Source organism: Rhipicephalus sanguineus, chromosome 5 (assembly GCF_013339695.2).
Source record: "Rhipicephalus sanguineus isolate Rsan-2018 chromosome 5, BIME_Rsan_1.4, whole genome shotgun sequence".
Lineage (NCBI taxonomy): Eukaryota > Metazoa > Arthropoda > Arachnida > Ixodida > Ixodidae > Rhipicephalus > Rhipicephalus sanguineus.
Window position 1 is genome coordinate 106217414 of NC_051180.1, and position 71741 is coordinate 106289154.

At 45.2% G+C, this 71741-nt stretch overlaps 3 protein-coding genes across 4 annotated transcripts in view; 2 read left to right on the forward strand and 1 right to left on the reverse strand.

Moving 5' to 3' along the window:
• Positions 1-8916: 8916 nt before the first annotated feature.
• Positions 8917-53239, forward strand: LOC119394089 (uncharacterized). Of its 2 annotated transcripts, none has more exons than XM_037661320.2 (14): positions 8917-9001; positions 10540-10842; positions 13421-13590; positions 15634-15780; positions 21274-21411; positions 24509-24628; positions 27551-27631; positions 34680-34733; positions 35667-35831; positions 36850-36889; positions 39358-39443; positions 41333-41870; positions 45125-45215; positions 48878-53239. In XM_037661320.2, the coding sequence occupies exons 2-14, from the start codon at positions 10554-10556 to the stop codon at positions 49059-49061; spliced, it is 2103 nt and encodes a 700-aa protein (XP_037517248.1). In that variant the 5' UTR covers positions 8917-9001; positions 10540-10553; the 3' UTR covers positions 49062-53239. The 2 variants fall into 2 exon arrangements, with proteins under 2 accessions (XP_037517248.1, XP_037517249.1); XM_037661321.2 differs by lacking the exon at positions 8917-9001 and adding an exon at positions 9279-9526.
• Positions 53240-56016: 2777 nt separating this feature from the next.
• On the reverse strand, positions 56017-59935 carry LOC119394091 (coatomer subunit zeta-1). Its single transcript, XM_037661324.2, has 7 exons — positions 59849-59935; positions 59524-59592; positions 59334-59415; positions 59145-59236; positions 58862-58995; positions 57791-57881; positions 56017-56130 (listed from the first exon to the last, which is right to left on the reverse strand). The coding sequence occupies exons 1-7, from the start codon at positions 59864-59866 to the stop codon at positions 56083-56085; spliced, it is 534 nt and encodes a 177-aa protein (XP_037517252.1). The 5' UTR covers positions 59867-59935; the 3' UTR covers positions 56017-56082.
• A 177-nt stretch (positions 59936-60112) lies between these two features.
• Positions 60113-71741, forward strand: part of LOC119394090 (SWI/SNF complex subunit SMARCC2) — a gene marked incomplete at its 3' end in the record, with an annotated part of 43299 nt that continues 31670 nt past the window's right edge. Inside the window, 6 exon segments of the mRNA XM_037661322.1 lie at positions 60113-60282; positions 61011-61130; positions 63562-63647; positions 64218-64341; positions 64748-64871; positions 65897-65966. Of these exon segments, the coding sequence (XP_037517250.1) occupies positions 60166-60282; positions 61011-61130; positions 63562-63647; positions 64218-64341; positions 64748-64871; positions 65897-65966 (641 nt within the window).

A 71741-nucleotide genomic window follows, 5' to 3' on the forward strand; every position in this document is an offset into this window, starting at 1 on the left:
GAAGGTTCGTTGCGAGTAACGCCTGTCCTGTGCATATGTGTTTCTGCTTTGTGCTGTTCGGATTCGCGCTATCCGGTATTGAAGAATATAAGCACTACATAGCAGCTTACCGAGTCCGGTGTTGGTAACACCCATGCTGCTGTTGGCATCGTTTCGCAACTGTAAACAACTGGTTATATAATTCATATGCCACTCTTCAACGTATGAGTGTGTGTATACCACTTCCATATTTCTCTAGCGTCATTCCGTAACGTTTCCTTCAATGTGAAAAACTACGCCACGGTCACCATTCCGCACATGCTTCGCATAACACCGATTCCCACGGTACGTAGGATCTGCCGAATTTTTTTCATTTTGGCATGTGTAGATATACAAGCACACATACAAACGCGCGCAAGAACATGCATAAAGTATATATATGGTGGAGCCCCCCCCCCCCCCCCGAACAAAAAAAAAAAAAAAAAAACATTCGGCTACGCTACACGTGAAAAGCTTCTGAAATCAAGTGAGTGTACGCTCACACTTGGACACACACTTGTTCAACAGTGACTGCCAACCGCAATCAAAGCGCTGTTGCGTGTCCCCTCTTCTCGCGTCCTGTTTGCGTTGTTTTCCATGCACGTTTCGCCTCCTCTCTGCACGCCCATTTCGAAACGTCGATTTGTGTAACTTGTATCCTACGTGGAAAGATACGGGGGGCGTAAGTCTTCGCTCGTCAAAGCTCTCTTGTGGCAGGCGCGAGCCGCCGAGACGATAAAACTCTCCTATAGTAGATACATCATCGAAGGTATAAGCTAGATGAATTGGACCCTCGATATATCTACTCACGGAGCGGAGACGCGCGATGGCGCACTCGATGCCACGCACACGCGGATGATAAACACGACACTATACAAGGCGCGGTGCCCTGAATCCCAATGGCGATAACGGCTCGCGTATACGTGTGATGCCGAGCACGTTTCCAGGACACTGTATACCGTCCCTGTCGAATCCGAGTATCGTGCGCGCAGGTCTGTGTACATACATTGCGGATGCCCTGCATGTGCGAGCTTGTGCTTAGCGATCGAACACGCGTTGTACACTGCCTGTGTCTTTCGGCACAGCCGGAACGGCTAACTACGCGAACGAGAAACAAAGAGACGCGAAGGTTTCGCCATTTCACCGCGAAGTACATAGGCGCCGAGATCGTATGCATAATTAACAGTCGCGGCACGTTTTTGAACTGTGCAGCGTACGCACGATGGCTGGCGTGCACGCTTGCGCGTTTGTTTAAGTTTATTCGTCGCGTGTACCACGTCACGTTTGTCTTACTCAGTTTCAACGTGATTATCGCCGTATAGTGTAACACAACATGCACAACCAACTAGCCCAATTTCTAACTTTGCTGATGAAGATGATTGACTGCTCCGTAAATGGTTAATCTCCATGTTCGCGCCGTTTTTCACCCCCTCGAGGTGATACACCAAGCACGCGCATGCACTGCATGCGCTCTCACGTATGAACACGCGTCTCATTTATATGCGGAGTGAGTAACGGTTTCTACCACGCGAGGAGCTGCGGTAACACGTCAATTATACGAAGTCGAGTCAGACGAAGCGAAACCGTGCGAGTGGCGAAGCTTGGCAGGTTCATATAGCATTCATGGCTTCACTGAATCGCTGTGATGGCGTGAAAATACACCGTTCATAAGCCCATGCGAGTGAATTCAAGACGTCGTTTCACGTAACACGTGGCCAGCATGATACTAGACGCGTCGGCTTGTTATAGATATTTGCTCGTTTGTTGCCACTCCTTGGCATCTGGGACACTAACGCAGAAGCAACAGGTCAATTTACTTGGCTGACTTTATTTTTCTAATGAACCATTTTCGCAATGTTTTCATTCACTGAATACATTACGGTATATGACTGGCTACTACTTTACTTACTATCCATTTCTCTCCAGAATCTATTCCCTCTCTCTCTCTCGCTCTCTCTCCCCAGAATCGTTGGGACAGGCGTGTCACATGTCGCGTCAGAACCTAAGGTGCTGGTACGGTGGTACCTACGTCATTTCGACGTAACGGATTTGAAAGTGTTTACTTCGTATTACGGCCCTTGTGCCTCAGTAAAGTTCTTGAACCGCTGTAATTTCTCCTGGTCTTGAGAGTTTACGCCGTCTCACTCTCTCGGTAAGTTCAGCCCTTCGGCTTTTTCACAAAACGAAGTTGTCCATCGGTACCGATAATTAGTAAACTACAAACTTAAACGTCGCGGCGAGCCGTGTGTGCAGACCTCATGGTCGGCGTCGCCACTCGTCTTTTCTTTTGTTGCAACATTTGTACATTATCACGCTTTCTTTCGTTTCATTATTCTTTTTTTATGGTATTGCAGAAAGAGTAATTTACTACTACGGTTCAATTCATAGGTGTCGCACGGGGGGGGGGGGGGGGGGGGCTCAAGTCATCTAAAAGGAGGTACATTCTGCCCCATACCGTCACTCAGTCGGATCTTTCACGTCATTTTTCAATGCGTAGGGTTATGGCTATGTTCACTTATCTGTTCAGTTCCCATCTTTACCCCGGAAAGCCGCGGAGCCTAATGGCAGGCCTTTTGGAGAAGCACGTCATCGCTTAATTTTAATCTTTGCACCTATTGCGGAGCTCGTTTTCTTTTGGACTCAACCGACCCCCCCCCCCCCCCAAAAAAAAAAAAAAAAAGAAGAAAAGAAAAGAACAACCCTGCGCACGCTTATGGTTCAATTCCATATTCTCTTTAGTATGCCCTTATAACAACTTTCTATATCTGTCTCCATTTAGACCATTCATACATGGCCAGACGTATATGGTGCCCCAGTTAGCTGACGCTACAGGTATAGTACTCTTGTTCCTGAAACCTTGTGTTCCTTTTTCATTTCTTATTTTCCAATAAATTAGCCCACAAAAGTCATGGTGAAGGAAAACAACAGATGAGTGCTCATGAGCGTCAAAGCCGAATTCTGTAGTAGTTTTTCTTTATGTAATTCTTTATCTCTCTTTCTTTTTTAAATTCTTCGCTAAAGCTAGGTGCAGCACTACGTATATAGGGGGAACATTAGGTTGCGTTACCTTCGTTGCCTGCACAGAAGCCTTCGCATATTGCCCGGATACATCGTTCCACCATGAGAGGTTCTTCACCCGCTGGCCCTGTTCCATCGGCGGATCCTTGCTCGGACGCTTACGTCACGCGTCTCCTGCACAGCGGAACCACGCTTCGACGTGCCTGCCTTCCTGTTTCCACGCCCCGCACGCCCTGCTTGTTTGCTTTTTCCATTTCAGACGCATTCTATTTCTCACTGTTCTGCTGTCGTGTTTGTACGCGGTAATGTATGTATGTATGTATGTATGTATGTATGTATGTATGTATGTATGTATGTATGTATGTATGTATGTATGTATGTATGTATGTATGTATGTATGTATGTATGTATGTATGTATGTATGTATGTATGTGCGTGACGTGTATGAGCGACCGTAAGTCCCCCGGTGAATTACACCGTAAACGACGTCAGGGGCGTATACAGAATTTCTTTTTCCGGGAAAATGGAAGGGGGGGGGGGTTGAACCACCCATTGTGTATGTTCCTGTGTGCGCTTGTATATCCCTTTCCAATACAGCGACCAGGGTATTGCACATAACAAAAAAAAAAGCGGTGTAGAAAACCAAGCATAGCCAGAATCGGAGCCGATACCACTTTAGCAGCTTCTCTAAGAGGCGAGCAATATGGTTTTGAATGTAGCTCCTCCCTCAGCCGCATTCTTTTATGGGTCCACCTCAGAGTGATGGCGCGGTCAACGAGGAGAGTCACGTGTACGGTGTGCTCAAGTATACCAAATTATTTGAGGAGCTATCTTCGCGCAATTCAAATATTTTAAATCGTGCGAGTTAACTTATGTCCCCTTGAAACAATATTGCGAAAAGGTAGCCTTTTTGTAATCAGAAGTTTGCTCGCATTTGCAAGAATGTATTTACGTCCAGTACACTGGACACCAGGAGGATGCAATTGGCGCGCATCGTGCTAAACAAGGAGGAAGAAGAAGAAAATTAAGAGGGAGCATCACGTGACAATCTTAAGGCACAACCAGAAAAAAAAAATGAAACAGGAGCATGCTGGGAATTGCACAAAGAGCATGGAGCACGAGGAGGGAGAGGCGCCGGAGGAGGTTGGCTCGTGGACGCCAGGCGCGCTCCTTCCCAAGTTTTTTTTTTTGTTTTGCTTTTGTTTTGTTTTTTTTCTCTCTCTCTCTTCACGGTGCTGAACGCCATGTGCGGCAGTTAACCACGCGAAACTTTTTCCGCTTTTCTCGGGTCAAAACAAACCGTTGTTGTGTTTTCCAAGACAATTATCCGTCTGACAGGAACGAAAGCAACATTCTTTCAAGGAAGAAAACAGAATGTGTGTACCCATAAGTGCAACAAATGAATCCCAGCGTCCCGTATACTGGATGTGGTTCTACCATGAAAACCACTGCACTTACATTCTCCTTTATTTTTTTTTTTGCGTACTTTTCAATAGCCTCTTAGCTAGAAAAGAGCATTAAATTTGTTTTTTCTACTCTACAAAAAACTCCGGACTGAAAGGGATATATGTACGAGTATACACACATGCATAGGTGAAAATTTTCGGGAAAATATTCAAGCTCCCTCTCTCTCCCATCCTCCCAGGGTACGCCAGTGAATTCAGGTGTGACTAAGAAATCGAATTACTCGCGACGATTTTATTTTGCGTTGCCTGATTTGTTATTTATTTCAGCTTCTACACGTATTGTTTGCTTTTATTTTAATAAGAACTGTGTAGACGTACACCTGTTTCGGATCGAATCCCGTTCGCGGCGACCGCATTTCGATGGAGGCGAAATGCTAGAGGCCCCTGTGCTTAGATTTAGGTGCACGTTAAAGAACACCAGATGGCCAAAATTTCCGGAGCCCTCCACTACGGCTTCGTACAATCATATCGTGGTTTTGGGACGTAAAACCCCAACAATAATATATTTTATATACCTGTTCGCTATTATTTTTGTCTAAATATCGTTTCCTTTAGTTTCATGAGTGTGAGCAGTATGCGAGACAACAGCGCACAATTAAGATGAAAGACTTTTCTTTTTGCGCAACTTCTTAGTAGGGCACATACGTCCACACATAAACATACAAAATAAAAAAAAATATCTCGCGTGGGTCACTTGTTTCATAAAAATATTTGCAATGGCTTAGATCGGCTATGCCAGGATAGCAAAGGTTTAGCTGATTGTTCTTAGCTTTCAAGATTGTCTAGGATTATTAGCCTTCTTGTGTTCATTCTTGGTACGCTGAACCGCTAATTGTCAGGCAACTACTTCGGGATCCGATGAAATAAGCTTCTCGGCTCTTCTGCGCCGTCGAGCAGCATTTGCGCTCTCCTCCTCCATGGCGTTACCCACCTGCAAACGCCAGTCAGAGGCGCTGTCTAGCGGCTCCGGCGCAGTGTCAGACGGCGACTGCACAGCGAAGGCGAATAGCTGCGCGCGCGCCGGTGCCAATGTGTCTGCCATGGCTACGACGTCACTCCTCTCGAATGCGCAGACCAGCAGCAGCGAGTCGCGCGCGGCGGTGGCAGAGAGCGCGTGAGATGCCGGCTCCGGTCTCCGGTGAGCCAGCTGTGTGACATCACTGACCCTCGCCCATGCGCAGCACGGCTCATGAGGATCCACGCGAAATCGGCTCCGGCTAGGCATGTGTAGCTAACGCTACAAAAGAGTGTACAATATTCTAGCTGTCGAACAATATGGCGTCCTGGGCAGACGGGGATACCGAGCACTACCAAGGAAATATAAAATAGATATCTGACATCTGTTGCATTCAGCGACTACGCTGCCGGAGTGATTATAAAGAGCAAACGAGCAGCGCAATAGGGGTGGTTAAGAGTGACAGCTGAGGACGCTTCAATTATTCGAAATGATAATATAGGTCATTTACCGGAACAGTGCGGGCTGGCAGGAACACTAAGGATTGTCACAATGTCTATATAATTAACTTCAGTGCCTGTGCTGTGGACCGGTAGAATTGAGCAAGGCCTGTTTTCAATGTTGGCTCATTGTATATTGCTTCATGTATACATCAGTGGTTGGAGAGCTGCCTGCGGCCGGTCGGTTAACCATATAGTATTGCAGAAACAACCACAATGCCGTAGCTTAATGGCCAATGGCGTGCGTAGGGTTCTTCATTAGGGAGGCCCAAGTTTCAGCGCAGCGCTCGCCCGCTCCCCCCCTCCTCCCCCAAGCAAACAGATTTCGCAATTTACGCAAAAATGTAAATTAAGCGAAATGGCTTTGGACGTCGGCAGAGGGGTAGGGGACTTGGCTTCTTTCCCCCTAGTCACCTAAGAGGGAAGAGGGGGGGGGGGGCAAAGTCTGCCCCATACATTCACTTAATAGGGAGGGAGGCGGGCGCTGCGGTGACTGCGGTAACATCACGGTGAGAGCCTGAAGTCAGGTCATGTAGAACAGCTTGTGTTCCTGCATGACAATTCGTCTTTCGGTCGCAGTCACGCACCGTGTTATATGTTCGAGGACATGAGCAGGTGTCATTTATTTGTTGTTTCAATTTTCAATAACATCTTTTGTATTCGATATTCGATATTTTCGGCCACCATTCGGCACTATTCGATTCGAATTCGATTCGAGATGAAATTTCACTATTCGCACATCCCTGTTTGCATATCTCATATATTGGAAGTTACGCTTTGTAATTGCAAAGCAATAACTCCACATGTTCGCGCATCATGTGGCAGAACGTTTACGGAATCGCACGAATTCCATTAAAAAAAAAAGCCTCATAGTAATGTAGAAACACATGGAAGATTTGAATTGTTTGTGCAAAAATTTCAGTATAACACACAAGTCTTGAAATATAGTAAGTGCAATGGAATGGCGCGCATTGCGTGCATGTCGACCCGACAGTCATTCTCTCGTTTTCAATGCTTCATATTTCAGTTTGACTGTTTAAAAGCGGCGCTGCAACGCAACGTGTGTATTCCCATGTGCACTTTGAAAGCACACCAGGGCTACTTAGAAAACCTATCCGGTGAGGAGTGGCATGGCTGGAGGCATGACGCCTCCAAGCCGACCTCGCCTCGTTTATCTTCATTAAATATTATCTTCTTGTTTTATCAGGACATGGTATGTTCATCGGCTTCCAGCAAAATATACCCGAATAATTAAGTCCTGATATATCTCACGAAAAGCAAGCAAACTGTAATAATATAATTATTACATAGGCGTGCGCAGGGTTCCCAATCAGGGGGGGGGGCAAAGGTTCATCGCAGCGCCCCCCCCCCCCCACCCTACTAAGTCAATGTATGGGGCAGATTTTGCGACCTCCCCCCTCTTAGGTGACTAGAAGGGTCAATGTACGGGACAGATTTTGCGCCCCCCCTCTTAGTTGATTAGGGGGGGCGGCCGCCCCCCCCCCCTGCCCCCCCCCCTCCTGCGCGCACGCCTATGATTATATAGTTGAGGTTTTACGTCCCAAAACCACGATATGATTATTAGGGACACCGTAGTGGAGGGCGCCGGAAATTTCGACCACCTGGGGTTTTTTAACGTGCTCTTAAATCTAAGTGCACGGGCATTTCGCGTCCATAGAAATGCATGCGGCCGCCGCGGCCGGCATTCGATCCCGCGACCTATTATAAGCAAGCAAACATTATCGATAAGCTTTTGCCGCGTATGGATAAGCACATGTTGACACCTATTGATCATGCTAGACTACAGTAATACTTTATTTAAAAGCCTGCAGTGAAGCCCTACTGCAGTTGTCTATAAAGAGTCGCTAGTAGACCACCTTGCGACGCTAACGTCAACTAGAGCACACGGAATCGCACCCTTTTAACGAAACACCCTTTCCTTGTTTTCCTTTTTTCTTGTAATACTGATGAAGCCAACAAGCGAGAGCTCGTCGTTTACAGTCAAATAAAGTTTTATTCATTCATTCCCACACAGCAACAGTGTTAAATCTTGGGTCTCCCGCCGCAATGTCGTCGGAAGCAATATGTATTATTTATTTTTTCTCCTTCTGTAAGTACTATGACGCAACGCAGTAACGTTCACAAAGCGTTTTGGTTGACCTCGTGGTTGAAGAACCAGCGCTACTGCCGCCGTCGATCGACGCCGTCTACAGTGACTAAAAAAGAGGAAAGAAAGGAAAATCCGGCAAACCTAACCGCCACAGCTGCACGGTACAGATATTTATTGTCCAAAAAGCGTTGTTTTGGTCTCCTCTTTTATTTTACAATATGATGGTTCAATAGAAGCAACTTGCCAATATAAAAGCGATGACAACACATCGCAATCTTTAAACAAGAGTATTCAACTCACCGCCGCTCAAAACAGAAAGGGCGAACGAAGGATTATGACCCTGACTAATATTTCATAGCCATTGTTTACATTTACCACAATCTTTGCCCTTCTGAGATTCGCATGAAACGGCCGGGGCGCATATAAGTCACAGAGGAAGGACAAACAATCCTTTTTCTGCCTCCAAGATATGAGCAAACAAGCCTAATGCATATACAAAATACCATACTACATTTGTATTTAATAGAACCAGGACAATTTATACGGGCTTGGCTGGCACTTATGCGTTCGCGAGTTCTTGTTTCACACACGGGCTGTGCTGTCGAGTTTTCTTATTTATTATTTTACGGTCGCTACCACCGCCATGCGCTTCAAACAAGTTCAAAAATCGCGCTTCAAACACGCGCGCCGTCAGTAGCCGTTAGTTGGCAGTAGCCCAGTCTGAATTAAACTAAAAAATAAAACTCTTTGAAGAAAATAATTTGCAACACGTAGCATGGTTTTCATTAGTACTGTTAATAATAGTGCGCAACATTATTTTTGAAGTTAAAAAAAGACTTGTCACGTGATGTTGTGATTGTTTAGAATCCCGTCATTCCGTCGATTCCGTTTCGTGCATCGTTCCTTCGCATCGAAACTGTAGTATCAGCATCTGGTGAGGTTGTTTTCTCTTTTGTTTGCTCTTTCCAGCCTAGCCTTGCCACGATGACTCACACCTTTATGTACTAGCAATATGCCAAGCGTTTTGTTGTTGGTTTATCATTCACCAGGAAGGCGATAAGCACTCTTGCACAACGTTACGATATTCCACTCTCACTGTTGACGTCGTTGTTGGCTTCCGCATTGAGAAATGAGTTTGATTTCTTGGGAGAAAAACTATAACGCGCTCTTTGCTTTCCCAGTTTAGTGCTTGTTTACTTATTTTGAATTGCACTGGTGTCATGGAGGCCTTGCGTTAACCTTGCGCGTTCACGGTCGGGTTACCTAGATCGAAGGCGTCGAAGGGGCGACCTCCTTGAGGACTGTAAACGAGACTGAAGCACACCGAAGTCGATAAGGGAATTGCGTCTCGCAAGACGTCGTTGGCAAATTGCACCTACGCAAACATCGGTCAGTCGGAGGAGCCTGCGGGTTTGAGGAACGACTCCCGACGAACCAGCGACGCTCGTCGACGCTACAGGTGACCCCATGAGCGCGTTCGCGTCGCGAACTAGGTTTTTGGATGAGAATTTACGCGCGGTAAGCTTTAATTTCGTGTAAAGAGCGTTGATATCTGACAAGCTGAGCGGAAGGCAGACAATGCGTCACGATTGTTTTTTTCACGCATGTGCGTGCGAAGATAAGATCTCCGAGGAACGCTCTTTTCCGAGGCCTGTCATGCCTACTCATGCTCACTTCCTGCAGCCCGTTTGCGTCAGAAAGAACTTTCGCTCGGATGGAATTCGCTGCATTCTTCGGTTACTGACTGGCTTTGACGTCAACTGGCGGTCGCATTGTGTGAGAGTTTGTAAAGTGTGACGTGATCGGTTAGCAATGTGAGCTACTTTGCCCGACTCCACAAGGCCTTTAGGCGAACTTCTTATTTTTTTTTTTTTTTCACCAGGAAACGCATTCCACTGTTAAAGTGAGCGTCAGAATGCATAGCATAGTGAGCGAAGAAAGCAAAATTGGAAGTACGCGATTTCGATTTGCGAATGCGCCTCGCAGTACTTGTTGCGACGCAATGGTCACGCTCGAATGCGTCAGCGGTAACATCCTCAAGTTTGGTTTTTCACCGAACGACTTCGTGATAACTCTATTATTATTTTTTTTTTGTTAGCGCAGACAACACTCGAAAGTTTTATGAACATGCACAGCTATTCGCCTATTATTGCATTATTTAATGAACAAACTATAGCGTGTAGCGCTCTTAAAAGCGTCTGGTATAAATAGTTTTAAGATAGGGTGTGCAAAGCTTTGCGTTAGCGTTTGTCGCCACCGTGCATGCATCATACGCTATCCTCCTGGGTACCCACGTTAAGTGACGAAAATAGTGTATCGTACCCAACGAATTCTGTCTCTGCATGCCTTACTCTAAAACTGCGTAATAAAAGACTTGCGGAGCTATATGGCTCGTAAAGTGTTGCTGCCAGCTTAATCATTCTGGCGGAGTCTGTGCTTTTGTGAATGCACTATTTGTCTCCGTGTTTCCAGGCTAACTTCAAGCAATGGAAACTGCTACAGCGGAGACCGGCGGCGAACAAAACGGCCGCAGCCAGCAGACAGATGGAGTTGCACTGTCGGACATCGGAGCATACTTTAGTGCACCAGCCAAACGTCACTTAGCCACCTGGGAGGAGCTTGAGCTGGAGTTGCACGTCTCGGGCCCCTACGTACCGGGCAGCTGCTTCATCGAGGTTTGCACAGCAGAGTCGATGAAGCAAGGCACGCTGATCTCTTTTGACAAGTGGGTCCAGCAGACCGTTCCAGACACCTTTAACATATTCATCTCCCAAGGTGAGGTTCCTTTTGAAGACCCATACACGACAGTGAATGGCACAGGTCGTGTGTCAACATCGGTTGCTTTTAGGAGCTTGCTCTCCAAGCTTCTTATGCTCGCGCCTTGTCCATCCCGCCGTAGGCACTAGTTCTCATTGCTCCCGCTAGAGGCGCAGCTGTGCTCTCTCCGGTGATTCAAGCATCACTAGATGGCGCGCCGCTGCTCAGGCAGTGCCACACACTTCGCTGCGCACTCGGTGCATGCTCTGGTTAGATAGGTGACCGCTAGAGGGCCGCGCCCATATGCAGCGTTTGCTCTCGGCACGCTTCCTTTCTCTTCGCCGGGAGCTCACTCAGTGCACTTCGCTACCGCTACTCAGCATGAACACCCAAGAAACGTGTATATGATGTGTATATATATATATAACTACATGGTCATGTCTTTATATGACGATAGAGGAATTTGTACGGAGGATTCATGGGTTACCCGATCATCTCTGAGCAAGCTGCTCTAACATCATTCACTGTGTGGATATGGCGTGACTTTTTTTGCGATTGTTTTGGGTCAGTTGCTCGATGTGTCAGTCGTGTGATTGCAGTTGCAGAGCTCGTGAACCAATGAGACGTGCAGGAAAAGGATGTCTGTTTATTTTACGAGATAACAGTGGTGTGAGTGAAATGCCAGTGGCACCAGTCGCGAGGTGTTTCAATGCGGCAACAAGCAGGTCGTGCCAGATGGTGTGAACGCTGGTTGCTTCTTGGCCACCGGCTGCAGTCGGTCGCATGACCTCTTAGTATCGCTATTGAGTTAGCCCTTACCATGCTTGCTCTTCAAACATATCCTGTGTGCAACAATTTCTTTAGAAGTTGCATTCTCATTAAAATCGGATGCAAAATGAAAACCGCTGTAGCAACAGCCTATCACCATGCGCATAGAAGACTACTGTAATTTAATCCACGTATCGCTGAAGTTGGAGCTGTAGAATTGTGTGACCACTTCGTAAACTGTTTAGGCTGAGCTAGTGTACAGCATGCTTAAGAAATTCATGAACAGCAGGGAGGAGGATGTGGTGCTAAGTAATACAGTCGAACCCGCTTATAACGAACTCGAAAGTGTCGCGAAAAGTGGTCGCTATATCAGTAGTTCGTTGTATATGGACTCGCCTTTAAAAACGTGCGCTTAGCGGCCAAGCCGTTTTTTTTTTCTGTGCACTTTTATTAAAGTGCACCCAACCCCTCCGGTGACAAGCTAAGCCTTTTTGCGTCGTGAAGCGACGGCCGCTACGTGCTCACGAGTGAATTACCCGCATTTGCAATGAACTGACACCGCTTCACCGAAGCACGGTACTGCCACGTGGAGCCGATCATCCCTGGCTAGTTGCGTGCAGCGCGTCGCCTACATGGCTCGCGGAGTCACTGCCGGGCCGCTTTCTGTATGCCGTATGCGTGCGTTTGTACGTTCTTCGTGCCTGCTTCACTCTGAACCGTGCACAGGTGCGGCAAGTAGCCTGTTCGTTCAACGTGGCGAAAACAGGCATTTTGCAAGCAATGCGCACTCTATGTCCTAGCGATGCTCTCGCGGCCCTGCACAACGATGCGCGGCGCACTTGAGTTGTCACCTGGTCAAACACGCAGTATACGCTCGCTGTCAGTGCATCGACGTTTCTCGGTGCCCGCGCCGCTCAACAGCAAGCTACCTTCGTTTCTACTCAGCGTGCGGTTTTCGCCAATCAGGGATATCTTAGTCGCGAGTAAACTGGAGCGGGGCACGCGCGAGTGGCCGCCACTCTGACGCTTTAGAAGGCCTGTTTTAACTCTTTTTCGCTTCGTATGCACCATATTTTTACCGCGACCGTGTCTGAAGTGTTCGTTGTAAAAGTAGGAGGCTTTAAAAAAAGTTCGCTATATGTGGACGCAGCTTCAATGGTTAGCATTAGAAAATTGTAAGTGCACCCAAATATGGTCATTATAACCGATAGATCGTTATACGTGGGATCGTTATAAGTGGGTTCGACTGTAGTAAGCCCTCCGACAGAGACGAGTGATGCCTGCGGTCTTACATGTCTCGAATGCAATAAGGGTATCCACCAGAAAACAGGTTCCTATTGCTACTGCCACCAAAATCTTGTGAATAAATAATCAGGTGCATTCAATTTCCGATTTTTCAAAGTATGGAAATCAAAATGCATCGTACCATCAATGACTTTGCATTTTTCGTTCCTGTTGAAGGAAATCAAGTGGGAAAAAAGTGAACCTTTCTTGAATCATGTAATCATGTCAACTGCCGTGGCTGAGCTGCTTCCATTTATGTTGTGTCTGTTGCAGCATTGATACCAATAACTGTAAGCATTGATACTGATAATTTAAGCAGTGCTTTGCACATTCTCTGTTGTCCCTGTGAGCAAGTGCTTGAACCGATTGAATGAGCTCGCCGGCAGATAAAGTGTGCACGTCTCAAGGCAGACGCGTTACTGTTAGTAATGTTGCATAGAGGAATTGAAGGAAAGATAATGGTGAGTTTTCATAATTTCACTGTACTTTAGGCAATTGTCAGTGCAATAGACAGTAATGCTGTGCTTTTCTTTTGTTCTTGCAGATTACAGACTGAAGCCTGAGACTGAGTATGTGGCACGTTTTCTGCACGAAGGCATCGCCATTGCCATTAGTGAGAGCTTCAGTTTCTTTGAAGGCGACAATACTGACGAGCTGTTTGTCTTGAGCGTGAAGGAACTTCGCGAGCTCACTGCATGCAGGAAACAGTTACGAGTAAGTGAACATTTTACGTGTGCTCTGTTTTGTATGTATCAGGGAATGCAATGAAGGTCACAGAGGGTGCTGTTACTATCGAGAAACTGGTGCATCGCATATGAAAGAGAGGCATGGGTGTGCATAATGTAATTCCATGTGAGCAGTCTCATGCTTTTATGTCACTAAATACGACTTAATTCATACAGTCCACGCTCATTCAAATGGACCCACGTTCAGGAGACTTTTGGATATAATGGGGCATTTTTCAACCTTAGGGTTTGTGCGATATAAATTGATCATGACATTCCAGAATAACACGAGGCGCCAAACACATCCAAGTTACTTTATATTGACGAGGATCATGAAATCCCAGTATTCATGCCACAAGTGTGCATACCTGCTCAACAGTAATGTTGGTCAGTGTATGAGGTTTAAAGTCCCATTGCGACTCGGGCTATAAGAAACACCATAGTGAAGGGCGCCGGATAATCTCGACCGCCTTACCAGATCGCAGATACTAAATGCATGCATCATAAACATGCGATAATGAACATGTCATGACATGAATGCTTCAATTTGCCTCAAATCCAAACAGTGTGGTGTATACAGCTCCTCACTGACAGCTTTGCATTACATTGATGCTTGGGATCTGCCAGATTTTTTTTTTACTCAGGCCCAATAACAACTTTATTCAAACTCATACTTGCGCACTAAGGCTCATACTTGCTCTACTCACACCCATAGATACTCACGTTATTACTCGTGTATACTCACACTCATGCGTACTCACTCACGTTCGTACTCACGCCTACTCTACCACCTGAGCACTGACTCACATTGATACGTCTTCTTACACTAACCAAACTCACTCACGTTCATACTCATGCCCTCTGACACTCATCGGTACTCGCTCACATTCATACTATGTCTGCTCACACTCATGAGTACTCACTCATGTTCTTACTCACGTCTACTCACACTCGCAAGTACTCATTCACGTTCATACTCACGCCTACTCACACGTATCGTCACTCACTCGTACTAACACGCACGCCTTTCAAATGACTGAGTGAGTGTGAATGAGTGTACTCATAAGTGAGTAGTACGCTGATTTACGCATTGGTGTGCACGCCCTCTGAGACACTTATTCAAAATGGCGGCATGACTGTGTTTCTTCGTGAGGCATGACGCAGAGAGTAGGTGTATTTATATGTGTAGTTTTTTTTCATTAAATGCACATTATGAATGGATTAAGCTGTGAAAGAACTTTTAGTTCTGATCAAATTTATCATTGTGTTGACTGCAGCAGTTCTGTGCTTGGAATTTTTTTCGTAACTGCTGATTACTGGGGATGACAATGCTCCATTTCGCCTCTAATGGAGATTGCCGAACTCCCATTGTGAAAAGTTCCGTTTAACTTCTTTGGCGCAAGAAAGACTGCATCTTTCTTGAAGTAAAGCCGAAGTGACCTTGTGACAGGGGTATTATTCATGCAACAAAATTTGATGGACCACTCTCAAGGACGTGAGTTCAATACATGGCCATGGCAGCTGCATTTTAATGAGGGCGAAATGCTAGAATGCACATACACTTAGATTTAGCTGCATGGTAAAGAGCCCTTAGTCATCAAAATTAATCTGGAGGCCTCCACTGCTGCATGCCTCATAATCATGCTTGTGCAAGTAAAAATCTAATAATTAAACTTCTCTACGTATTTTTCATGACAGAGGCAAGTTTAATAGTGTAGTACGTAGAATTTGGAATCTAACGTACCACGATAACCTGCAGTCTTTGCGGTGCTTTGCAGTTCGTTTGTGCTCTATGCGCAGTATACCAGAACATTGTATCAGATGTATGTACATCACACATTGGCAGCAGCATGGAACACACTGGGCAGACAAGCATGAGCGATGCTTGAATTTTCCTAGGGTGTTCCACAGATTCCTTGGAAACTATACCTTTATGAAGCACTCTGTCTGTGATTTCATTTCATTTAGTTCTTACCAGTCGCCTGCTCATTCCACTTCTGTCTTGGAATGCAAGATTTGTGTTGTCTTCCAGGGATGTCAGGCCAAGCTGAGCCAAGTTGAAAAGCAGCTGAGAGAAGAGAAGCAAGAGAGGTCTCATGAACGTGAGCACAACCAGCTAAATGAAGCTGTTGTCTGGGAACTAAAGCAAGGCATAACAGCAAAGAATGCCGAGTATGCGGTAAGGATGCAGCAACAAGCACCACCACTGCACCTCTTACTAGTTCCAAAAAGTGCTGTTCCTTTTCTTTTTGCTTGGGGAATATCTTACAGACCCATTTAAATATTAACCGAATTGTTCAATATGATTCATGCATGACACATCACATTCTTTTCAAGTGAGAAACAAACATTTACTGTCCTCTCATACAAACATTTGTATGAGAGGACAGTAATTCGTACATTTTAAAATTTTATTTGTTACTTCAAAGGTTCCTGGTTGTACCATATTTACATGGTTGTAAGTCGACATATATGTATGTCAACCCCCATTATTTGTACATAAAAAATAAAAACGCGAGTGCATTCCATGAAGGAAATTTATTAGTGTCGGGGGGGTGGGGTCGCTGGGCTGCTTACTCGTCCTCACTAGTCGTTGTCAAGGCAGACCTTCTCACGAACTTTGATGGCCATGCCCTGTTGGCCTGGCATACCCTCATTTCCAAAGCAAAGACATGAGCTTTTTGCGTGACCATTTAGCATGTCATCAGTAGAGACCGATCACATAGTTTGGAAACTTGTGCCTCGAGCTGTGGATGACTTCAGCCTGCGAAAACCTGGGCACTTGGCGTTGTATATGAAAATTTGGTCACACTGCAGTCACTTCTGCTGCCTCACCCATTGAGAAACTTGAAACTTGCACCCCGCTGCGAAGTTGTTAGTTTTTTTCGCATGGAATTAGCAGCCCTCTTTGACACTGTCGATTAGTACCAAAGCTTTGTGGGCTCGGAGCACTCACAATGAAGCATGATGAGCCGGTGCAACAGTAGCACACGGCCGTCAAAAAAAAAATTATGGCAGCTTCATACCATTGGTGCCAAGCCCGAAGGTAGAGCGGAGCTGGGTGGCCTTCCTTGTTTCTCTTTATTTTTTCCTTTCTTCTCTCTCTCCCTGTTTTTTGTACCTGTTGCTTTCTATTTCTTCGTTTCTTTCTCTCTATCTCTTTCTCTTTCTGCCTTGATCTCTGTTTTTTCTCTTTCTTGTGTCGGTTTCCTTCTATCTCCATCTCTTTTTATGTGTTTTTCTTTCTCTCTGTTTCATTGTTTTCTTTATTTCTCTTTCAGTCTTGCTCTCTGTTCTTTCTATCGCTTTTTTTATGTCTGTTTCCTCCTATCTTTCTGTGTCTTTCTCTGTCTTTCTATCTTTTTATATATATATCTATTCCCTTTATTTCTCTCTTTCTTTTTTTTTCTCTTTCTATCTCTTTCTCCTGTTCTTCCACCCTCTCTATTTTTTCTATCTTTCTCTTTCTCTCTTCCACGTGTTTCACATGCTCCACTTCGCGGAGCAGGGTTTTCGTTTAACGCTTGCGCCTGCTGTACTCGGTAGTGTGGCTTTTTCATACGCACCTGTGGTTTTCTGTGCACACCAAAGTTATCACAGCCGGCTTAAACAGCTCTGCTGTTAAATAAAATGACACGACAAAGAGACGAAGAAGGAAACTCATCCATCAACTACTGGCAACCCCCCTGACACTGGGGGGTACCAGTAGTTACAGACAGGACAGCCAGTTCTGATTGTAACAGTGGCTCTTCCAGCAATGGCCGACGCTTCATATATGGCATGTAGTGCTCTGATGTCCATTGTTGATGGAAGAGTCACTCCTTCAATCATCAGCAGCACTTCTGACAACAAACAGCAGCTCATTGGTGCTCTAACATTTGCAAAGGAAAAAAAAACCCCTTTATTTTGTTTTATTTTTTTCAAAACAAGCATGCAGAATAATTATACTCGATGGGTAGGACCGGAAAGCAAGCGTAAGGTTATAACCATGCCTTAGCGTCGCTGATTTCCGATTTTTCTTGCCATTAGTGGCGGTACAAGTTTTTGTTTCCATTGTAAGTGGACCCTCACCACACCCCTCTAAGAATTTCAGGTTTAATTAAAATATGTTGACCTACAGTCGTGTAAGTAAGGTATTGCATGAAGTCGAATTTGTATAATACCCCTTGAGGGTTGTGTCCTATAGTGTAGTAGAATCTCATTTAAATAGAATACTATAAAGACACTGGAAGATTGTTTCAATTAAGAGTAGTTCTGGTCACTGAGAAAGCTGTGCAGAGGTGCAGTGCTATATGTCATACACCTGTCGTACATCCAAACACTGCTGGATATGATAAGCATAAAGAAATGAACGTAGCAAATGGTTTGCACCTTGGTATCTAAGTAATGATGCACCTAAGTAATGACGCTTGTATGCTTGTTCCCATGGTCTTTAGTTTGTAGCTTGTATTGCATTGACATAACGCAGTGGAACACCGCTGGCACGTTCTTGTAGGGACTGTAAGAATTAACTGTGAGAGCCGGAAAACGCAAGAGCTTAAAATCAGGAAAAACAAAAAAAATTGAGTATTGGTGAGCTGCACAGAATTTATTTCAATGCCTATGCTTGAAAAAACCACGCAACGTTGCCTGGTGCCTTTACTCATGCCTGATCAGCAAAAAGAGTTTTTCGAGCCCCTGCAGTGTTATGTCCTTTAGGTAAATGTAGTGCCACCACGAACGACACCTGGCATATGATCACTTTTGGCTATACCTTCGCAAGGTTGTTGCCGGATGCGTTGGTGTCTCCAAGCGATGTGTAGCACTATTGTATTGGCATATTGTCGGACAGCCGTGGCTTGTACTAGACAGCTGAACGCCTTGCAAAGGTAAAAGTACCGCCGAAAGCGATTGTCCAAGCAAATGGCCCCTGCTCCAAAACTTCATCACTGGTGCATACATTGGCGCACTCAGTCGGGATCTAATTGACGGATAGACCTGCGGAGGTGAGAGTGGCGCCATCCACAGATAATTAATGTATCCGATTCTTTGGCACCAACAGTTGGAGGCTTGAAAGAACTAAGTGCACATAGCACGCTTGCACAACCACCACGACAAGTCAATGACCCCCAAGAAAACAAGGCAGCACGAGAAGACCGCACACTCCTCTGACAAATAACGATAATGATGAGTCTACGCCAACATGACAGTGGAAACAAATACCAGTCTTGAAGGCCTTCCTTTCGTGAGCACCAAAACCAAGTCCAGAACCAATTCATCATAGACGCCAGCTTTGCAGCAAAAACCTCAAAGGCTACGCTTTTGCTCACGACAACTGTAAGTACATTATGGGTGTTGCTTGCACCACTCATACCGCTAATCTTACAATCTGGCCAGGCCAATCAGCATGAAAAATCAACATGGCCGCTCTCTTCCGTGGTTGCCCAGCCGGCTGGAAGCTCAGTTTGCGACGTACAGTCGCTGATCGATAAATCGGACACCGATAATTCGGAGATGCTCGGTAATTCGGACAGTCGCGCGGCACCGCCGATGATCCCATAGAAGTAATGTGTAAAGACGACCAATATTTCGGACAGCTGCGAGATCTATATTCGATAATCCGGATCCTGTCCGAGACTGTCACGCACGCCGAATCACCAGCCATTATCTCCTCCGGCACCCGTACCATACAAAGTATGGCCTCAGAGATCAAAACGAAAGCTAATTGGTGATCTATGAGGCTTTATTTCGATTGCTACTTTATGCCTCAGAGATTTGTGATTGGAAATGCCGATCTTGGAGGCGCTGGTCAACTGTGGGAAACATCGCGAACATCTGACATTCCAGTTCCTGTATCCCCGCGCCGCGCTGCTATCGCCGCCTGTCGAATGTGTCTGCGGTAAAGCGTTTTCCGCTCGCGTTCATTTTTATCTTGAGAATTGCTTTATCTTACGCTGCACTGTCTCAAAAGATCCGAGTTAAATGGTGCCAACGGCGTCCTCACAGCCAGCACCAACGACAACGAAACGCGGCAGATACAGTCAACTGCCGATTTTTCGGACGCCCGATTTTCCGGTCATGCTCGAAAATTCGGACGCTTTCGCGGCACCGTCACCAGCCCCATAGACGTCAATGGTCAAAAACGTCTGAAATTTCAGACGCTAAAACTCTTCGGCATCCGATTTTTTGGACTTTCTGCCCAAATTGCAGGTCCGAAAGGCAATAATTGAAGCCCCCACCTCTGCCGCGTCTGTCATCGCGTAGGTTCGAACCAGCGCTTTCGCGAGTAGACCTGTTTGCGACAGTAGCAAGTCCGAAAGTCAGCTTTGTCGCAATGCCGAAATGTTACGGGGTGAAGCGGACCGGAAATTCAAAGTGGCCGCTATCACGGCGCCGTGCGGCAATGTCTTTACGGATAAGCAGTGGAAATGCACGGAGGCGTGATGGCGGCAGGTGGCAAACGCGCCAGTACGGCTAAATCACTGGCATGCCTTACGATAAGCATCTTCAGTCAACTGCTCGATAGTGCATGTGGCCTTGTGCAGTTGCATGCGTAGTGCATGCATTTAATAGGTGAGAACTGAAACGCGCCGCGCCGCCATTCATGCTGCCTCTTTGTGCGACCGCTAAGTGCGCCGCACAGACGTGTTTCCTTCACGAATGAAACCAGCTCGTCATCGTACAGTGATCACATCACACTGGCAGAGGTACAGGTGGACATGGTTGCACGTAAGCGGAAGTGCGGGCAGCAATGCATTGACAACATTTTTCGGCCACCGGGACCCTGAAGTGTCAATAAAAGTATTTTTTTTCCTGACGCATTCGTTTTTTCGGACATTCGATAATTTGGACTTATTTACGTTCCCCGTGGAGTCCGTATTATCGGTCGTCGACTGTGTCATACAGGTCCCGTAGTTGCGACGTAACAGCAAGGTTCCTAATAGTACATCAGATCCTATGGGAGCTATGCCGGGACCTGTGGTAAACCACAGAACAGCCGAGAAAATGCACCAGTGAGGGATGTAACAGTGGGGTTCTACTGTATTTACTTGTACTTACATCATAGACAACAATGCCTTTAGTGGTCAGGTTCATAGTGACTCGACATTATCTCGAACAGATGCAAACGCCAATTGTTATGCTTTAAGATTTGATGTCATGTTTCAATCTGTGAGCGCTGTGAGTCGCTTTGTCGCAAAATGAAGTTCAGAAAATGCTTAGTGGGGGGGGGGGGGGGGTCCACTTCACCACCTTGACCTTCTTAGGCTCACCAATTCAAATCGGTTCATGTAGTTCACAACGATCCATTCTTTTATCTGAAACAAATGCCAAAACACAACAATGAACAAAGCCACAAGTGCATTGAAGGTGCTACCATGAAGATTAGGCAAATCTGTGTACTACCCGTCATTCCCATGGTGGCTGAACAAACGCAGTGCCAGAGTTCCCTCTGGTAAATATTGTAATAAACTCTATGATTACACAAGCCTAGTCTTTCAATCTAGCTCAACTGAATATTTCCCGCTGGTGTCCCTCGAAGCTGAATTCTGTCATTGTTCTAAATTAACCTTTCACGCCACCCTGGAAGTTTGCTCGATTTTCTGTTCATCATTCTTGAAAACTCTGAATGTCTCATTCTTTGGATACTGGCGAAGAAGCATTTTCACCTTTACGCCTGTGTTTGTTCTTGCAGAAATCTCTCAGCGAGATGGAAAGGAAGCATAGGCAAGACATGGAAGTTAAAGAGACAGCACTTTCATGCACAAGAAAGCTGTTGGACGTGTCTACCAAGAACTTCAATACCCTCAAGGCTGAACATGAAGCACTTGTGGTGAGTTCTTGTAACTTCCTGTATTCGCTGTGTAGCTTTCCATATTCAGTTTGACCATGGTGGTTCATTTGGAATACAGTAGACTCATTAGACAGAACCTGGAGGGCCCAGGAAATTATGTTCCGTTTAACAGGAGTTCTGAACAGTGGTGCAGAATACAAGTAAGAAACCAATCATATAAGAGGCAGTTGTTCCATTTAAGCAGCAGTTCCTTTTAGAGATTTCCATTTACTGATGTAGAAGCCATGGCACTGCAGTGCCAAGCATAAAAGTGTGGGTTCGACTGCCAGCCATGGCAGCCGCATTTGATGGTGGTGAAATGCAAAAAGCCTGTGTACGTTGATTTAGGTGAAAGGGGCCAGTGTGGTTTAAAATGTCTGTTTAAATTTGTTTTTGATTTTGATGAAACTTGCTGAGTTTATGCAATTAAGTGCTGCTTTCAAAGATGGAATTACATTTCTAGTACAATATGTAGTTTTTAAAATATAGAACATTTCATTTGCATTTTCGGGAGAAAGACTTTTCTTAAAAACTGAGAGGGTTATAATGTAAGTCGGCATATCGCAATAATCGTGAATGAGAACTGTATGCAATAAAACAAGGATGTTCTAAACCCATTTGAACAAAAGTTGTGATATGTTGAACATCTGCAAGTGAGTCAATGTCATGCTGAGATTTTGCTCACAAGATCTTGAGTTCTTTTTTTAACAGTGAAGCTGTTAAAGCTGGTAGTGAGACGTCCGTTAACAAAAAAACCCCTGCTGCGCCGTTGCCATAGTAACCGCCACAGCTGTGTGCCACATGCTAAAATAGCCAAGCCGCTGCCGAGCCATCGCCATAGCAATCGCCACAGTTTCTTACACCGTAACTCAGTGACAGTGATTTCAACACATTCAGAGTGGCAAGCTTTGCGCATATTTCGGATCTGGCCGTCGCTGTCTCTTGGCTGCCGCTTCTTCAGCCAAGCATGCTGGATCAAATCGCTGCCGGCGTTGCGATTCCCATGTTGCAGCATGACGAGCTGAGGATCAACCATCTTTGCTGTGTCAAGCTTTGCACAACTTAGTGCAAACTCCCCACATTTTTTTTTTTTTTTTCGGTAAGAGCACTGCTGCTGTTCCTACAGTGGTGCATTACTGCCTGCACTGCTATCAAAACAAGAAAATGATTAAATGTTCTTTGATAAAGCTGACTGAGAAGACTTTTGTTAAGCCAATGCATAGTGGCGGCCAAAAATCACAATGCCATAGCAGGTTTTTGTTTCTTAATTCGGTGTGTGATGTCCCAAAACGTAAAAAGCGGCCACCATAAACAGAGGTTCTGTAATTCAGGTTGCCTTGCTTTCACGTAATTTTAGTCCGCAAGCTTTTTCTTGTTTTTGTGGCATGCAGTGGTTTTCGATGTTGCGCGTTCATCGTCGGACTGAGTGGAGAGCAAGTCGTTTGGTTCGATGAACATGGTAGCATCGGCGTTGCACTACTCTTGGCCGAGGTTTTGATGACAATGCGTGGTACGGAATAAGCACGATAGCTTCACTTCACGCTTAGTATGACAATAAGTGTTAAGCGTTGTATTTTTTTTTATTTTGTTTTATGCGCGATTTGCGGTGCTGTGAAGAGGACTCCACAAGCGTAACATCAAATTGTGGTAGCCTGATATCTGTTTCGGCAAAATTAATTTTTTTATGTCATTGAAATTAGTTCTTTCGCACTGCCGTATGATTCGAGCAGTGTTGTGGCATTCTCCATAAAAAAAATTGGATCATTTGGTGACTATACTTTGCATAAAAGGTTGAATTTCAATTGAACGAATTTTCTATAGGATGAAGTAAATTTCATATTTTACCGACTTCATTATATTGAAGTTTCACTAACAGCACTTCAGTTCCTTCTTCAAGGGGAATAATGATTTAGATGTCAAGGTGCAGGCTTGTTGAAAAAACACATCATGCGGAAAGTTGACACGGCTATTAACTGCTCTGCCAAATATTACAGTCGTGCGCGCTGCGTAAAGGCCACAAGTGGAGCACGAAGTTGCCGTTTCCTCAGGCGCCCTCTTTTCAAACAGAGGCCGGTTCTCGCTCTCGTCGATGGGCGTCTGCACGTTGACGTCGCGGATCTGCCTGTTTACGTCGCAAGAGACATAGCATCCTCATTGGCTGGTAGCCGACGTAAATCGAGAGCGGCGTTTGGATCAGATGCGCTTCTTGCCACGAGGTGCCGCCACTTGCCGGCGCCGCACTCCTCAGTACACGGTAGCCGCACTCGCGTACGCGAATCACAGCGGGAGAGCGATCGCGTTTCATGACGCGCGCTGACGTAACTTCTTTCTCCCGTGCCATCCCTCCCTATGTAGCTTCCAGTGCGCTCATCGGCACGAGAAAAGAGCGAAAGCTCTGAAAGCATGCGCCAAACCCCCGTAACTCCGCTCATTCTTGACGGATTCGAGAAATTTTTGTGGCAATCGATTCGGGAGGCAGTAAACTCCGACACTGAGGTCATTGGATCATTACTTGGAAAAGTGGTTCATGACCCCTTTAGTGTCTTTCATGGCTCAGGTGGGGAGAAGTGGGTGTTAAGTTTTTTCTTTGGTTACTCGGAAGGGATAGGCTGGGGACGGTCCAAGACTGTTCACAATTCACTCCAGCCACGCTTTCCCTTACTTTTCCAGCTTTGCTTGAAGTATATAAATTAGTGTTTCTTTAGTCACATGGTGAAAGCCTAATGAAGTGAATATGTGCAAGTAACTTGTTGCTGAGGTAATTTTGTTCCATTATTTTTCATCGGATATTAATAAGGAACAGAAAAATCTGTTGTGGTGGAAATTTCGTTGAAGTGGACTTCATTGCGCTGGGATTTCACTGTATCATTACTTTATGGTTGTGTATTTCTTGGAAACTAAAACAGCTTGGAAGAAACGAGTATTATAATAAATACTTCAGGCCACTTGAGACCTGCCAGTATTTTTTATAGGGTATAGAGGGCTTTCATTTACCGGAAAAGAGATTTTACAAACTAAACATTACAGATTTATATTAGTACTCATTCAAACAGTTTTTTTGCCATTTGTAAAGTGAAATGACTGATGTCTTGTGTAGGTGGACCACAAGCTGCAGCAGGAAGCACTGGAAAATGTTCAGGAACAGCTGTATGCGCAGGAAAGCACAAAAGGCTTGCTTCGCAGTGAACTCCAGAGCTTGCAGGAAAGCAGGGCCAAGGTAAGGCAAAGGCTGTACACATACAGTCCAATCTCGTTAGCGGGGTGCTGAATTGGAAAAAAAAAAATACCGTATATACTCGTGTAATGGCCGCAAGGTTTTTTCCAAGGTCTGGGTTGAAAATCGCGGGTGCGGCCGTTACACGGATAACAATACACAACTTCCTTTTTGCGCACGTGTTTTCAGCACTACCTGCCTTTATTGAACTGCGGTACTCGCTCGTACTGGGAGAAGCGAGAAAGAACCTTTGTCACTTTCACGCGGTTGAAAGAATGTTATTCCTCACCCTTGTCCTCTTCGCTTGTCCCATCCTCAAGCTCGCCTCTGTCACAGATGAGGTCGTCCTCCGTTCCATCGAGTTTGTTAGATATTTCGTGACCTTGAAAGTTCTCTCCACAGTCTTGAAAGAAACCCCATTAGAGGTGTGCACGGGCTCCGGGTAGCCCGAAAGCCCGAGCCCGGACCGGCCCGCGGGCCGGGCTCGGGCGGGCCGACGTATTTTTACCTCGGGCCCGGGCTGGGCTCGGGCTGCTTGGAGTTTTATCGGGCCGGGCTCGGGCCCGGCGCAAAGCCCGACTCAAGCCCGAAACATAGAGAATGAACGGGAATCGTTTTCCAGCACGCATACAGCGCCTTTTCCGCTTTTCCTTTCCATTGCAGTTGTTCGGCGAGTGGAGCGACAGTGGTGAGAATGTAGCAGTTACAAAAGATGAGCTCTCCGATTATCTCTATGGAATCGCCCTCCTGTCCATCTGAAGTTTTAGTCTTCTGGAAAAAACAAGCAGCAGAGATATGCCAAGCTTGCCAGGCTGGCAAAAAAGATATTAGCAATTCCGGCGACGAGTGCAAGCAGCGCACGTAACTTCAGTTCGGCGGGCTACATAATGCAAAAGTGCCGCACATCGTTGAAGCCGGAATCGGTGGACTGCATGCTTGCTGTTTTTGCACGACAATTTGTAAATCTGTGTAATAGGGACTGTTCGTCGTGTGTCGTTTGGTCATATTCGATATGCTCAATAAAATGCCAAATTGATGGAAAACGATGTTTTGTTTTCGCAGCGAACCTTCAAAAAGCCGGGCCGGGCCGGGCCCGGGATTGTGTTTACGTACGTCAGGCCGGGCTGGGCAGGCTCGCAGCCCTTTGCCGTCGGGCTCGGGCGGGCCTTCGACAAAGTCAGCGGTCCCGGGCCGGGCTCAGGCTCGGAAATACGGCCCATGCACAGCTCTAAACCCCATCCCATGCTTCGAAAATGGATGCCCTCTTCAGCCGTTCAGTCGGTATTGTTTTGTGCGCCTAGAAGGAAGCCGGCCGCTAAATCTTGGAGACTGATTTGCTACCTGGAGGTGCCGAAATCTGGGCATGGCTACCTTGTTTTGCCCCCGAAAAAATACAAAAAAAAAAACTTCGGGATTGTTGCACAGTATAGCACATAACACTGCTAACCTTCTCAAAAATTAAGGATGCGGCTAATACAAGGGTAATTTGTACATTATATTATATATATATGTATATATATGTGTGTGTGTGTGTGTGTGTGTGTGTGTGTGTGTGTGTGTGTGTGTGTGTGTGTGTGTGTGTGTGTGTGTGTGTGTGTATATATATATATGTCGAGAAAAGATGATTCTAGGTCCGGGTAAATATACGCAGTGAAACAGACGCGCGTACGAAGCGATTTATTGACGTTTCGGCCGCGGGTCCGGCCTTCATCAGAATCATTTCTGATTCTGATGGCCGAAACGTCAATAAATCGCTTCGTACGCGCGTCTGTTTCACTGCGTATATATATATATATATATATATATATATATATATATATATATATATATATATACCTTTTTTCTCGGGGGAGGGAGGGGGGAGATACTTGACGAAGTTTCTGGGTGCAGCCATTACACGAGTATATACGGTATGTGCTTGGTTTAAGTTGAGGTTCAATGCAGTTCATTTCACTCTGGTTCCGTTTCGGTTTGGTAGAATAGAAATCTATAGTGATCGTGAACCACTTTACAACAATGAACCTGCTGACAAACTGTTGCGGCATTGTAAACTTTATCTTCGACATGTTGCGCAATGCTGTTGACTTACATGTGATAAGCTAGGACATTACAGGCAGCACTGCTGAAGCGACTGCACCTGTAAGTTCGCCAGGGCTTGTGTTTTGTGATTATTAGAGCTGTGCGAATAGCAAAATTTTGAGTGCAAGGCGAATTCGAATATTGAAGTGTGAGTGCGAATCGAATTGAATAGAACTGACGCTCATGCGGCACAAAGTTTCGTCCGCTGACACGGCGGTAGCGTTTCTTTACGTTTACGCTGGTTGTCTCAGAGTTCGATTTTGCAATATTCGGGTTGTCTCGGGATTTCAGCACACGTGACCACGACGTTATTTCCGGTCAGGACCGGAACTAGCTGGCTTACCTCTGCCTACCAGCGAGATGCCAGGAGTTTGAAAATCGAAGAGTCCCTCCACGTTTTTTGAGAAATAAATGTTTTTTGCCCTCGCACCTCAATATGGGCTTCTCAGCCTCAATTTTTACTGGATTCGAATCGTACGTTTTCCCGGATCGTACGTTTATTTTTCGAGTTTTTTTTTCGGAAACGTATCAATGAGGTTCTACTGTAGTAAAATTCCGCTGCGAATTGAATCGAATAGTGCGCACTGTTAGAAAAATATTTGAATTTTCGAATATTCGCACACCCCTAGTTATTGCTTACATTAAGATGCGGTGTAATAGCAGCACTTGAGCAGTTGACATACTATTAGTCTGCTCTTAGTGCATTCAACTATATTTCCAATAATGCTCTTTTTTAAACAATATGAAATTTAACATTGCCTTTCACAGGAAAAAAAACGAAGTTAATGAACGTTCATATGCATTGCTGGGTTTAATTAATACTTGTTTCATTTTTTCCCCTGATAGTTTGCCCTGAGGGTTGTGAATGTGATGACAGAAAATGACAGCCTCAAGGAGACCATCCAAAAGTTGTCCCGAAAGCCTGCTGTGAGTTCTCATTTGCATTCTTTAAAGGCTGATGCGATGCCAGTGTTTTTATTGTCACACTGGTAGATTACTTATGTACCCACCTTTGTGACTTTTTCTGGTATTGCTGCCTGGAACCTTTATTCTGGTAGTCTAGGGATACCACGTGCCATTGAAGCATTGAAGTCATTCTTGGTGTAGGTCCATAGGCGTGTATATGTCAGTAACAATTTGTGTCTGACAAGCTTCTGAAATTCTGAGCTGCCTCCTGCATGTACTGCACTGTTAAAGGAGGGTAATTTGTTTGTACACTAAATGTTTAAAAATTGAGGTGTGATGTTCAAAGCTATGGATGTTGTGAAACTTTGTAATGAATCTTTTTTGCTACAGTTGATCTTTAAACATGTTGACAATGCGCGAATTGTTTTGAATAGTCATTTTCAGCAGACATGACTTATTGGCTCCTAAAAGGAGTGTGTGACTGTATTATTAAAACTCGGTGCAGAGGTGAACACTGTGGGAATGAAAAACCACAAACAACCCCCACCCACCCCTCCAAACACACAAAAAAAATTACCATTGTACCACTAACTAATGTGGATTTAGGTGCATGTTAAAGAACCTCAGGTGGTCAAAATTTGCGGAGCCCTCCACTATGGCATCTGTCGTAATCATATCATATGGTTTTGGGATGTAAAACCTCAACTACTAACGTGTGTTGCAGCTGTAAATGTGAGCCTAATGGGAATTGCTTAGCCTATGGCAGTATGAAATCATCACAGTATGCACACCAGTGAGCCAAGTAGAGCCAACAACCACTTTGAATGTTATTCCCTACCCTTAGAACTCATTCATTTACACATAGGTAGATGAACAAATGACCATCGTACACATTACTATGATTTACTTATTATTCCTCCATATTTCTCGTGTGATCATTGGCTTGTCAGGAACAGAAAAAAAAAATGGATGAAATGCGGGTATGTAATGTCTAATTCAGTGATTCTACTCCTGCGCCAAAGTGTGCCAAATTAGATTTACTGTGCCATGCTGATAAGATCAACATAAATTGCGCCAAACTGTGCCAGAGTCTCAAGTTTGATGGTGTCTGTCACCGGCAGTAGCATCGCCGGTTTGTCAAGACGTGTGCAGCTTGGCCTTGAGGCCACCAAAGTCACAGCCATGGACTAAGGATTATTCTGCAGACAAAACAGCGCTCCCGCGCAATGTTTGTAGATATTAGACTGCATGCATATAACAGATGCAACATTTATAGATATGTTGCTCGTGTGTGCATGCCTATGAAGTCATGACGCCATGCACGGTGCCGGCTCAGCTTCTCTTGTGTAGGGCTTAATGTCAGGGAGGTTCGGGGGGTTCTCCAGCACCGCACCAATGTTGACGAGGCATGTGAGACCTCCATTGCTAGAATGTAGAGTTGTGTGTTTCCAAAATGTACAGGCTGCCATGTGCGCCAGGGACCGATGTTATAAGTTCTGTCTATGCAAAAAAGCGTGCACTGTTTGTGCGGTGTTACTCGGTGTAGAGGTCTTCCTGCCCGAAGTGTCTTGTGCTGCCGAGATTGCCTGCAAAAGCACCATCAGAAAACATTTAGGGCCCCTGCACATGCGTCCTCACACTTGAATCATCCTGTGCAAGTCTGTGTCTCACCAGACTGTCGAGAGTGTTCAGATAAGCTACCTTTGTCCTTGATGTCATGATTACTATAAAATAGTGGTTTTGCAAATAATACAAGCATGTTAGAAGCGCCAATGCTTTGTTTTACTTTGAGCACTTTTATGTCAGATATACTGCCGAGTACCATGGCAGAGATTGGGAATTGCTTGTTCCAGGTCTGCGTCATAAATTGAGCAAAAGAAAAAAGAAGCACCTTTAAAATTTAGTTTGCCCATTTGTATAGAACGATGCATAAAACAATCTAATAGCCGCCTTTTTCTCTCTCCCTCTTTATTTCCCTTTCCATCTTGCTCTAATAACTAGAGACCCAGCCTTTGATGGAGCTAGACTTTAACACTTTCGTGACCGCGGAAAATGGGTTGTTTTTGGCTAGTCCAGGAAATATTTTTTTCCTGCCACAGAAAATAATTGATGCTAAGTGTAGGGTATCAAATGATAGGAGAAGAATTGGTTTTTCCAACAGTATTAATTCCAAACAATGGATTTATTTTGAATATATAAAAAATATATCAAACAAAGAAAAATGCATCAAAAAGAAAAAAAGATTCATAAAAACATCAGTGCTACTCTGCAAAGGGTAAACATTAAAAAAATCAAAATATACGTTTTGAACGCAAAGGCCTCATAGAATAATAGTGTAAGTATAAGCTCTGTAAGTACAAAGAATATTTACGTAAATGCAATAATATAGGCACTAGTGTCTATCATGCCACTGCGCGATGCAGTTTCCTGACGCGGTGAAACAAAGGCTGGCTGCACATGTTACGGAAAAAAAAATTTTTTTCGGGTCAACTTTCCTAGCATAGTTTGCAGTTCTGGTATTTTTCAATTTTCCTGTGTATTCGTTGAAATGAACAGTGTAGCCTGTTCAAAATCTGTGAAAATTCATAATTGTACCCTCATTTGACCTCTCTCTCCCTCATATACTGCCGAATACCATACCGACCTTCAGATTTCATAATTTTCTCATCCACTCTAAAGGTTCCGACGGGGTTAAAGAATAGCGTAGAAGAATCGTTCATGTGTTGCAATAGAGAAGACACGTGGTGAAGCTTCTCGTGGGATGCGACAGTCGTCTTCTTCAGATCAGAGACACTCAAGAAGCCTTGAACCTTTTCTGTGGCATCACTGACGGTGGACGAAGGCCTGGAAATATGTGTCGTCGACACCAACACCAATGCAATCGCGGGACGTCAGCGATTACCATGTACACATGGAGTGCAACGAACTTGCTCATCTTCTCTTCAGTAACCTCCCCCCATGGATCCGTCCCTCTCACTGTATGTTGGCTTTTCGAAAGTATGCATTCACGCATACTTATCTGTGTGGTTGCGTATCGCTCTGACAACTTCTGCGGTGAAAAACAACACGAACACGACGCCGCGCAGCACACCGGAGCGTTGGGTCAAAGTCCACTCCGCGCCGTCTTCGTGGAGAGAACTGCGCTCTTTCTGCAGCCGGCGCCAAATGCTCCCGCCCGAATGAAGTTAACACCTTGCAGATAAGAGCTGATATATTTAGTACGCACTGGATACGTTTACATCGACGCGCGGCAGCGATAAAACGACCCGACGAGAAGGCGAAACTTACCGGCGGACAGCTGCTGATGTTCCGGGGAGGTTTGATGCACTTTCGCCGTCCGTACTTAAGCCTGGCCAATCGAAATCGTCTTCCGTGTCTGTGCTGCTACCATCATCCGGAGATTCCCGCTCAGACTAATCGGAATCCGTCGAAATTCGCCGTTTATGTGGAGCACCCGCCAGCAACGTCGACGCGAAGTCTGAAACAATGAGCACTCACCTACCCGATTGCGAACGAGCTTTAAAAATCTCCCCGCGGTGGAAAAAAAAACTCACTAACAAAACTGATAAAAAACTTGTTATTTTATCCTTTGTATTGTGTTAGTTCCCGAACCGCTCAGATAGTGCCAAAACTTGAACTTGAAGTCATCGATAACATACTATCGATGGGAATAGGTGCGGTCACGAAAGTGTTAAGCACTACTGTTGTGCAAGTCGGCTCAACACTCTCTGCAGAGGTTGTGACTTGTAAGCCGATCGGTGTCGGCAATTAATCGGCTGATGTCATCTGTTCCAGAAACGCTGCTGGTAGCTCATTTCAAGCGCCACACTGCATGTAATTAAGGCAATATTCAGTAGTAAATCAAAAGGATCAATACAGTGGACTGAGAAGGAAAGAAAGCCGGCTTTCACCTTAGAGTCGTCTTAGGTGAATGCATAATAAAGGACCTTGTGACTTTTTAGCATCGAGACACTATTGTATGTTGGGGTGTTTTTCTGCTACTTCTGCTGATTTAAGGTGCAACATATTATTAAGATGATTTCTGGTAGGAGCTCTGCACATTGATGACCACATAATTGTGTATAGAATGTTACTTCGTAATACAGTCGAACCCGGGTATATCAAACTTGCCAAAAAACGTTTATTAGTTCGATATATGGCATAATTCGATGTAGGCCCGCTATAGGATTTTGACACAAAGGCACATAACAATAAGAAAAGTACTTTATTAATATGGTGGCTTACTTGCGTGCCCTACTTTGGAACAAAATAGTCCTGGATTTTCTTCTGTGTCAACGACTTCGCTGCCTGCGACAGCACGCACGCCTCCACGTTGTCCAACGAGTCGGGGCAGCTGAGGCCGCAATCTTCCACATTCACGCAATAGCGCCAGACCAACGCAAGTGCACTAATCACTTCGGAGGATGTAGGCAATGGGCCATCGTCAATTTCCTTATTGCTGTCGCTTTGGCTCGTGGTCGGCACAACGTCTGCAACGTAGTCCTCATCTTGTAGCTCACCCATGATGGCGACATCATCGTCCGCACCGACGAACTCGTTGAATGTCGATCCGTCGATAGCTCCCGGGAACTCCGCCAGCTCGCTCCAAACTTCGGCGGAAACACCTGCGGTGTCTTCAGTGCTGTCATTGGAATTTGGGGTGTCATCACCAGGCATGCGGAAGCCGGCATGCCTAAAGCAGTTCTGGATCGTGTCCTTTGTGGCATCTGCCCACGATCTACTCAACATAGAAAGAGCTCCGAGCAAGTTGATCTTAAGCTCCCTGCCGACACGAAGGTTCTGCAGCAGCCTCTCCACCAGGCGCTTCCGATAGCCGGCTTTCAGTGCGCGTTTAATGCCTTGATCCAGTGGTTGCAGTACAGACGTAGTGTTTGGGGGCAAAAAACGCAGCTCAATGTTGCTGAAGGTCGTACTGCAGTGGTGCGATGAACAGTTGTCCACGAGCAGGCACACCTTGCGATTTTCGCCTACCAAATCATTGTTCCACGACTATGGCCACCTGCCGAAAAGCTCCCCGGTCATCCACGCTTTTGAGTTTGCTCGGTAGGTAACTGGAAGCGACAGCGCATTTCGAAAACACCACGGTGCCGTGCTTTTCCCGATAACCAGAGGTCGAAGCTTTTTCGATCTGTCTAAATTAGCTGCCAACAGCACGGACACACGAGCTTTGTTTGCCTTGCCGCCGCAAGTCTTGTCGCCACGACACGCAAGTGTCTTGTTTGGCAACATTTGCCAAAATAGAGCGGTTTCATCCACATTGAAGATATCTTGGGCTTGATATCTTGCTGCTATCTCGCCAGTTTTCCTCGAGCCATTTGTCTACGCTGTCCAGGTCCGCCGCTCTGCTTTCACCTGTAACAGCTTTGCCAACGACGTCGTGCCGTTCTTTGAACCGTTGGAGCCAGCCTGAACCGCCTCGGAAATCGTTCCTGCCAAGCAGGAAAGCAAGGTCCTTGGCTTTCTGCTCGATCATAGGGCCGGACACCGGGATGTTTCGCGACCGAACGTCCACAAACCATTTGTAAACGGCCGCTTCAACATCTTCGTACACAGCAGTGCGCACATGTCGGGCGCCACGGGCACCTGGCCTTTTGTCCGACTTGGCCCTGATGTCTGCCTTGTTCTTCAGGATAGTACTCAAGGTGCTTCTTGGAATTTTGTACGCGGCGGCGACGTCGGGCTTCTTTTCACCGCGCTCGACCCGATTTATGATTTCGAGTTTCGCGGCGAACGGCAAATTCTGCCTCTTTGCACAAGCCATGACGACAGCGCGCCAATAAAGTTCACAGAGCACCAACAGGCAACACCACCAGCACGGACCACCCTGAATGAGGACTCGAGGAAAACAGGCAGCAACAGACACACAAGCATAAAGAAAGAAAAAAATGGCGCTCACTTCTACCGCCCCTGCGCCTCTGAGAAGGCACGACGGCCTCTGATTGGCTGTAAGCGCTGCGAGCGGGTCAGGATAATTTCTTGCAGGGGGGTGTTCGCCCGTGCACAACCGGGTCTAAACCACTTTTTCTAGGGTGGCGCCGGCAGTTTTCCCCGCCACCGCGAGGGAAAGCGAACTTGCTGGGGCACTTTTGAGGCACATGGAGTTTGATATATCGGTTGTCGTTGCTATTTTCGTTCGATGTAACAGTAACTTTTGCTATATATTCTCAATGTAAATTTACCGTGTTTAGAAATTGTTCGATATACGGGATAATTTGATATAAACGGGTTCGATATAGTCGGGCTCGACTGTATGCACTTTTATTGATTCAGTATTCTGTTTGTTTGGCTGAACCAGAGAAAGAGCTGGAGATGTTATTTCACAGCATCCAACTTCATGACGCCCTAATTTGTGAAATAATGAGTGCTCTGGAGAGCATTTTCTCCCTGAGATTTGCAACGAGTCGAGACGTTTATCTGGCTCTTTGTAGGAGCCCCATAACAATTATTCGGGTTTATGAACCAAAATGCAACTTGCTCCTCCAATTTACTCCATAATGTGAAATTAGCTGCTCCAGGGAGCTCCCAGACGCAAAATTACCTGCTTCAAAGTGCTCCAATGTGGAATTTTTTGCTGCTGCAGAAATTGCTCCAAATCGGAAGTCCTCGGTAGCATCACTGCCAATTGCACCCATTTTGTTCAAAACAAACGTATGTGAATATAAAAAGTTCAAATTGGGTTGAGATCTCTGGCTTCTTTGAACTGATCTAGAGCATTGAGATGGTGATGAAGCAACTTGATCTGCAAGGAGACCAGGTGGCTTTGTGTATTGATTGATATAACCATGTCCACACGAATTAATCATGTGATATTGTTAAATTTTGTTAATTTTTGTCTTATGTCTTGGTAGTGTGAATCATTATATATATTTTGACAGGCAAAAAATTGTGTTCATTTTTTTGCATCCATTTTACTTTTTTTTTTATGACCAAGTTCCAGTGCTGGTTATTCCCAAGGTACAGTTGACTGTTATAGTTCGAGTCATAACATTGTTTCAGTAACTACCTGCTTGTTTTTTTGTGCTGTCTGACACTGAAGCCTTCATTCCAGATGTCTGACATTAGCACGAGCACTGAGGATGACGACGAGAGACTTGACAATGAGGTGGGTTTCCTGTGCAGATGGTGCAATTCAATATTTTGTACTTTCAAAGGGTTTGAACGTAAGCTTGTTGGTAAGGCTTCTTATCAAGAAACAGTGCAAACACACAAGACAAGAAAGACTGAGTGCACTTGCCCAGCACCAAGTCCAGTCTGTCTTTCCTGTCTCGTGCGTTTGCAGTGTTTCTTGATCAGTATTCTGTGTTATTTCTCATGGGAGGGCATGGGTCTGATTCCAAACAATGGTGGCCATGTTTCTATGGGGGCAAAATACAAAAGCACCTGTGGCCATGTTAAAGGGCTACTAAAGTGAAACATTCAATCGGTTTAGATGAATAAATTTCACTGTGACAACTCTAATGTCGGTAATTTCACCTTCATAGGTTTATTAATAGGGGAGAAAATCATTTCAGGTTTAAATTTCACACCGAAATCTCCACTCATGACATTACGGATTTCAAAGTGCATTTTTCCTATCTTGGTGATATTAGCTTGATGAGATTTCCTGAAACTTAATATGTTAATTCCATGGCCTCCTCAGAGGATGATTTACTTCATTTTTACTGATTAGGAACTACGTAGGACTTAGTAGAGGCTATCAAAATGTATGATGCCATGGCGTTTGGTGCAGGAATGTCAAGGTGGAGTCGCCACCTGCATTTAGTTTTGCGTGTTTTCGCGCCTACCAAGCATCTTCTCGCGGCAAGCGTGGCAAGTTTGGTATTGTGAAAGATTAATGTACTAATACAAGAAAGACCGTTTGTCTTTTTAGTGTCCCTTAAAAGAACCCCTGGGGTCAAAATCGTATATATGTATTGGCTTTGGCACGTAAAACCTTATAATTTAATTAAATCTCATTAACCTAGGAAGTTAAACCATATTGTTTAATCGGTTAGCTATGTTCGTTAATCATTTGTTTTTCCCTCTACGTGTCAAGGTGAACAATAACGTTGTCGTCAGCGCATCAGCTGCCAAGGAGCTCGAGGACCAAGTCCGGGAGATGGTGGCCCGGCTCAGCGCTGCGGCCGACGAATACACCAAGCTATACCGGAAGTATAAGAAGCAAGAGATGCTAATGGCACGCTGCCATTGTGCAACAGCAGTGAGGCTTTCCTTTCTTTCTTCTCATTTCTAGCACCTGTGTCACACGGTGCATTGCTGATCGCGATTAAGCCCACTTGGGACCAAGTTTCTCAACAGTGATTGGCTAGCTATAGCTTTTGCAGCTCGCCTAAAGGAGCCAATCACGATCAAGAATATTGATCTGGATCAGGCCCAATCACAATCAAAAGTGACAGTGCGACACCGGTATAAATGCCCTGTGGTCAGACATCATTGATATTGCTACTGGCTAGGCATAGAAGTAATCTTGGATTGCTAAGTCTCGCATCTGTGTATGAGCCCAGCGTGTCCACGCCTTTTGCCTGCTTTCTACCATGGACTAGACAAAACAAAAAAGTTATTAATTAGGGGATGTTTTTTTCAAAAAACAAATCTGGAGGTAAAGGGTGGTTTTGGTTGATGTCAATTTGGCAGTGGTTCAGTCAAACACATAAAAATTACAGTGCATTTTTATATCAGAAAGTGCCATAACAACATACCTTCTGAAGCTGAACCTTTTGGGGGTGATGATACATATTTAGTGTGCTTTCTCTTTTTACCTAAACTTCTGGTAGGACAAAGTATGTATGTTATGCTCACACAGACAACTGTCATGTGGCTTAGTGGCTAAACTTTTAGCGTTGCTAAGCAAGAGTGCACGGGTTTGATTCCCGGCCATGGCAGCCACGTTTTGATGAGGGCGAAACGCAAGAACGTCTCCCTGTACTTTGATTGAGATGTATGTTAAAAGACTCCAGGTTGTCAGAATTAATCTAGAGTGCCTCACTACGGTGTGCCTCATAATCGCGTCATGGTTTTCGTATCGTGATAGCGCAGCTCTCTCAGAATACTGCTGTGTTAGTGTTCAGCGGGCAGTAAAGTTGACTGTTGCTGTTGCATGCGAGTAGCCTTTTGCACCGTCTTGCTTTCTTCTGCCAAGTCAAGCCACAGCTTTGTGCCGGTAGTGCCACTGTAGTTGTGCTGTTTCACTGTAGTTTTCGCTCTTTGGCCTGTTTCAGAATGACCAGCGCGCTGCCCAGTTCTCGGCATCTAACCCACGTATGCTGCTTTCCACATCCTCATTACACACTGCTGTATTACCGTATTTGCTTGATTGTAACGTGCATCCCATATTCAATGAAAAGTTTCCAACACTTGACTCATTGCTAGTATTTCAGAAAGATAATGCAGTTCTCTAGACTGGTCACTTGCCAGATTTTTACTGTGAGAGCAAGACAGAGTTGTGGAATCTCATTTTCAATTCTGTCATCATTTGAGATACAGTAGAACCCCGCTGTTACGTTCCTCACTGCTGCGTTTTCCCGGCTGTTACGTCATTTTCCGCCGGTCCCGGCATAGCTTCCATAGGATACAATGTATTGGGAACCCCGCTGTTACGTCGTAGCTGTCGGACGTTCCCGTATGATACGTCGCGTAGTACGCTCGGAGCCGACCGAGTGACTACCAAAGAGAGCGGCCATGGTGCATTTTCACGCAGCTTGGCCTCGTTTGACCGTAATATTAGCCGCATGAGAGTCGCAAGCAACAGAATCTTTCAATTGATGCAAACAAAAGCATGGCCTTCGAGATTCAAATTGCAAAGATGGCGTCTATGACGTAACTGCTCGCGAAAGCAAGGCCTTCGAGATTGGCATTTACTATTGACAAAAGCATTGCCTTTGAGATTTGTATTGCACAAACATGCCGTGTATGACGTAACTGCTTGCGAAAGCAAGGCCTTCGAGATTGGCATTCACTTCTGCCATCGCGTTGGCGTAGACTCATCATCATCGTTATTTGTCAGAGAACGGGAGGAGTTCGAGCTGGTTGGAGCTCGCATGCTCGCATGGTCGTGCGTGCGGTTCGCGGTCGGACTCGCCGCGCCGGTCGTGATTGCGTGTGCTTAGTTCTTTCATGCCTACAGCTGTTGGTGTTAAAAAAGTCACATACGTTGATTACATTTCTGTGGATGAGACCGTCCTAAGCTCCGCGTTTCTATCCATCGACTAGATCGCGGCTGAGCGCGCCAATTTTCGTGCTGCTCGTAAGAATTGAAATAAAATTCATACCACTAAATATTTTGCCGTTTTTCCTGTTTTTCGTCTCTTACGTTTCCCGTCTCTTACGTTTATTTCCTACGGTCCCTTCAAAAACGTATCAGCGGGGTTCTACTGTATTGCATATTTTAAATTTCTCGTAGACCACGACAACATAATGAACTTAAGGCACCTAATAAGGTTTGGTCATTAGCAAACAACTGCAGCTAGCAGACCATGCTTGCAAAATATGAAACGAATGTGTAGTGTTAAAACAGCCAAAATTTCGACCTTAAAGCTTCACACACTTCTTTCCGAGGGTATCGCGCTTGGAGTGAGAGTGCATGCACGTATTTTCTATGCAATAGGCACTGCTTGGAATGTTGCATACCATGTTCCAATGCGATTTGCTAAATGTTGCCACTGGAAATGTGTTTATGTTTGGCTCTTGCCTCTCCTGACGGCATGGTAACAAGACAGTTCAGTAGCCTTTTCTAATTCCTTCAATAATGAGCCAATTTGAAAAGTACTTCCAGGAAATCACTGGCCAGATGGCACCTTACAGCTCTCAATTCAAAACGACAATTTCTAGCAGGGCCTGGTAAGATGAATAATTGGTGTGACCAACATCTAGGCAGCCACGGCACCCACAGCTGCAGCTGAATTGTGGATTTGATTACAGCAACTTGTAATGCTAGTCAAGCTTATCACTGTTATCATTTTATACTGAATTTTGTTGCACATGTCATTTTGGAGCAAACTTTTTTAAGAAAAGAAGCGCATCGTACAATCGAGTGAATATGGTAATTTTCTTTGTATGAAAACAACACTTTGAGGTGCACTGAGCATGTTGCTGTTAACTGCTGACAAATCATGAGCACCGATTCTGCTAATCTTTTGTGCAGTCAATGTAAATGCCTACTGCGACGATGTCTTGCTTGGGATAAATTGTTCTTAAATGAGTATTTTAATGTAAATTCTCGACGCAGTCCTTGCAGAACTGTATGGCTGATAATCTTCCCATTTTTTAAAATTCACAATTGTTAATGGGTATGACACAAATCTGTAAGCTTTTGGCATACCATGGGTGCTGCTTAGTATCGTTACATGTGCCCAGGCACTGTGGTGCTCCCGAGCATTTCAAATTTTTGTGTCGTATTTGGCGAGTAGTAATGGCAATGTCTTTTCTTTGTTTTGTTTTTTCAGTTTCCATATCCAAAATGCCTCATAGTCCCAAGGCTTTTCAAAGCATCCCTATTCATATATCGAATGTGAAAGTTTGCATGGAGGCTGCTGTACATCTGCACTATGGGAAACCAGCCTTTTTTTACGTGATTTAAAATTTCGTGTTATTGGCCTTCAGCATACGTTTTGCAATACACTTGTGCCAATGCCAGGTGCTCTGCTCCTCATAATATTTATACTTGTATGCATGACTTGTCCCCACTGCGCACAACTTGGTGTTGATGGAATGCCTTTGTTGCCTTTCAGAGATCGCACCTGCCAGGTTAACCCCAGCCGTGCCTAAGGAATTTGCGACAAGGAAGGTTTCAGTCAGTGTGCCATCCATTGCTGAGGTAATAACTGTGCTACGGAACGATATGTTTCAGAACTACAGCGCTAAATTTTCAGAAGATGTCGTGCATTCACCTAACGTCGATTACTGATTATGGCAGCTTCATTTTGGTGGAGGAGTAGCGGGGTGTTGACGCACAACCTTGGGTAGCAAAAATTAATTTGACGCTGCCTTTTCCACTATGCCCTCTCTTGTTGCCATAGTAGAGCTTTGTTTTGTTAAAGCCCAAGAATCAAGACGGTCAAATCGGTGGTGTTTCTTAAAGCAAGCCTAAGCTGCTAGGAAGAAGATGACTGAATCCACTTCAAGGGGACTAAGGGGAAGCAGAGGAGAATAAACTAGTAGTTAGAAATGGAAAAACTATGACCTCGTTATAACAGTCGCATCTGACACGAAAATAACTTCGTTATATCCGAAAATTCGTTATAAGCATGCATTCATAACACTGTGTCTATGACAGGACTATTTTTTATTTTCTTCGTTATAAAATTCGTTATATCCATGTTCGTTATATCGAGGTTTGAGTGTATGTCTATTTATTACGTACGGTCTCTTTACATTTGTCTTGTACTAAACATTAAATACAGCTTATCTAAGAAACAAGTTAGTGAAAGAGAACGCAGATTTTAACAAAATTTTCGCATTCAATCCAGAAACCGCCTACTGTGATAGTTCAGCGGCTGTGTCGTTTGACTGTTGAGCAGGAGCACTGGCATATGCATGTACAAAACCTCGTTTATTATTTTTCTTTGGTGTGAGACGTGGCCTGACCACTGTTGTCAGAATACAGTAAAACCTCGGTGATACGAATCTCGCGGGGTTACCAAAAATATTCGTATCATCCAAAATTCGTATCACCAGAAACCATGGAACATTAGTATACGACAAAAGAGAGTTGGCATTCATTTTGATTTAGTGTTTCTCAGGGCCGCAGTGACGTCATGAACAGCTCTGAATGATTGCCAGTAAAGTTTTTAGACGTCAGCGATCATACTTGTACTCGTAAGTATACGGTGCATGCGCGCGTGTGTAATCAATGAACGAGATGTGTTGTGCCCCATGACCGCTAGTAGCCCCTTCCTAATCTTACTACGCTTTTCTGCATGACACCAGGATACCGCGGCGAAAGTGACTTAAGAAACGTTTTGCACACGATAGATAGAGGCCAAGCTCCTTCGCCAAGACCGTCCACTTCGTCTCTTGGGGTCTTCGTCCGCCTTTAATGGGACATCATGACAGACCCGCAACCCAAGTTTCAGTCTTGTTTCATAGAATGTCTGATTGCGGGTACATGGCTTGCGTCAACGTGGCAGGCACGTATTAACACAGTACAAAGACGCTGCTGCATCGAGCACAGGAGCACGCGTCAACGCGTCGGAAAAAACAAAGTGCGACGTCAACGTCATCTGCAATCTAAACGCGAAGGCGCATAAAGACCTCCAAGATTCGCGCGCACTATCTCGAAGGCAACGACGCACCGTTGATGGTCGCTCAGCGCACATGCCCGCGCCCGCGCGTGATTGCCGGGTCTTCCGAGACAGCGCGGGCAGCACCTGTTCGTACCTGTGCGCTAGCGTACGTTTGTATCAAACGTCGCGGGGTGCAAATCGGTTCGCAACAACCGTACTCGAATACATTGCAGGCTAATGGGCCTTGGCTGGGACCACAGAAAAATTTGTATCACCCCGAAATTCGTACGAGCCGTGATCGTATCACCGAGGTTTTACTGTATTGCATTTTAAAGAATGTAGAATGTATTGCATTTGAAAGAATATTGCATTTTAAATAAATGTCATTTGCTATTCACGTCGCATGTGTACAAGAACAAAATGTGACTGTTTGTAGTGGAAATGGCGGATGACTCTCCACTTTACAATGTATTCGTTTCAGTTGAAGGAGATCGAAATGGCACGTTTCCCCACCCTGGTAGACTTGTCCTGCAGCCTTCCCGGCGTTTCGAACCCAACCTGCCACGAGTGCCCTCCCACGACGGTGGGAGCCGCCGCCAGTACCACCAAGACTGCCAGCTTTGCCAGCTCGTCTCACCATGTCGGCACACGGCCCAAGGAAGCAACAAACTTTGCCATCATCTTCGACAGCCAGGAGGGCAGCATTGCCGCACCGGTGATCACCAAGTCGCGCAAGGTCTCCGCACCAGCTTGGAGGCGAACCCCTCGGATATCCCCGATGTCCAGGAGTAGCCGGCTGGCCACGCAAAGCAGCAGGCACGGCTGGAACGTGCCATGCGGATTGCAGCCTTGCGGGCTGCTGCCCTACGGCGTGCCGCCTTACGGATTCGGCGGGCCGATGACAATAAGCCGCAGAGACCAACGCCTGCAAGACGCGGCCGCACAGACGGATGGAACCACGACGGCAGACAGCGCAGCACAAGTGGAAGCCACTGCGCCAGTAGTTTCTGGAACGCCTGGTACGACGCTGATCATCCCCTTAAAACTAATGACACCATAATGGCAGTTTTTTTATGGCATAAAATGTTTCACTACAGTAGACCTTCATTAGTTGAAACAGGTAATTCAAACAGATCTTAAATTTTTGGTTAGCCCGCTGTGTTTCCAATATTTTTTACGTTGCTTAATTCAAACCGCTCCACTGTACAAATTCGGTCACTTCAAACTTTTTGCTTGTCCATGCTTAGAAATATCTGCTGCCTTTGTTGCTTCTAAGCTGGACATTAGCTTTTTTTATCTCACTAACAGTCACAAATAAAGCCGATTGCCTGCCTACAAAATGGCCAAACTAGCCAAACCACCAAATCCTATGCTGATTGAGGAAGAAAAAAAAAACATACCAAAACAGTCTCGCCTTGGTCTATTGCGTGCCAAACGATTCTTAAAGTCACTTTCGCCACAGTACACTAGTGTCATGCGGGAAAGCGTACCAAGAAAGGGAAGGGGCAATCAACTGTCACGCGACGCAACACATGTCGTCCCTTAATTAAACATGCGTGCATACATTGTGTAATAACAAGTATCAGTACGATCGCTGACGTCTAAAAACTTTGCCGGCAAAAATGGAGAGCTGTCTATCATGTTGCTGTGGCACTGAGGAAATAACCATCACAATGCTAGTTGATATATGTTGCCCTGTCTCATATATATGAGAACTTCTGATAATTCAAACAAAATCCCGAGGTTTCCTTGAGTTTGAATTATCGACAGTCTGCTGTAATTTGTTAATAATGCAAAAATGATGGGATATATTGTGTGGCAAAAATTAATTGTTTCTTTGTTATTATATGAGAAGCAAATAATCAAGCCAAGGAAAGTATAGGGGACGTTACTTGTAGTAATTATGATACAAATGTTGAAGATATTAAGTTGGCGAAAAGACAACTTGCCATCGGCAGGGACTGAACCTGCAACCTTCGAATGAAATGTCCGATGCTCTACCACTTGAGCTGCGGCGGCGGTTGTTCTTCCATCCACTTTATTGGGTACACTCAACGTCCAATTTTTCAGACTCCCTAGGGACCGCAAAATCGTCCGAAAAATCTGGCAGTCCGAAAAAACGAATTCATGATTTTTTATTCTGCTCAAGGGGTCAAATCGCCACAGCCACTTCCGAAATAGCTTTAATGCTCCCAGTACACTTAGCAGGCATTTTGGTGCACCGCCAGGCTCTTGTGAATACATTTGGCACCTGCCGTGAACCCCGCTTAACTACGTGCCAACCGCCACTTGCATATTCGTGTCTCGTGATGAGCGTCACTGATACCAGCAAAGCACGGAATAGATTACGGCTCCCTCGCATGGAGCGTTCGGAAACGATGACGTGGAACACAAAGACAGTGGCGGAAGAGCGGACGACTCGTGCGGCTTTCCACGATGCATGTGCGCACGTAGACGATGCGCACACGCATCGACGAATCTCTGCCAATATGCAGCATTTGCTGCCGTGTGAAGCTGATTGTTTCTAGTTGTGTGCAGCACATTGCCAACTAAGCTGACGCCGTCTCTGTACTGTTGCTGTACCGTAGGCACGCATTTGTCATGAAAGGGTTCGTGATGCCTACTCCGTTCCTGACCGCATACAGGCGTGGCAATGGCGAAATGGTTTCGTTCGTGAAGGCAATGCATCTGTGCAGCACACTTAGCAGTCTCGCAAAAGAGGCAGCGTGAATGGCGACGCGGCGCGTTTGGGCTCTCGCCTATTAAATGCGAGCAGTGCGCATGCAACTACGCTAGGCCACATGCACTACCGAGCAGTTCACTGAAGATGCTTATCGTAAAGGTTGCCAGCGATTAAGCCATACTGGCGTGTTTGCCACCTGCTGCCATCACGCCTCCATGCAGTTCCACTGCTTAGCTGTAAAGACATCGCTGCACAGCGCCCTGATAGCGGCCCCTTTGAATTTCTGGTTTGCTTCAACCCCATAGCACTTCGGCATTGTGGCATAGCTGACTGTCAGACTGTGCTACTGTCGCAAACAGATAGACTCGCGAAAGCGCTTGCTTGAACCTACGAGATGATAGGAGGTGATAGATGCGGCAGAGGTGGGGGCTTCAATTAATGCCTTTCAGACCTGCAATTTTGGCAGAAGGTCCGAAAAACCGGACGTCGAAGAGTTTCCGCGTCCAAAATTTCGGACGTTCTTATACATTGACGTCTATGGGGGCTGGTGACGGTGCCACGAAAGTGTCCGAATTTTCGAGCATGTCCAGAAAATCGGGTGCCAGAAAAATCGGTAGTTGACTGTATCTGTGCATTTATAGCTATACTCAGTATAGTACCTGATAAAGTGGACGGGAGGACGACCGCCACCATAGCTCAATTGGTAGAGCATCAGACGCATTATTCGAAGGTAGCATATTCGGTCCCTGCCAGTGACAAGTTGTCTTTTCATCGACTTTAATTTCTTCACATTGATATCATAATTACTACAAATAACTTCCTCCTGCACGTAATAACATCTCCTTGGCTTGGTTGTCTGTTGGTCCTCATTAAGGTTGTGTCTGACAAAGAAAAAGCTAGCCCTTAAAATCGCTCTTCTTTCGTTTGTTATTACATACAGTTAACGTAATTGCAAATACTGCATGCAACTCAACCATATGACTACTGGCACTAGCAGAAGCTTCAACTTATAAAGCCTCTGGTTTTCCTCTGCATCAACAGTGAAACTTCGTTACATTGAAATTGCAGGTGAACATGCTTTTAAAGATTAAAAATGGTGTTCTGTGGACATGAACTAATAAAATGATAAATACTTTGTTATATTGGGAATCTTATTATTTGAAGCTCCTTATATCGAGGTTTAACTGTACATCTATGTACTAAATAAAAAAAACATGCTTTGACAACCTCTGCTCATCAAAAATCATTCAGAAGGTGACAAAACACTCACGATGATGCAAGATCATCGTAAGCGAAAAAGTGACACTCGCATGTCACAAGCTGAGGTTGTCAAGAACTGGCAGCCTTTTTCATGCGTAGAAACTTCACAGAGAGCATATATGTATAACACCTTACGTTGATTTCCTTGTAGATCTGGTGCAGCATAGCCTCAGCTTCTTTTGCGCCATAAAAAAACTGAATTAACTATTTCCTTGTAGATGGGAAAGTAATCGTTAGCAAATTGCAAATTTCAATACCATGTTTACCTTTAATCCTTGTAGAGACAATGCTATGTTGAGTAACGTATTTATTTATGACTTCATATTCTAGAAGAGGAAGCTGCTGTGGACCTCGACAGTGCATATGTGGCAATTGAGATGCCTGAAGCAAACAGCGAGTCAACACAGCCAGCCAGTACAGAGTAAGTGTTTTTCACATGCCTGTATATTGAATGAAGGAAAGAAGGGGAGTGGATGAAGGGCTCGTTTCTTTGTTAGACACAACCTAATGAAGACAACAGACAGTGAAGCCAAGGAAAATATAGGAGATATTATTTGTACAGTGGAACTTCGATTATACGACTTTCAGGGGACTGCGCAAAATCGTCATATAATCCGGGCGTCGTATAATAAAAAAACCGAGAATATAGGCAGTGACGGTCATTGTTGCCCCACAACAGCGGGTACATAATGCCTAAGAAAGTCCGCGGCACAAACCTACACTGCTCCGAGGAGCGTAGATTAAATTGAAAAAATGACAACCACGCATTTTATCGGAGGTGTGAACGAACCTTTATTTCTCACCTTTTAAAAAAATCTGTGATTTTCTTCTGAGAGTTTGCCCAGCCACGACGCATCAGCTTTCTTTCGATAGCTGCAACATCTGGCAGCAAGTCGCCGATCTCGTCGCGTGCGCAAGCAAACCACCGAATGTGGTCGACGTAGCACAACACGTCCGCGTAAGTCGGAACGGACGCGCTAGCCTCTGCAGCGTCGTCCATCTCTTCCACGTCGGAAGTTCCCGCAGTGTCGGGACGCACAGTTTCGATAATGTCATCCAGCGACACTTCACTGCACACTGCAACGTCGTCGTCGGCACCAACATAGTCCGCGATAGATCCAGGCAGCTCCAGGCTGCCGAACTCTGGTTCGTCGTCAACAGGCACTGCAGCTTCACTGGTAGAACAAGCACCACTTCTATTAAAGCCGCAGTGCCTGTAGGAGTTGGCGATGGTTTCTGGCGTGACTGCGTCCCATACACTAGCAATGTAGTGCATTGCATCAAGCACAGAAAGCTTCTTATCCAACTGCTTGCGTTCCATGCCCGTCAAGTGGCTGCAGCGTCAAGTGGCTGCAGCTGGCTAGTGCAATTGGGGGGCAGAAATGCAACTTTCACATTTCTCAAATGCGACATATCTGATGGATGGCATGGCACATTGTCAAGCAGAAGAAGAATCTTTCTGTTCTTAACCCCCATTTTGGAGTCCAGCTGCTGCAGATATGTAGAAAACATAGCAGCCGTCATCCAGGCTTTCCGGTTGAACGTGTACTGGCACGGCAGCCTTTTCAAATTCTTGAAGCATCGCGGCTTCTCAAACTTGCCGATCACGAGGGCAGGAAGCTTTTCAGAGCCGTCTTCATTAGCGCAAAGCAATACGGTAAGACGCTCTTTGCTTCGCTTACCCCCGTGACAGCTCTCTCCTTTGAATGCCAATGTCTGTTCTGGCTGCATATTATAAAATAATCCAGTTTCGTCCGCGTTGAACACGTCGGACGGCTTGTATTCCCGTATCAATTCCGGCAGCAATGCAGTCCACTTTTCTACAGTGTCGGAGCTGACTGACGCGCTCTCTCCACAGCAGCGGCTGTACACAACTCCGCTGCGTTTTTTAAAGCGATCCAACCAGCCATTGGAGGCTTTAAAGTCGTCAATGCCGCAGCGCAATGCAACTGTCTCAGCCTTCTCCTTCAAAATTGCGCCATCCACGGCAATTCCTGAACTGCGGGCCTGACGCATCCACTCAACGAGGGCCTTCTCCATGGCAGCATATTTGCCATCTTTCGCGTCCTTCCTGTTCACGCCGAACTTTGCATTAGTAGGATGCTGTCCTTCTTCGCGAGGATCGTTTTCAGCGACGACTCGGGAATGTTCAGGTCGCGGGCAATGCTGGCCTTTGTTGCTCCGTTCCGCTTCTCCGCCTCCTCGATTATGTGAAGCTTTTCTCCGAGCGTCAGCGGTTTTCGGTTCCGCGACATTGCGAGACGCAGCACTCGCAACCAAGAATTCGAAAGCTTCCTCGCACACCAATGTCCGAACACAGAAAATTTTGCACGTGGACACAGCAGCTGCGGCGCAGCACAACCAACCAATGAGGCAAACACGTGAAGGAATGGCTGAATGGCAGCATGGCAGTAGGCCTATTCGATTTGCAAGCTTCGACCAATCGCGAGCAGCTAAAACGCCCCAGCCCTCTGGTAGCTAGACAGCGGCTAGTTCCGGTTCCCGCGGCTGCCGCAAACGTTGGCTCAACAATCGCCGTTCAACACGTCCGGTATAACGACACGAAATCTAGTGAAAGTTATCGCATACTAGAAAGCGAGCTCGAAATTATCTGCCATGTTATCTGCTCACAACGGTCACTACAAAACCACCCAAAAGAAGAGAGAAAAAAAAAAAAGGCGACAACGGAAGTGCGCAGTACAATGCGACAAAACGAATGCGCTCTGGCTGGCTCCGGCCAACGTTGGCTCTGGCTAGCTATGGCCGACCGCGTGTCGAAAAATTGAAGAGGCCCTGTGGTGGCAGCTCGGATACGAACTCGGTTCCTCGGTTTCCCGACTTTTTTCGCCTGGCCGCAGTGTGTTTGCGTGCCAGCCCGCATCATCGTAGGTCTTTTTTTTTCTCGGACAGTCCAGCGAAGCGTCGTACGAGGCGGGGCCGGCGTAAAATTGCGTCGTACAATTGAGGTTTTTAATACATTATTTCTATGGGGGTTTTGCCGCGACCAAGCCAATTTGTCATAAAACGCGGGTCGTCGCAGGACCGGGGGACGTATAATCGAAGTTCCATTTAATTATTAAATAATTTGACATTAATTAAAATCGACGGAAAAGCAAATTTATCATCAGTGGGGGATCGAACATCCAACCTTCGGATAATGTGGCCCAAGCTCTACCAATTGAGCTACATCAGCATTCACTCTCCCGTCCACTTTATTGGGTATTTCTGTGTGTGTAAACCTGGGAGGCTGCGTGCGACCTGGGAGGTCATGGCTACGAGCCAGCGCTGGTCGTAGCCATGACAGCGGAACACTCTTTTTTTGCCAGTTGGCGTCGTGTAGCAAATTATGTTTTTATGAGCTGGCAGCTTGATGCCTTTAGGTAGTGTGCAAGGGCTTACTGGTGACCCACCTTGCAACCAAGATTACAGTTCCATTTCATTCCATTTAAGCTGCAAGGTGCATTTACTTGTGTAAGCTAGTGAAAACACAGTTTTTTTTTTTCACCTAGATTGTTGTCTGTACAATCATCATCATAATAATCAATCACGTTTTCAAAGTTGTCTGACACTTCCTCACAAAAAAACCTGGATCTACACATGCGTGCAAGCATAATACGGTTCTGCCATATGTGCTTGTATGTGGCTGTACATTTCCTGCTATGTACATGCTGTAATGTCATTGTTTTTATTTGTTGTATATAGTGATGTCTCCTTTATTTTATTATTCGGTTTTATTACTATATTGTATTGAGTAGCCAGTTTTGGCGAAACTGACCTTCACACCATGATGCAATCCAGCAAGACATCCCATGTAAGCTAATTACAGATGGCATAAGAATGGAGGATGACATAAAGAAGAAATTAGAAATGTTGTCAACCCATGAGTGAGTGAGTATACAAGTCAGGCCTCTAAATTTTGCAGGGAAAGCAGCGCAAACAATGAGACACAAGAAGCAACATACAACAGCACTGTCATATGTCTGTTGTTTTTGCTCTTTTCCCAGCGGAGGTCAGGAACCAACCAAACTAAATGTACACACTTCTGTAGATCCCTAAATTCAATTTTGTTTGCTTTCTCTGCAGGCCTGCGACAGAGACTTGTGTCCTGTGTACCGAAGAAGTATACGACCTCGAGCAACACTTGAGGGCCATCCACAAGCAGCAGCCCTGCCCCGTGTGCAATTGCCTGTTCGAGACTACACTGCCCAGCACCTATCTGGAGAATCACATTGAGGATCATTTCGTTCCTCCCTTGTCCTTTGAGTAGAGCCAGCATTGGTCTGCTGTACGTGCATTCAACTATACCACTGGTGGTGGCAACAAGATGTCAAAGCAAACATCTTATCTCTGCTGTTTGGGCCCATATTTCAGCATCGGTTCCATGCCATTAAAATGGTTCTGCATTTGTTGTCACTTCTAGCAGTTTTAACAGACAGCATAAGCGATATGCTGCATAGTACTAAATTGATAGCACACTGTTTTAGCTCTCTGCTGAGTGATAGAAGCTTAAGCAGAGGGCAAAAGTGATAGCAGATATTTAGCATACTAATTACCTTATTTACAGTAGTATTTAATAAGTTAGAGCTGCCAGTAGTTGGTTGTACTGTAGCAAAATTGAACATGTTTATGCAATCTGTTTATTTCTGGATTGGAATACGAACTACTGCATCACACATGGCATAATTTTACCACTGTACTTATCAGTTTTCTGCAGAAATGTCTGTTCAAACATCTTACTGCATGTGTTAGTGCTGTCTTCCCGTGGATGTTGTGATTTGCTTTCATTTGTCCGTGAAAATGACCTCTAAAAATATCGGCACAAACCATGTGGTGGAACATTGCTGTCACTTGTGTGCACGACATAGGTGTGTTGTTTTCCTTCGTAAATTCTGCGTAATTTACTACAATACACATGCCTGCTTTTACTGCTTTGTTTGTATTGATACCGCATATATGCTTTTATCTCAGTAATCACTCTTTTGGTTTAGTCACGGGCTACGGTGGCTCTTCTCATTTGGGGGAAATTTATCTTTGCATATTTTTACTCTTAAGCTTGCATTGGTTCCATGTTATGTCGAAGCCGATGCAGGTGATGGATGATGTATGCTGTGCTACGCCATCGATATCTCGCTACAAATAAGATAAAAGAATTTGTTTGTGTGGACATCCTCACCTCGTGTGTTGCCTCATTTGGTATGGCCCTTGCTATACAATAAGTATATTGAGCGTTGTTCGACTGCCAGGTATTCTGTAGAATCTGTAAAGTTTGATTAGGCTAGTACGTGTAGATTACTTGCTGAAAGTGTATGTACATTCAGCCACAAATGTTTATGGGGTGTAGATGCCACGATATATGTGAACTAAGACGTTCGAAGTTAAGGCACCAGTAGCGGCTTTGTGGGAATCAGGTTCCTTGCAAATCTGTGTTCCAGAAACCTTTGTGCAACTGTATGTCGTGCGTTGTTACAGGGCCGTCTTCCTCCCTCAAGGCGACAGCATTTAGTTGCCTTGTAAAATTCTGAAAAGCTCCCTTAATCAAATCTTGCACAATTTTCGTTCAGAATATTTTATGCAGACTGCACCAAGCTCAAGTTACTGTAGAGCGTGTTTTAGTTGCGTGGAGCACATATGGGAAAGCCGGTGGCAAGCATTCGAGTTATTGGATTTCGGACTGATCTGTAGCTTTTATGTTTTAATGCTATTAATGGTACGCACGAATGTATGACAATATTTTTGCACACCTGCTTATTTCATAAATTAACCGGCTCATTCTTAGTCTGTAAGCTAATTTGAACCACAAAACTGTCATGTGTTCACATTTCATTCCATTTTGCATGTAAATTTGGTGTGTAGCCTTCACATTTGAAGCTCTTGCACCATGTCTGGAAGTAAAGCCTAATAATAATAGTATCTGGGGTTTAACATCCCAAAGCCTCGATATGATTATGAGAGATGCCGTAGTGGGGGTCTCCGGAAATTTTGAACCACCTGGGGTTCTTTAACATGCACCTAAATCTAAGTACATGGGCCTCAAACATTCTTGCCTCCATCGAAAATGCAGCCGCTGCGGCCGGGATTCGGTTCCCCAACCTTCGGGTGAGCAGTCGAGTGCCATAACTACTAGACCACCGGGCGGGACGGAAGTAAAGCCTTGGACCTGACACTTTGCAATAAGTTGTCAAAGTACCAAGCCAAGCTAGAGCTGTAGACACAATACTGTGTAATACGAGAATGTAAGGATAGTTCAGCAATTCGAAGCCTTGTGCTGTTGCAGTGGATTTCAGTAAATGTATGTGCATTTATGGATGTCATCTCCCAGTCTGGCTTGATTTGGTATTTACCTCTGGTTTCAATGTGCTAGCTTACTGTCCAAAGCCTTGCTTTGAGTTTTATCTCACAACCGATTTCTGCATGATAAGTTTATTATTGTACCTAGAATATTGTCATGTTAACAAACATTTAGCTTTACAACAATGTTAACTGCTAGCTTTACGATTAGCTTGTGATTGGTTGGAGCAGTGCAACTGGTCTTGGTAATATTTTAATTGGGAATTCTAAACTAAATGTACAGTAGTGCACAAAAAAGGTGCATTTCATCATTGGTGTAAAGAAGAAAGTAACACTTTCAGCAGCTCATGCAACATGCCACTGAAGAGGCATGTTGTCAAATATGATGTGTACGCTCATGTTGTCAAATATAATGTGTACGCTCAAGTGTACGCAATATAGAGATGCAGTGATTATCGCTAAGCGTAGTTATTGCAGTGCTGAGGTACCACAACAATCAAAACTGCAAGAAGCACTGAAATTTCTTATTAAAGGGACTCTAAAGAGAAAAACTATTTTTGTCATATTAGTAAATTACTCTTTCACAATTCCAAAATCATTACTCTCACCGTGAGAAGATTCTTCGCAAGCGAGAAAACGCACAAAAAGAAAATGCAAGTGGCGACGCCACCTTAAAATTCGCGCAACAAACGTCATGACGTCATACATTTTGGTGGCATCTATTAGGTCCTACCTAGTACCTAACCAGTAAAAATGAAGTGCATTGTCCTCTGAGGTGGGCCATAGACTTAGAATACCAAGTTTCAAGAAATTTTGTTAAGCTAATGTTGCCAAAATATGAAAAAGACACTTTGCAATCCGTGACGTCACGTGAGGCAATTTCGGCACGAAATTTAAAAATGACTTTGACCTTCATTTTCTCCTCTATTAGTACAACTATGATGGTGAAATTAATGACATTCGAGTTCTGAGACAACAATTTATCAATCTAAATGGATTCATTGTTTCTCTTTAGTGTCCGTTTAACAGTGATAATCTTAGTGCCCCAGGCAGTGCACCACTTTTTTTACATATAAGGTTCTTTACAACGACGTGGCAATAGAATGGAAGGCACTGCTAAACATTCAGCATAAATAATTTCTGGGTTGTATGCGCCAAAACCATATGATTGTAAGTCTCGTCATAGTGGGAGACTCCGAATTAATTTTGACCAACTGAGATTCGTTTAACGTGCATCTCAGTCTAAGTACACGGGGTGTTATCCCATTTCGCCCCCATTTAAATGTGCCTGTTGTGGAGGGAGTCCAACCTGTGACCTCGAGCTTGGCAGCGAAACACCTAAGCATGCTGAGCTACCACAAGGGAAGCCCGAACCTTCAGCAGCATTAATCACATGGTCACATGAATGTCTTCCCGTGACCATACTTGTTCATCTCTTAATATATAACATTAACGTAAGGTAGTCTGATATTGGCTTCAAGAAAACCTATCTGTGTGAGTATGTTTTCTTTAGGAAATTGTTGCAGTTGATGTGGTCATGGTTGTAGTAACGCTGCATTCAAGAAATGAGCACGACCAATTTTATTGGAGACTATATCGCTGTTGTGTAACTTTTTTTTTAATATAAAATAACTGTTGGAATTTTGCCATGTTTATGGGCATAATAACCACATGGATTCCTCAGTGAAGAAAATTGTGCTTCCAGACGTGCTTCAACAAAATGCATACTACTTGCCCAAACATTCACATTCATAAGAAATGTAATGTCTCAATGTGCGGTCTTCATTTCATCACACATTACTTACACCTGCATGCAATAAACGGTAGATTATAAATGGATGTAGCACCACTAGAAACGATCTGTCGTGCATATCAGTTGGCCTTTATTGTTGTTGTAGGCCAGTTCCCAGAAAAAGAAAATAAAATGTCACCACTACTCAACTGTTTTTGATGCTTTGTTGGTATGTGCAACTTGGGGCAGTTTGCGGACACAAATGACTTCTTAAAGTTGGGTGTATTTAGCACTTTTCGTTTTTGTTGAGAAAAATATGACTTAAATGACTCCAATTATTTCCAGCTATAATTGACTATGAATATTGCATCTCAGTGCATACCCATCTCATGCATATTTTGAATAAAGTTGCAGACTACAAATCACGTAGTACTTGTTCATGATGCCTGTAACACTGCTGTAGCCCTGAAAAGTAGGGATGGGCGAATAGCAAATTTGAGGTTCGAAGCGAATCCGAAGCGAATAGTGATTTGGTCGAATAATTTCGAATCGAATAGTTCGAATAGTATATAGCGCATATTATTATGAAAAATGAGCGTTTTTGTCATGACCCTTGCACAATATTTTTAAGAATTGGAACTAGGTATGAGCGAATGTCACTTTTTTGGTTTGAAATGAAGTGGAAGCAACCTTGAATAGTATCAAGATTTTAATAGCAGTAGGGTGCAGGTTAGAAATGGTACAATATGTTACAATTTAAAAATTACTATACTTAGCGCATATAAGCCCATATAAAAATGTACACTTAAACTTGAAGTGTGGCTTCGCGGCAGTGCAGATTTCTCCTGTAAAGGTGGTTTCACAGTACAGCAACCTGACGCTGCAGTGAAACCACCTTTACAGGAGGTTATGTGCGGTTAAACATACATATATTCGTTCATTTCGAATAATATAAATTCGTATCGAAGCGAATTCGAATACTGTAATATTCGTTCGAATATTCGAAACACCCGAATATTCGCCCATCCCTACTGAAAAGACATTTGGTAAGCGAGGAAACAGCACAGAACGAAAATGTAAGGGGTGATGATGCCACATTGAGGTCTTTTGGCAACTTGCCACAACATAGCTTTTGACAGCGTCTGCCATGTATTACTCAATTGTTTATTAGTAAAAATGAATAGCATTGTGTTCTGAGAGAGTTGTCAACAGTTCACATGGCAAGTTTTAGGAAATTTCATTGTACTAATGTGGCCACAATGCAAGAAAAGACCGAAATGTATGATGTCACATCGACGTTCAGGTGCTGAAGATTTGGGGCGAAATTCAAAATTGAAGCTTTGGCCTCCGTTTGCTTTTTTAAAAATGAACTTGTGGCAAAATTAACAGTGGAGGTCTCAAGAAATAATTTATCCATTTTAACTTATGTAGTGTTTTCACTTTAATGTTCCTTTCAAACAGATAGAAGTGGCAACCCACAAATTTTATTGTGGGCTCGTCCCACCTAAGCATGGCATGTGGAATGCTCGCATTCACGTACAGGACTTGTAACATTATTGAAGTGCGGATACTGAAAAAATTTTGGCTGCCATGATTTACAGCCACATTGAAAGATTTGGTGCCGAAACTGATAACCACAACCTTCATTTCAGGCAGAAACTAGAGGAAAATAATGAATTTAATGCAGTTTTCACAAACTGCTGCGTCTGGCGGCAGTGGCGTGAACTAGAGGAAGTGAGGTTTCATGCACCGAAATGGGCCTGCCAACAATGCCAGCCGTCACCCGCACCTCTTAACCCGCTCAGCTCCCACTATGGTTGCCAGAACCACTACGAACAGTGCCGGCAGCATACAACGCTCCTTGCTGGGATAAAGCCCCCTAAATGATGGGGCACGCCTCAGTGCTATTGTGGAAGGGGGATAGTGAGATGTAAAGGAGAGGTGGAGAAAGGGAAGAGGAGGACAAGAACATGTGCATCCCGCATGCGCCATGGTGAATGTGACATCACGGCTCGCGCTGGTGTGCAGCCGCCGCGCACAGACAGTCCACCAAAAATACAGCCAACTGTTCAAAAATATGTGAAGTAAACTCTGTTTATCGGAACAGTCGTACCATCTGCATAGAATTTCGATGTTTTCATCAGCTTTTCCAATTTTTCTTTAGTATCTTAAAATGACTAAAGGCTTTACTGTGGTCCTTAAGTTTGTTCCCCATGCTTTGTGCAGGATTTGATAGCTCCCCTCAACTAATACCTTTCAAAATCAGTCACAGTGACCTACACGAATCTGTGTTGGCAGAGCTTTACAACAAAAAAATAAACATTGGCAAATTCGACTACCCAAGCCAGTAGCAACACTTCACTTCCTTGCTAATGCCGTAACCTCATTTTAAGAGTAGATCTAAAGTCTTTTAAATGTTAGTTGCCATTGTTGTGTAACAAAAGTATGGTTGTAACAAATAATTGAATGCAATAAAGGCGCTTTTCTGTCGTGTGCCATGGCAATATGATGTTCAATAGCACTTGGTCGTACAGTGCTGAACTGGTGCTTTGTTTACAACTCATTGCCCTACATTTCACATTTAATGCACTTGTTTTGACACTTCCACACGCTGATTTAAGCATGGAAAAGTTATTGCAGAGCCCATTGTCATTCTCAGACTATATTTAGGTCCAATGCTGGATGAATGCCTCTCCTAATGGCCTCCAGATTACTCTATCCTGTGTGAGCTGATTTCGCTTTATCTCTGCGAACTTCTTAATTTCATCACTCAATCTAACGTAAGGGTCCATAGCAGAAATTTTTATATGTCTAAGGTAGCTTGCAATTGCCAGTAGTTCAAAAAACTAATTATTAACCAGTCAATGTAACGCTCACTAAGCTTATTACAAATATTTTTGTAGGTATGTACTACCCTCTGTGGCCGGAAACAAGCAAACTAATTCTAAATTTTGTTTAGGTAGAATCGTATTGATACTTTCCCGGGTTATGCAGAGGAGAACTTAGATCGGGGCAAGTTGGTGAGAGATACTATACTTGCAAAATACAAGTGTTTTCATACTGCTCTCCGACTAAGCACTGGCAATGTTGCTTCGAGTTGATCACATGGCCTTGTATTGGCAGTGCATTTTCGTAACTCCTGCCCAGATATAGATCCAACAGTCCATCAATGTAAAGGACACTGCATGCTTTCTTTCCCAGAAAAAAAATTTATTATACATGTAGCTTCTGTTTGTAAATGTACAGCGTGAACAGAAAGAAAAAGAATCTACTTCAGTAGCGACCACTTCAGCTGCTCCTTGGCTGACTGGAAGACCTGAAAGCAAGAAGTATCGATTGAACACACGCGCAGCACCACTGTGCAGCTGACAGCCACATACTCTTTCTTGCCTATCAGCCTTGTCCTTTTCTTGCTCCCAAAGGAATAGTAGTATTGAATAGAGTAATTTTCTGCTTTTCTTGTGCAATAATGGTTCAACGTTAGAGGAAAAGATGCACTATTCTGCCATCAAGTATTGTAGAGACAGATCAAAGCACCCAGATGAATTTGTATTGTATAAATACCCCTTAAAGGGGCCCTGCACCCTCAATTACGCACGTTGTTTTTATCGGCCGTTTGCTTTCTATGGGTCTTGATGACTGCTCTGGCACCAACGAAAGCGGCGAGAACGAAGCGTTTGATATTTTAATTTGCTTCCGAAATGGGTTTCCGCGCCGATTGCAGCGTCGTACAACGACAATTTCTGTTACAGGAAGTGAAGTAGCGTGCGTGACTTATGCTGTTCGTTTTGATTGGTGGGAAATAAATAATATATAGTACACGCTTGCGACACACTCAGTATGTGGGATTACTCATTTTAATGTGTTTAATGCTCGTTACAGCTGCGAAAAGGACACCAATTCGTGCATCGATTTTAACTTATCAGAAACTGCGACACAGATGGCGCTGCCGAACGGCCTACTCAAGGCGCAGCCAGCACAGCCTTCATCATACACTGTGCTTTGCATTTCTGCCTTACACACATTTTCCATGTGCTCGAGGTGTCTAGGTGTGTTTGCGTACCTACCATCAACTGCTGGTGTTGTCTTTGGTATTTATCACCTACCAGCATTGTGTTGAGTAAACGGCATACATTGATACAGTCATCTGCTAACTTGTGCGGCACAGAAGCCGTCAAAAGGAGCGGCGCCCGCTACCACTAGAAGGCCGCCATGTGCTGCAGGGTTCCGGTATGGCAAAATGTAAGTCGCGTTTTGATTGGAAGCAGACAAAACTCCAGTGACACGTCACTGGGCGAGTGAAATACGAAAGGGTACGCCAATTTCTGTCGTCTGCTTTTATTTTGAATTTGTAAGTTCAATAACTTCTGTTTCCGTGCGTCTATCTCCAAATTTCTTTTTGCATTCATCTCAGGACGATACAAGGAACGCGTTCCGATGTAAAAATCGGAGGGTAAAATATGGGTGCATGGCCCCTTTAAGTTAATCACACCACCCATTTCTTTCTGATAAGGGCAAATTTTTTTCCAGTTTTATTGGCCTTATGGCTAGGTGTTTTAAGTGTACAGAAAAGCTCATTCAAGAATTTTCCATGCACTTCCTGTATTCAGTGGTTTCATTTCGCTCAGTGCAATCATTGCTAACTTTCACTGGTAACTGTGCAGAGCATTTTTTCACTGAAGCTAAGTTTTTCACTAAGCACGAAAAGAACAACACTGTGCCAAAAATGGAATGTTCACTAATTGCCAACAGAGCTACTTTTCTCTTCTGCACCATTTTGTGAATACATATTTATTGTTCAATTAAGTGCTTTATAAAACTGCACTAAGCATAGCAGCTCAAGCCAACTTGTTTGAATTCACCAAAAATTACAAACGATTCAACTCTTGAACTATTGTGACCTCACTGTGCTTTTATGCTCACATTATTTTGTCATAGCGAGGGTTTTTAACTATTAATAATGAGTAGCTACCAACCTGTGCGACAGTTTGTTCCCCGAGTGGAATGTCATCTGTTCTCAATGCAACCTTCTGAAGAATGGAGGTGGGGTCTGCTTCTAGAATGATGCTAAAAGTAGGGGCAACATTTCCCTCTTAGCATATGCAGTTAAAAGAAAACAATTGGTGCACGGAGATTCCATAGAGCATCATAAAATTGGCAGAAACAAATAACTTCAAAACGCAGCTGAACTCTTAGGGCTCTGGCGTGTTGTTGAATTATGTGCATACATAGGAATTGAAAAGAAATTACTTGAGCGACTATATATTAAAGAACATACGAAGCCACAACTGCACCACAGAACACACTATCAGTCTAAATTTAAGCAGGAGTATTTTATTTCACAATATACAAGTAATTACTAACAAACTGTTAAAGGACCTGTTCGCCTATTGGTACCTGCTGAAATGACAGAAGTAATGTTTCGGAAGGCAAAGCTGTGGCAAGTGCCACAGCATCACATGGCACACTAGCGTTATGCAAAAACTAACCAAAAACATAACTCAAAGGCACATTCCCAGTATCTGTGTCAGAGGCTCGCAGTGCAGTAAGAGTAAAGTGGCAAAAATATTGCCAGAAACCGTACCACAAACGTGCATGAATACAAGGGGGCCAAAGCATAGTGCAAGGAAGAACATTACTGATCCTTTAAAAATACATGTACTGAAGCAATTCTAACACCATAACAATGCCTTACAAAAGGATTATTTACCGTGAGACACTCAAGTTAACAAAACCCACTTTTTTACCTTATATATGTATATGACAAAATAGTGATCACTCATCTCAGTCATGTGCATTTGCACCCCCAATAAGTCGTGAATCTTTACCAATTAGTCCACTTATACCTTCTCCTGCACTTGCGAGGATGTCACTCCTGCTTGAATGAGGCAGGATATGGAGTGAAATACTAAACACAAAGGAAAGCTGGGCAAATTTCCTCAGTTGTGGCTTTCCCGCTGTGATTTGTGCTTATTCAGGTGTTCCTATGCAAACGCTCAATGCCAGCAACACGTGGTGCAAAACAAGTATTGTTAATTGCAGCTTACCCGCCGTCGCAGATTTCATCAACAGCGAGCATGATGATGTCTAGGTTGTCCAGAAGAACTTTCTTCTCCACATTTTTTCTTAAGATCTGGTTGATGGAGTCGTACAAGCAGTTTAGGGCACTGCACAGGATCAGCTGTTGGATGGGAAAGACAAAACTGGTTACTGTTAGGCTCTCAAAACCATCTAGCTACGTCCAAAGTTGTTCGTTGGGCTTGCAGAACGAGCTGTCGCAGGGACTGATAGCAAAATATCAAAAGCGAGGGCTACGAATGCGAAACTTGCCTCGTTCTCATGACTGCTTCCCATTACGTAGAAGAATAGGTCTACGTTGCTCCGGTAGACGCACGTCAGTCCATCCAGCATTATGATTTCGGCTGAAACGAAGGACATTGATAAAGAACTTTTTTTTTTTTTTTTTGCCTGAGGGATGAAAAATAACAGGGAGCTAAGAAAACTGGTTTCGTGTCTTACCGTTTGCCCGATGCGTCTTGTTAAAGAGATTCTTCTCAAATGCCTTTTGCTCTTTGGCTGACGGAAAGGTATTGTCATAGTACTGAAACAAACAGAGCGCACAAACACGACAATTTGTTAGTGAAAACGAAGCTCAAGTGCTGAATCTTTTTACGAACACCGAGCACTTCAGGTCAGGTTAACGCCTTACCTTGGCCAAAATTCTGTTCCCATCGTTGTCAAGGATGGCGATTGCTTTCACCGTGTACAGTGTGGGTTCCTGGAAGGTAGAATCGCATACTATAGCACGAACAGACTGGGAATTAAACGCGACACATGATTTTTTAAGGCCACGCAGAATACCGGCAGTGACAGCGACACGAAATTTCACCTGCCACAGGCCTGTAAAATCTAGCGATTCCAGTTGGGTTCTTATAAAAGGATAACATAGACTTAGCTTGTCAAAGAAAAACGTTTACACAACGTACTTCATACGCTGGTAGTAAGATTTACTTTAGGAATTAAATTCGACTTACCAGCAACATGGACTCCATTTTGAGTGACGTGTAGTGAAACTGTCTTGCCTTGACATGGCTGGATAAGCTGTGTACGAGCCAACCATAAAAGAAAAGAAAACCTATGCCAAATTATCTCGATAAACGAATATTGCTCATGCAGTTAAAGAGTGTTTTTAACTAAAATTTATTTTGCTTATAAAGTTAACACACTGATGTCGCAATGTGACGACACGTCCGCGACACCACGGCTTACCATGCGGCTTCCTCGAAAAACGCACTAGCCGCGGTCGAAGTACAACTCAAGTCTGAAACGGAATCGAGTATTGTTGTTAAATATGGCGGTCGTTCAAAGAAAAAGGGACGGTGGGCCAAACTTGAAATTTTACGAATCCTCGGAAACTATCGCGCTGTTTGACGCTGTTAGAGTATGGCTCCACAAAAACTGCAAAAAGGTACGACGCTGCTTTCTTTCCGCGATCTACGTATTGCCGGAGGGAGTTTTATTTTGCGGAGAAGTGGGAACCGGTGTTTGAATCGGGATTCACCACCGCGTCACCCGCGTTCTGTCAAGTGGGACAGCGTGCGCACTGTGCGCGCCGGCTTGGAAGTGATCTTTGAAGCGTAATCAACGATGGCATACAAAGAGGGGCACGGAAATCTATGTATTTCGCGGCGCACAGCTGTTTCGAGCTTCTTGTTTTATTAGGCCTAAGCTGTACTGCGAACTGCAAACATAGGTGCAGCTGCTCGGAAGCCTCCGCTTCGTCAGTGATTATTTTATTAATTGAGACGCTACTCGCGTGGCATTGTTTCTGAGCACATTTGCCTTTGTATAGAAACGCTTATGTTTTGCTTGAATGCTTTCGGCGTCGTTGGGCCAGGAGCGGTCGAGAGCAGTTTTTTTTTAAAAAAAGGAACATCGCTTGCCGCTTCCGTGGAACATTAGAAAGCCTGCACTTCATTTACTCTCTATTACTTGAGAAGCGACTCGCATGGTGCCCGGTATTGTTTCTAAGCATATTTGTCTTCGTATAAAAATGTTTACGTTGTGCTTCAATGCTTTCCGCGTCGTAGGGCCAGGAGCGGTCGAGAGACGTTTAAAAAAAAAAGCAACAATTGCTGTTTCGGTGGAACATTAGGCCAGTGTACAAGTTTTTATGCCTTTCTATTCTGGTCGCAGTACACGCAAGCCGAACCACCTACGAACAAGGGGTTGTCAAGCTTGGTTATCCAGCTGATTCAGTTTCAAGAAGATGCTTTCGGGAGAAGTGTGAGCAAGCCGCCGCTGACACGGCTCCCGGTGAGTGATTTCACCTCGTGCGCGTCGGCGTGTGTGTGACTGTGTGCGTGTGTGTGTGTGTTTTCGATGAATTAATCCGCCGGAATACTCGAAGCGCTGCAACGAAACGGACCAGTTTCGGGAGCGAAAGTTAAAGGCGTACTGACACGAATTTTAAAAAATTTTCAGATTGTTGCTCTAAATAAAAATACTGGTGTCGAGAAACCTAAAACGAGTATTGTGGTGCCTGGGAATGCATCGAATATGTTTTAATTGCCGCTACCTTAAAAAGACACTTTCGGTTTTGATATCGAGGTGGCGGCTTCTTAGTGACGTTTCATAGCAGTGTGACGTCACGGGGATACAGAAACTCGCGACGTACTCGCGGCAAATCTGTCATCTGCTCATGGTGCGCATAAGCAACAGTGAGTGAATTGTCGTCCAGTGACCCTGACAGTGATTTCTGCAATTTAGGCTGCATGCAGGACGCAGAGCTCTCAAACTCGGGGGGGGGGGACTGTGTTGACTCGTCGGGATAATGTCCATTAAGGCTGGTTCACACCGGCGACTAGCACCGGTCGCGCGACTAAGTTAGTCGCAAAGCGACTGGTCGCAAACGGTCGCAAATGGCCGTTTTGGTCGCAAAGCGACTGCTTTGACTCAGTCGCTCGCTGCTCGATTTTTCAGTCGCGCGACTGCAGTCGCAAACCTCTGAACCAATCAGATGAGCAGGAACAGGACATCAGCCTATTTTACGGGGCAACGGCAATGCGAGCTGTATACGAGCAGACGTGAATTCTATATGGCGACGGTTATAAGTCGCACGCAGGTGTGAACATCAGTCGCTTTGAGTCGCTTTTTGACTTCCAGTCGCAAACGGTCGCGCGACCATTGCTAGTCGCCAGTGTGAATTAGCCTTTACAGTGTGGCTGACTTGCATATGCTCAGTGACGAAAACTTCAAAGTCAAATTAAAATATCTTATACGTGTTCTCCGACTCCGTTGTGTGGAGAGTGTTGATACTGCATACCAAGGAAACGAAAAATGTCCCTTTTGCGATGTCTCAAAATCGTGTCACTACTCCTTTAATACATCAACATCACTCGACAGATATGATCTTTGCTTACTCTTAATAGATAGCGTAATTCTTGATGTAGTTTTGTTTCAGTAGTGTCTCTGTGGTGCTTAAATTGCATGTAACTAAAGTGTAAACCCGGACACATGTGCGATGCTGGTCGTTTCTGTGGAGAGCCTGCGGGCCACTCGCTTCATCCCCAGTGGGCGAAGCCTTGGAGTGATGACGGAGTCTGAGATATCAGGCAGTTTTACAGTAGCGTACGCTAAGTTAGTGGCCCTTGCGGTCGCCCGCTATTTCTGCCACTTAACGGGGGCCTGCAAGAGGTTCGCGTGTGACGCATGCACTGTGGCGACAAACGCTAACGCAAAGCTTTGTGTACGCTATTCTAAAACTGCCTATTATAGAGTTTTAGAACAAGGTACACAAAGCTTTGCGTTTGTCGCCACTGTGCATGCGCCATACGCTATCCCTTTGGGTACCCTCGTTAAGTGACGGAAACAGCGTACGTACGCACTGAACACTATCTTTGCATATCCTATTCTAAAACTGCCTATTAAGAGAGTTTTAGAATAGGGTACACAAAGGTTTGCGTTAGCATTTGTCGCCACTGCGCATGCATCGTACGCTATCCTCTTGAGTACCCACACTAAGTGACGGAAATAGCGTACGTGTGCAACAAACGCTATCTTTGTGATTCTAAAACTGCCTTTTGCGCATAGAAGCTTGTGAGAACCAACGAGCACACGAACCCGTGCACATTGCTTTAAACCAGTGGCAACGTTCGTAATTTCTTTTGGCAACCAAGGGTGCTGTCTCACTGCGCCGCAGGTCAAAGGAAACATGCACGTGGTTTGATAACGCATCCTATTTGTGAGGTCACTAGGTGTGAAAAGGTACATTGATTTTGAGTGATTTCTGATAATGTCGAGACTCACCAGCTATATTATGGTAAAGTTACAACATAGCATGGGCACTGGATGAAAAAGTCATACAAATGCCAGACATATTTGCTGAATCCTAGCTTTTCCATGGATTCTCGAATGACAATGGAGAAGGACACTCGGCAAGTGCACACCATTGGCTGGGTGTTATTTGCTCCTACGTTGATGTCAGTCTGTGGCATTGCAATGCAGCGAGACCTTCATTAAGAGTACTTTTTCTGTTAGGGCTACTTTTGAAACAGATCAAGCTTCTTGCTTTCTTTGCTCTTGTGATGCATTAATATCCTCGACACAGAAAGTAGCTTTCTCATTCGTCCTTTACTTAGCCATCTTTCTTGAATGCATGTTTCCATAAATGTGAATCCGTAGCACATTTTAGTATGGCTGTGCTGTGGGTTGCACTGATGCTGAATGTTGGGTTTTTCTCTTTCAGATGAAATGCTTTATGGACTTTAAACCTGGAGGTGCACTTTGCCACATCTTTGCTGCTGTCTACAAATTCAAGAGCGAGCAGGGATGGTGAGTTCGAAGTTTACTGAGTGTTTAGTACATGTAAGTGCACATATCATTCAGTGCAACCTCATTGCTTTCAGATGCTAAGATTTGCCTAGTCTAAGCACTTTCGCAAATGAACTCAATTCATACACAAGAGAAGCGTTTATGCTGTAGTGACCGCAAACAGGCTGACAATGGTGGTAATCTGTAGCATGCATGCCAGGGTTATTGTGCATTAGCATCTGTTTTGCAAGAATCAAATAGCTCTGTTAAAAACACTTATCTAGTTGTGCATGGCTGGCTTGAGATGCAGGTGTCTGATGAGCACATGGCTAGGCATGCTGTTTGGAGCATGTCATTGTGTGTACTGCATTACCTGCCTTTCTGATGCCGTCATCTTATTGGTCTGAAATGTGTTTCAAAACGGAACAGTGATTCAGGGTTCCATAGCAGAAGTGTACAGGGTTAAGCGATTTCTTCCATCACCCCAAGTTCTGCGTGTGCCAGGTACCTGTGTTTGTTAAAAACACTGTGTATGTTTGTTAAAAACAATGTCTTTTGGTGTTTGCTCACTGCACACTTTTGTTGTTACAGGCGCAGGTTTGACTTCCAGTCCCCATCACGCATGGACCGCAATGTGGAGATGTTCATGACAGTGGAGAAAACCCTGGTGCAAAACAAGTGCTTGTCTCTGCCTCACATTTATATATCCTCTGAGGTGAGCCTCTTTCATTCCTTCCTCTGAAGTTTTTAAGAGTGCAAAAGAAGGACTATTATAAGTGAGGTAATCAGTATGTCTTCAGTCTGGTTCGTGATGGCGTTGCGTTGGCATCAATGTTTTACGCATTCAGGACATGTGAAAAAGACCAGTTCCTGCAAATCTCAGGCACAGTGTCAAAAATTTCTAGTTGCAGCGTGCTGCACTGCGTATGATAAGCCAGTTCGTTTGTTTAGGCACTTCATGCTCAAGTGTGCATGTTCTATACCTGTATCCCCGTGTTATGGCATGCATGCCGGCGTGTGTTCTAATCAAAGCACATGTGTGTCATTTTACCCTTAAGTGCTGCTTTGAAGTGCACATGTGTACAAAACGTGTGCACAAACCGTTGGCTTCTTTGATGCAGGTGGAGAAGCAGTTGGTGTCGCGCCTGAAGGACATTATCAAAAGGCACCAGGGCACTATTGCAGAGTCCCCTGATGATGCCACCCACATAGTCTACCCACCCGTGCCCACGACGGATACCTCTGGTTTGTGATGCGGACTTTTGTGTAATGATCGCTTGACTGAGTCTTCATGAAGGCTCTTGGCATGTAAATTATATGTGTACAGTCACCGCGAAAAAATGATTAGCACTAGATGCGAATACCGCAGTGGGAAAATCGCGACACTTGGGCGTCTTGTTCCCCACCCCAGCAAGACAAGAAGACAGTAGCAGGCATGATTTACCTGACAAATTGGGAATGGCCGGTGAGAAAGTAGCCCATCCTAATGCCTGAATTTACAACACCGTTCACGATTTTGATTGTCCCATCATGGGTTACTTGTGCTGATCTTTTTCTGCGGCAACTGTACATACTGAGGCCATGTCGGATGTAAGGATACGGATGTAAGGGATACGGATATAATAATGTGACAATTCTGGATCTTTGCAAGTGCTAACAACCTGCTTTATTGGCAAAATAGGTAAATTTCTTCCGAAAAGTTGGGTTGCAGTAGTCCTTTAGGGGCTGATAAGTTGGGGTGTCTGTGGTATGAAGCCTGTTTAGTTTTTTCACTTTGCCATATTGACATCGGGAGTCTGGGAGGTGTGAATAAAAAAAAAGTTTTCTAATAATAGCAGTAGGCCGAGGAGATACACTGCAACCTTCTCAGTAATTCATTGTGAAAGTGACTGTAGAATTTTGTTTTGCATTAATCTCTTCATCACCTTGAACCCAAGCAGTACAGTGGGAAATCGGCAAGGGCTACCATCATCATGGCATGGGTTAGAGCTCTGCTTGTGAAATATAATGAATATAGCATTGGGTGATTCAGCATAGCCGATGGACTTCTTGAGCGAGCACCCTTTTTCGGCATAGACTTGTAGCGATGGCTTCTAATTTGCAATTTAAACGCAGTCCACAATGCATAGCGTGAGAAGGCCTCTGTGTAGTCATCCCTGTGGATACCCCAAATGCAGTCGTCGACCTTTCAATTGTACTACCTTGTAAATCCTAAAGTATAGCGTGCATAACCTGTCCTTCTTCACTGCCCCCTCTCTTTCAATGTACAGAAGAATACGTGCGCTTGGTGATGAAGCGGGATCGGAGTGCTCTCATCCACTGGTGGTATTTTCCCGACAGGTGAGTGTATACCAACCGTAAGTTGAGAGGTAGTTCTAAAGGAACACTACAGCGAAAGTTATTTTCGTTAGTCAATGGGCTTTGAATGTGTCTTCTCAAACGAAGGTAAATTTTCCTTAGTAAACATAATGTACAGCCGCGGCCACGTCTTTGTATAGCGCGCGAGCAGCCGGCCGCACACTGCGGGGCGACACCTTGCGGCAGTGGTGGGCTCTGACGTGGTGTGCCTAGGAGCATGCGCGGCCTTATAGACATGCAGACCTGCTTTGCACGAGTGGCAGTGTTGAGGAGTGCGCTTATTTAACCGAAGATGCACGCTCCCTCAGGGCGCTGTCAGCACCTTGATTCCAAAAGATGATGCGTTGCGAATGATAACATGCGCCTGACACAATCGCAACGTGTTATCGAGGCGCGTGTTATCAGTCGCAACGCGTCTTCTTTTGGAATCAAGGTGCTGACAGCGCCCTGAGGGAGCGTGCATCTTCGGTTAAATAAGCGCACTCGTCAGCGTTGCCACTCGTGCAAAGCAGGTCTGCATGTCTATAAGGCCGCGCATACTCCTAGGCACACCACGTCAGGGCCGGCTGCTCGCGCGCAATACACAGACGTGGTGGCGGCTGCCTACAGCTCCGTCAACGGACAGTTAACGAAAGCATACCTGCTTTTGGCGTCATCTATTGGCAAACAAAATAACTAGTCATGGCCAATAGACAAGTGCAGTTAGATTACACTTCCTCTCCGCTCACATAATGGGCGATGTCTGCAGCGTGTCGTCTGCTGCCTACAAATCAAGCGTCGTGTGCCAACATGGCGCAAGTGTTGCAGGCATTGCCCCTTGCGCGACTGGAAAGGCGACGTAATCTAACAGCGCTTGTCCATCGGCCATGACTACAGTCAAATCTCGTTAATACGTACCCGCTTTAAACGTACTAACGGTTAAAACGTAGTTGCGACGAATTCCCGACCGAGCCCCCATAGAGCCCAATGCATTCGCTGACCGCTTAAGCCGTAGTGGTTCGCCCTATGCCTACCGGTTAGTGCGTACCCTGCGCCCGAGATAACTTTTTGTGCCATAAAATTTTACGTCACCGCTGAAAATCTCGACGCCACAATGTGCCGCCAAAGGTTTTCCGTCTTTTCTAGAAGTGCGGAGATCGGTCGATCACCGATTCCGACTTCCGTGCGATTGCGGCGACGCCTTTGCACGTAAGCATCGGGAAAGAACGAAGGCTAGGCGGCGGCCACCGACGAACGCGTCAACATGACTTATCGCCGACAACCTTATCACAATAAGTATCTTCAGCTATCTGCCCGGACACGCGTGCAGCACAGCGCTACTTTAAGCCTACTGCACGCTTTTACTTGGCGACAACCTCAACGCGCTGGGCCGCCGATCGCTGCCGCCTCGTGCGGGGCTGTGTTCAAGCGCGCACCGCTATGTAGAAACAAAAGCAGATCGCTGTTGCGGAGTTGAGCATTGCGGGTCGCGGACGCCGCGAAACCTCGCTGCATTGACGATATCACGCTAAACGCACGCGTACGGTACAGCAAGCGTAGCGCTGTTGTAACCATATTGCACGCTTTTATTAGGCGACCACCCAACGCGCCACCGTTCGCTGCCAGGAACGCTACAGCGTCGCGGAGGAAGCTCGACATCGCTGCGTTAACCGAACAAGCTACTCGCCGCATCTGTGCACGGTCTGGAACGAAGTGGGCACGAAGAACAATCCCACGACTGATGCGCGCGTGCGGTACAGCAAGCGGCCCGGTAGTGACGGCGTACATGAGCCGAGCAGGCGACGCGCTGCACGCAACTACCCAGGAGACGATCGGCTCCATGCGGCCGTATCGCGTGTCAGTTTTCGTTTTGTAGCAGATCGCGGTACGGACGCATACACATATATTGCGGAATGCAGACACTGTCCGTTTTGTCGCTACAGTGAAACCTCGTTAATACGTACCTGCCGGGAACGCGGCATAACTACGCACTAAACGGTAGTACGCATTAAACACCAAGTACAAATTTGCATCTCCTAGCGGACGCCATCGCTTCCAGCAAATAAATAAGAGTGCCACAGCAAATATTGCCGAAAGTACCCACCGCAAAGCATTTTCTTTCTTTTCGCCAAAGTGGAGAAAAGATCCTGGCACACTCGCACGACCGCCCGATAGCGCGTAGCGGCGACGCCGAAGAGCATTTCGAAACTATTGCAGGGTCCGGGATACGCGGTCAACGCAGTGACCGACAGCGACAGAACGGACAGTGTCTGCTTTCCGCGTTATATGTGCGTGCGTCTAACCGCGATCTGCTACTAAACGAAAACTGACACAGTTCCAGTGAAACGCGGTACGGCCGCGTGGAGCCGATCGTCTCCCGGCTAGTTGCGTGCAGCGCGTCGCCTACTCTGCTCACGCCGTCACTACCGGGCCGCTTGCTGTGCCACACGCGCGCATTTATCGCGGGAATGTTGTTCGTACCCACTTCGCTCCAGATCGTGCACAGATGCGGCGAGTAGCTTGTTCGGTTAACGCAGCGATGATCAGCTTCGTGCAAGCGATGCGCACTCCGCGATGCTCTAGCGGTCCTGGCAGCGGACGGAGGCGCGTTGGGTGGTCGCCTAATAAAAGCGTGCAGTATGGTTACACCTGCGCTACGCTTGCTGTATCGTACACGTGCGTTTAGTGTGATAGCGTCAATGCAGCGAGGTTTCTCGGCTCCCGCGACCCGCAACGCTAACTACGCAACAGCGATCTGCTTTCGCTTCTACAAAGCGGTGCGCGCCTGATGACGGCTTAGTAGCGTTTGCTGTCGGGCTAGTTGGTACATGGCTGAAGTTTTCGACCCTGCTCGAGCATTTGTGCCATTAATTCAACTTCAGCCTTGAAGACGGCCGCGCACAACGAAGCGGCAACGATCGGCGGCCCAGCGCGTTCAGGTTGTCGCCTAATAAAAGCGTGCAGTAGGCTTAAAAAGTAGCGCTGCGCCGCACGTGTGCCCGAGCAGATAGCTGAAGATACTTATTGTGATAAGGTTGTCGGCGATAAGTCATGTCGGCGCGTTCGTCGGTGGCCGCCACCTCGCCTTCGTTCTTTCCCGATGCTTACCCGCAAAGGCGTCGCCGCAATCGCGCGGAAGCCGGAATCGGGGATCGACTGATCTGCGCACTTCTCAAAAAGGCGGAAGACCTTTGGCGGCACATTCTGGCGTCGGGAAGTTGAGCGGCGCAGTAAAATTTTATGGCACAAAAAGTTATCGCGGTATGCAGGGTACGCACTAACCGGTAGGCATAAGACGAACCACTACGGCTTAAGCGGTCAGCGAATGCATTGGGCTCAATGGGACTCGGTCGGGGATTCGTCGCAACTACGTTTTAACCGTTAGTACGTTTAAAGCGGGTACGTAGTAACGAGGTTCGACTGTATGTCGGTCACTGCGTATCCCGGACCCTGGTGGCCACGCCAAATGCTCTTTGGCGTGGCCACCGCGCGCTATCGGGCGGTCGTGCGAGAGTGCTAGGATATTTTCTCCACTTTGGCAAAAAGAAAGAAAAGGCTTTGCGATGGGTACTTTAGACAATATTTGCTGTGGCACTCTATTTCTCTGCTGGCGGCGATGGCGTACGCCAGGAGAGGCAAATTTGTACTTGGTGGTTAATGCGTACTACCGTTTGTGCGTAGTTATGCCGCGTTCCCGGCAGGTACGTATTAACGAGGTTTCACTTATTTTGTTTGCCAATAGATGACGCCAAAAGCAGGCATGCTTTCGTGAGCTGTCTGTTGACGGAGCTGTAGGCAGCTGCTGCAGAGCACAGGATAAACGCTCTCGTGTTCCCTTTCATAAATGAAGACAGTGCGTGCTGAAATTGCCGTCAAGAGCATCGCTCTGGCCGCGCATTCACCAGACAAGTTCCACGGGCATTTTCACAGGAACTTAACCTCTATGGCCTTAATATAAAATTTCTTCACCGGTAATGCAGTTATGGCGCTAAATTTGAACAGTGGAGTTTTGGCACTCATGCTCTCTTTCAGTACTCATCTTATTACCACAAAATTAATCAAAGTAAAGTCTAAACAGTAGCAGTCAAAACTGATTTAGAATTGTGCTTTAGTGTCCCTTTAAAGTGCTAAAAAAAAGCTTTTAATTTGACTCTAGGCAGACTCTGAGTATATGCTGTGAACATGCTGCCATGTTGAAAATAAGTTGCATCATGCAGTGTTGCAGTTCTGTTTAGGAAATAAGTGTTGTATTTATTGGTAGCGATAAACTCTTTGAGTGGATTTAGTGGTCCCATTCGGCTGCACTTCATGCGAGGCTTAGCTAATGTCTCTAGCTTGTATGTTCTTTAAACGGACGGACAACTGCCCAGAGCATGAAATGAGATGACTCCACTGATGGAAAGATTGTCTGTCGCATTGACTCAAACCAACCCTGTTTTTTTCGTGAGAGGTGGATTTATATTTTTATTTCTTAATTGAAAGTCGCGAAAAATGACCTGTTGCGCCTCTGGCGGCAAAAACATCAACGATCCGATGAACCCGGCCACGTGACCATTGATTGGTGTATGCGGTCGACGATTTTTTTGTTAGTATTGAAATATCGTTCGTTTCTTTATATTAAAAGGTATTACTCCAATAAAATGTACATATAGGCCTGCATACTACTAAGTATGCATTAGAGTGGCGCTGCCTTCACGTGACGTAATGATCCCATGCTTGTCAGTGCATCTTGAGCAACTTTTCAGCGTGCTTATGCAACCGTGCGCGCAGTTTCAGGTCGCTAAGATTTTGGAGCGACATAGTTTTGCTACCTACACTTCGTCTCAAAAATGACGCGCGCTGCTACTCGGCGCAGCCGCCCATATGCGTAGTGACGTTTTCGATGACTTCTGCATATAGAGAGTAGCGACACCGGGACAAGCCACCCGTGACACAGGCGCAGGCAACCTTGGATGCATGCGCACACAACGTGATACAAATACAGGGAAGGTGTATAATGCCACATCATCTCATTGTAACAGCTTGTTATTTTCAAAAGTAGTTGAAAAGCTCTAAATAAAGGTGGTTAAGCATAGTTACAGGAACTCCTGCGAAAGCAGAATGATAGCTTTCACAAATCGCGAGAAAGGCTGGCGGCATCGCTGTCAATTCCCAGCGTTGCTGGAGGAAAGGTGCATCTGTGTTTAGAGCCTTTCAGATCGAAAAATACTGCTTTTAAAATAACTACATGCTTTTGGGGTTAACTACTGCAGCTACAAACACTGCGAAGGGTGAGCTTTCTGTCGCGCCGTAAAGAAATGGGTTGAGAAAAATCAGTTGTCGGTCCCTTTAATAAACCACCGTGATGGCATAGTGGCTGTGGTGTTGCACTGCTTAGTACTAGGGTGCGAATTTGACTCCCAGCCATAGTGGCCAATTCTTGATGGGAGCAAAATGCTAAAATGCCCGGGCACTTATATTCAGGTGCTTGTCAAAAAACTCCAGCCGCTCAATAATAACACAAATTTCCCCACTTATGTGTGTCTGATACAGTAAAAGCTCGTTAATTCGAATTCCACGGGAATGCTGAGCAATTTCGAATTAAACAAAATTCGAAATAATGAAAGTGAGCAAAAATGGGTGGATTTCGGGGGTGGGGGCACGAAAAATATTTATTGGCCAAAAAAGTCGGTGATGACCATCTGCTTCTTTTCTCTGAATGCCACAGCTGCGGCTCTCTGTTCCAGCGCGCGGACGCAGCGCAGGGAATCCTCTTCACCCTCTTCAAAGCTGAAGAAG

Coding starts and splice junctions, on each gene's coding strand:
- LOC119394091 (XM_037661324.2), bottom strand. Junction 59,237..59,333: donor CAAGACGCATCGGGCAAACG/GTAAGACACGAA, acceptor CCTTCGTTTCAG/CCGAAATCATAATGCTGGAT. Junction 56,131..57,790: donor GGGAACAAACTGTCGCACAG/GTTGGTAGCTAC, acceptor TCTTGCTTTCAG/GTCTTCCAGTCAGCCAAGGA.
- LOC119394089 (XM_037661320.2), top strand. CDS start 10,554: ATGGAAACTGCTACAGCGGAGACCGGCGGCGAACAAAACGGCCGCAGC. Junction 15,781..21,273: donor CAAAGAATGCCGAGTATGCG/GTAAGGATGCAG, acceptor TTGTTCTTGCAG/AAATCTCTCAGCGAGATGGA. Junction 21,412..24,508: donor CTGAACATGAAGCACTTGTG/GTGAGTTCTTGT, acceptor TGTCTTGTGTAG/GTGGACCACAAGCTGCAGCA.